This window comes from Lampetra fluviatilis, chromosome 34, assembly GCF_964198595.1.
Source record: "Lampetra fluviatilis chromosome 34, kcLamFluv1.1, whole genome shotgun sequence".
Classification (NCBI taxonomy): domain Eukaryota; kingdom Metazoa; phylum Chordata; class Hyperoartia; order Petromyzontiformes; family Petromyzontidae; genus Lampetra; species Lampetra fluviatilis.
The window spans coordinates 4,889,221-4,961,309 of record NC_136308.1 but is presented as its reverse complement, the minus strand read 5'-3'; the positions used below and the strand labels follow the sequence as shown (position 1 = coordinate 4,961,309).

General features: G+C 44.1%; 1 protein-coding gene across 3 annotated transcripts; it reads right to left on the bottom strand.

The window, feature by feature from the left end:
- Nucleotides 1-36,331: 36,331 nt before the first annotated feature.
- Nucleotides 36,332-71,889, bottom strand: LOC144944311 (isotocin receptor-like). Of its 3 annotated transcripts, XM_078872372.1 has the most exons (4): nt 71,865-71,889; nt 71,562-71,693; nt 42,889-43,885; nt 36,332-38,196 (listed from the first exon to the last, which is right to left on the bottom strand). In XM_078872372.1, the coding sequence occupies exons 3-4, from the start codon at nt 43,868-43,870 to the stop codon at nt 37,883-37,885; spliced, it is 1,296 nt and encodes a 431-aa protein (XP_078728498.1). In that variant the 5' UTR covers nt 43,871-43,885; nt 71,562-71,693; nt 71,865-71,889; the 3' UTR covers nt 36,332-37,882. The 3 variants fall into 3 exon arrangements, with proteins under 3 accessions (XP_078728498.1, XP_078728499.1, XP_078728500.1); XM_078872373.1 differs by lacking the exon at nt 71,865-71,889 and having other exon boundaries at nt 71,562-71,786; XM_078872374.1 differs by lacking the exons at nt 71,562-71,693; nt 71,865-71,889 and adding an exon at nt 52,455-52,492.
- Nucleotides 71,890-72,089: the final 200 nt, after the last annotated feature.

The following is a 72,089-nucleotide window of genomic DNA, read 5'->3' as shown; positions in this document are numbered from 1 at the left end:
TGTTTGACAAAGACAAAGATCCCCCGTATAGATCATGAGACCTCCTTTGCCAGTATCACAATATAATAATAGGTTTTTCCCCTTTTTTCTGGCAACAAAACTGAAACATTTTAACAAGGAATCATGTCTGCATTAACCATAAAACTTGTGGTCAGAATGCAAAAAAAAACACACTTTGATAATATGTGCATAGTCCTTTTGGCGTCCTCTGGTCTAGCACCGTTTGAGATGAGGCTCAAAAGAAAGCTGTCTGTTGTGGACCAATCAGTTTCAAGGACAATGCACATATTATCAGTGTGTTTTTTTGTTTGCATTCTGACCACAAGTTTTATGGTTAATGCAGACATGATTTCTTGTGAAAAGGTTTAAGTTTTATTGCCAAAAAAATGTGAAAAGCCTATTATTACCCCCCGTGTAGCCTGAACAGAATGTTGGGGTAAACGTTATCAGTGAGCACCTGTGAAGGCCGGCACGGCAGACGACGGGGTGGGTGGCCAGAACCACGTCAGCCCGCCTTTGTCTTTACACACCGCACCAGGTTGTAATTTGCGGCTGAGTCGACCTAGGCGAGGCCCAGCACCGGTTCAGATAATCATCACTGGTGTTGACCGTGAGTGGGAATCGAACTCGGGTTTGCCGGGTTCGTAGCGCAGCGCGCTAACTGCTGCGCTACCCGCTGATGACACACGCGTACACACATACACGCGTACACACATACACGCGTACACACATACACGCGTACACACATACACGCGTACAGACATACACACGCGTACACACATACACACGCGTACACACACACACACGCGTACACACATACACGCGTACACATATACACGCGTACACACATACACGCGTACACACATACACGCGTACACACATACACGCGTACACACATACACACGCGTACACACATACACACGCGTACACACACACACACACGCGTACACACATACACGCGTACACATATACACGCGTACACATACACACGCGTACACACATACACACGCGTACACACACACACACGCGTACACACACACACACGCGTACACACACACACGCGTACACACCTACACGCGTACACACACACACGCGTACACACATACATACACACATACACGCGTACACACATACGCGCGTACACACACACGCGCGTACACACACACGCGCGTACACACACACGCGCGTACACACACACACGCGTACACACACACACGCGTACACACACGCACACGCGTACACACACACACGCGTACACACATACATACACACATACACGCGTACACACATACGCGCGTACACACACACGCGCGTACACACACACGCGCGTACACACACACGCGCGTACACACACACACGCGTACACACACACACGCGTACACACACGCACACGCGTACACACACACACGCGTACACACACACACGCGTACACACATACACACATACATACACACATGCACGCGTACACACACACACACATACACGCGTACACACATACATACACACATGCACGCGTACACACACACACACATACACGCGTACACACATACATACACACATGCACGCGTACACACGCGCGCGCTCTCTATCTCCATTTCAATCCGCAGTGTGAGCATCATATGGGATCTGTTCACCAATCATCGCGTACATGCTGCCAGGAATGACTTGACTGCGTATAACGTGCGTTCCCTGTGCATAACGCATATTTGTGCAACTGCCCCAATCGTATTATTTCCAAGGCAGCGTCTGATTGTGTTTATTTTCTTTAAAATAGGCCATTTAATAAGTATTCATTTGTGATTTTTTTTTTCAACGTTCCGGTTTGCTGAACGATCGAATCAACTGGCATATTTTCCCAAGTGACAACTCGTTGACTCTGCCGGTGGTGGAGGGCGATAGCTAACAAAAAAAAACATTATATACCGACACAATCTAACCCAAAATAAACCAATTATGAATCATATCGGTTAAGCAAGCAACGTATACAATTGTGTTCGATATAGATTGATCTGGATTGGTATGTAACTATGAGCGTGCATGCTACTCTTCTTAACTTAAATAATAATAAACATTCTCATCGTGATATTGTCTACTGCATTTCATGATAGTGAAGCGTGGCAATCGTGGCATTGTTAAATAATGTTTCAAGTGCATCCAATTTACTTACATATCAACTTACCCACAAGATAAGTGTATCGTTGGACTCGTTTGTGCCCCCCCTCCGCACCTCCGATTAACACGGTTGGCTACAAACGTGCTAATCAGACCCACATACAACTCTGCTCCATTGCATTTCACCACTGTAAATTTGACACCGACATTTACCTTGAAGGGCAGTCGCCAGCATGAACCACAGATAATTAACTCAATTCCGCGTTCTTTAGATCATGTACTCAGCCACCCCAACATGAATAAATAAATGAAACAGCTGTTTCTGGGTGCAACGGCTGTCACTTGTGTCACTGCTTCGCCACTCACGTGGCTCGTCGCAACCGGAAGCCTCCGGTATTTTGACTTTTGGAGCACACGTGTGTAGCGCCACTACACACGTGTGGAGCGGGACTACACACGTGTGTAGGGCGGCACTACACACGTGTGTAGCGCCACTACACACGTGTGTAGCGCCACTACACACGTGTGTAGTGGCGCTACACACGTGTGGAGCAGCACTACAGGCTCGACACTTTGGCTTCCAGCGATGCTGCCCTTGGCAGAGTGCTTCTCGTGCCTCCGTGTGTTTAATCAAGATGTCATCATGGCCAAAGCCACGTGGCCAGTGCTCTCTGCTATTGAAACCCCTCTGCTTGTTCGATCTTCATCAAGTAACCTCAAGAAACGATCACCAACGGTGTCTGTCATTCTCAGCAAGATTTTCTCACCTCCCTCCACTTCCTTCCACCGGCTTCATTCCCATCGCTGGCAGGGTCACCTTGCGAGATCGGCCGCATCTGCCACCATGCCTCTACTCTTGATCATCCGCTGTATCTTCCTTCGCTCACGTCACCCTGCACGGCAGCTCATGGTATAGAACTCTCCGCGGCATGATTCACAACCTCTGCTTCATACCGAGGACCAGGACCATAACTGGCAGGCGTAGATTGTCGTCTGAAAACCATCCTGCTGCACATTTGCAGCATTCAATCTAAACGCACTGTTAAGAGACACTTTAAAGGCCACGTAGGTAAAAAAATTAAATTAAAATTAATAAAATAAAAATAAAATAAAAATCACGACGTTTCGGAGGCAACACAAGCTTCCGTCTTCAGGTGGAACCGTCACAGCACGCTTGCTGTATCAAGTAAATGAGGAATTCCAAGAGATACTACCCCGTATATATACAGTATCTCTTGGAATCTCTCATTTACTTGATACAGCAAGCGTGCTTTGACGGTTCCACCTGAAGACGGAAGCTTGTGTTGCCTCCGAAACGTCGTGATTTTTGTTTTATTTTTATTTTACTTTTATTAATTTTAATTTTTTACCTACGTGACTTTACCGAAAAAACCTAAGAATATGAATCCTTGCAGTCACGAAAGCTTCAAATCTAGAACTGACTTTGAAATGACTCTGAGCCTGGCTCCACACATTATTTTTATGATTATTATCATGATTTAAATAACATACCCATGGCTCTGAAAGATAACTTGGTTTGCACTTCCTTGAAAGTTGGCATTCTAAGGCAAATGTTATATTTTCCATTCCCCTCCCCAGTTGAACAGAGGATGTATTCATTCATAGTGGTTGAGTTCATCCTGGTCTCACTCACTTTTGTTCATTTGAGAGCAGGTAGGGAGTGGTTTTAGTTTTATTGTTGAAGTTCTGATGAAGGGGATCATGACAGCGGTGCCTTAAAAGTGACATGTTTTGCTCCCAGAGCAGTTGTTCATTTTAAAGTTGAAGAAATACAATGTGGCTGAGCCGAGTTCATGGCCTATTGAAAATAAATTCAAAAATACTGGCAGCTGCCTTAATGAATCAAGTTTCGGTGAGATTCAACCCTCCATTGTTTTATTGCACGGTAAAGTCTTAGGTTACATTGCAAAGTAACGGTGATTTAAAAAATAAACGTGCATAAAAATGTGTTATTTAATTTTTTGTCTGACAGATGTTCACTTATGAAGGCAGGATGGATCACTCTCTGTGTGGGATTCAAAACATTGGTGCGCGAGCCATTTACTGCACGGGCAAAGAATACAGGCGCATTAGGCCGCAAGTCCTCAATGGGATTTAAAATTCCCCACATCAGCTTTGAGCCATAGGGGTAATTAAACGATGGCTGGATGCCAGAGAACACACACTGCTCGCCGCTTCGATTTGTCGCACCTGGCAGAGAGGAGTTAAATAAAGGATGTCCTCTCAAGGCCCATGCCATGTGCACTGAATTACGAGCATTAACAGCCCACGCACCACCAGTACGTTTCGACACAGCCTTACATAAACCACCTAGCCCATTATTCGCCAGTGTTATTCGTGCACAATCGTGCATTTGCATCGCATCATGTGCAATTGTGTCTGCTCGCGGTCCTGGTGGGTCTGGGCGGGTTCCATTCGCAAGGCAATTTGAGCCGCTACATTGCCTGTGCATGAAGCTGAACACGGTTTGGCTTTTGTGCAAATAGCCCAATGCCCGTGATTTTTTTTTATTCTTCCACAGAATAATTGGAACTGGCTCTGAATTCAATTTGCAAACCAGCAGTTCAATGAGATTTGGAGATTAGTCTCCCATGCGTCCCCCTGTCAGCGGTTGCAGAGCGAGGTCACGGAGTGGCAGTTGTTCGTATTTGTTTGGCATACCTGCAATAATCACAGCAGGAAATGAGCATTTAAAGGTACCCCGCGTTGCCTGATCGTTCAAATTCCCTGCACGGGAAGCCGTTGCACGTATTCGCCCTTGTTTGTCAGACGTGTAGCACCACCATTCTCCATGATCACGCTACGTAGACGCTCTCTGCCTCTTAACTGCTCGACGAAGGCATCCCCAAGTGGTGTCGGTCACGGGCGTGGGTCGGCGACCTGCGGCTCTAGAGCCGCATGCGGTGGCTCTTTAAGGACTGGCTCCATGACGTTGTTTGATCAAGGACTACCGTCTCGTAATCACCACACGCATTGCAAGAATCCAATCGGCTGTCTGTGCGTTTGAGTTGCATATGACTACATTTTTTGTGGTGTGCCTAAACTTGCCGTAGATTGGCTTGGTGGGTATGAAGCTTAAGAGTTTTTTTTTTTTGCTGAATTAGAAAAAATGGCTCTTCTTGTTATGTTGGTTGCCGACCCCCAGACGTGGGGGTTTGTTTGGCCGCAAAGTTCACCGCAAATTTGCACGAACTCCACCTCGGTGTGGTGAAGTATGGTAAAACCACCGTCATGGCTGTGGCACGGCATTGGGAGACCTTCATTCAACGGGTATTCGACGTAACTTTATAATAAGTAAACCAGCCTCCTGTGTGCTGCCATAAAGTAAATGGCCATTCACGTGGAGTCAGAGTACACTTTATTTCTACCAAGTGGTTGGTGGTAGTTGTGTCTGTTATAGGAGTTGATGGTGTGTTGCGTATCACACAACGAGGCCCACTTGTATAGTCGCCACGAATCCAATACCGCACTAGCCACCACGTGGTTTTCTTCCATAAGCGGCACTATTCATAGGCCGCCGTCAAAGGCCACAAAGATAATTGGGCTGGACGCCCGTACAAGGCCTTGGGTTCTGGAGATCAGTCCTCAGTCTCAAGACCAGCTCCAGGACATTTTATCAGCTCTCACCTTTGACCTTGGCCTTGAGGGTGTGGCCTCAGTCCAAGTTTCGCTGTAGAGGCAACATATTTTTGAGACTGGCCTCAGCCTCGAGCAGCAGTTATTAACCTGGGGTACACGCAGTGCCGGATTATCCTAGTAGCAAATGTAGCATATGCTACGGGTCCCGCACTTTCAAGTGCCCGGCGCTAAATGCTGTCAAGCTATCAATTCCGGTTCAGTGATTCTGAACTTGCTCTATTACTATAGTACTATACCGCCTTCAACTTTTATGAACGACTGGGTGTTTAAGGTTAGCGATTTGTCGGTTTATCTGGCTGTAGAGCAATTGAAAAATATACAATTACTTTACTATGCAAGGGAAAAATGCGTGTTTTTTTATTTATTTAGGGCCCCTTTATAACATCAGTTACAGGCCCTGCATGAGCTTAATCTGGCACTGGGTAGACGCACCTCCTGGGGGTGCGAGATGCCCTTGCAGGGGGTGTAAGACATGGCCACATTTTTTTCGAAGGTAAATCATCGAAACACAAATTAAGCACAAGCACTTAAGTATGACTGCTTTGTTTCATCAAACCTAGGTATTTATTCACATATTTTTCTATGATAGAGAACCAAAATGGCGCAAGGCTGCTGTAAAGGTTAAGAACCACTGGCCTAGAGGATCGAGTCTCGACTGGGCTTGACACTGGTCTCAACCTCAAAGACTCTCAGCCTTGGCCCCAGCTTGGCCTTTAACTTCTGGCCTCCCAGCCTTGCATCAACGTCTGGCTTGTACACGCATTCTCAATGACAAAAGGGCTGGGGAAACAGTATTCCTTCCCACTGTCGGAAACCGGTTAATTTGTATTGCTTCTGTAGTGTGGTAAAATACGCGGTGCGCACTGTTGGCCAAGGGCAACCGAGGGCCAGAGGTCGCAATCGGATACCCGATACCCGTACCCTACCCGATACCTGGCTACCCGTACCCGGCCGGGTACGGGTACCCGTTTGCGACCCTGGTGCGGCCGGGTACGGGTAGGCCGTGAGTCACTGGTGAGTAGCCGTTTGTCACTCATTTCCCAACGTCTTGTCTCTTCTCACAATTCAAGTTCATAGAATTAACCCACCCGCGCCTGCAACATGGCTTCATCCCAGAGGTAGCAATCGGGTACCCGATACCCGTACCCTACCCGATACACAGCTACCCGTACCCGACCAGGTACGGGTACGGGTAAGGAATCAAAACTCGTTTGCGACCTCTGCCGAGGGCAGGCAGGTGCGCGTGTTCCATGTGAGGTTGCACGAGCAAACCTCCACCTCATTAAGGGGAGAATCGGGTGCAGATGGGGTCGGCCCGGGGCTGCACCCTGACACCTCCGGTGTCGCTGTGGAGACGTGCGATAACGGGCGATTGATGGCCAGCCTGTCAGGCCCTAAAGAGACACAAGGGAGGAGCTGGATCATTGGGAGGGGGATATAAGGAGGCACGTGAGAGCGGAGTGGGAGTTCGGGTTGCTGGGACCAAGGTGAAGACATCTTGCCGTTGCCGCTAAAGCCAGGCATGGACCTCGACCCTCACGAGTCGCCGGGCGGGTGATGGTTGATCCCCCTGCCCGGATCGGACGAGTGAGTGGTTCTGAGGGAACGTAGGCGAGAGCAGCGGCGCAGAGTGAGGGAAGCTGTGTGCAAGTCTCTGTGTGAGCGCTGCTGTGTGCAAGCCTCTGTGTGAGCGCTGCTGAATGCAAGTCTCTGTGTGAGCGCTGCTGTGTGCGAGTCTCTGTGTGAGTGCTGCTGTGTGTGAGTCTCTGTGTGAGCTGCTGTCTGTGTACAAGCTCTGTGTGAGCACTGCTGTGTGAGAGTCTCTGTGTGAGCGCTGCTGTGTGCAAGTCTCTGTGTGAGCGCTGCTGTGTGCAAGTCTCTGTGTGAGCGCTGCTGTGTGCAAGTCTCTGTGTGAGCGCTGCTGTGTGCGAGCTCTGTGTGAGCTGCTGTCTGTGTACAAGCTCTGTGTGAGCACTGCTGTGTGCAAGCCTCTGTGTGAGCACTGCTGTGTGCAAGCCTCTGTGTGAGCACTGCTGTGTGCAAGTCTCTGTGTGGGCGCTGCTGTGTGCAAGTCTCTGTGTGAGCACTGCTGTGTGCAAGCCTCTGTGTGAGCACTGCTGTGTGCAAGCCTCTGTGTGGGCGCTGCTGTGTGCAAGTCTCTGTGTGGGCGCTGCTGTGTGCAAGTCTCTGTGTGAGCACTGCTGTGTGCAAGCCTCTGTGTGAGCACTGCTGTGTGCAAGCCTCTGTGTGGGCGCTGCTGTGTGCAAGCCTCTGTGTGAGCACTGCTGTGTGCAAGTCTCTGTGTGGGCGCTGCTGTGTGCAAGCCTCTGTGTGAGCACTGCTGTGTGCAAGCCTCTGTGTGGGCGCTGCTGTGTGCAAGCCTCTGTGTGAGCACTGCTGTGTGCAAGCCTCTGTGTGGGCGCTGCTGTGTGCAAGCCTCTGTGTGGGCGCTGCTGTGTGCAAGCCTCTGTGTGAGCACTGCTGTGTGCAAGTCTCTGTGTGGGCGCTGCTGTGTGCAAGCCTCTGTGTGGGCGCTGCTGTGTGCAAGTCTCTGTGTGAGCACTGCTGTGTGCAAGTCTCTGTGTGGGCGCTGCTGTGTGCAAGTCTCTGTGTGGGCGCTGCTGTGTGCAAGCCTCTGTGTGGGCGCTGCTGTGTGCAAGTCTCTGTGTGAGCACTGCTGTGTGCAAGTCTCTGTGTGGGCGCTGCTGTGTGCAAGCCTCTGTGTGGGCGCTGCTGTGTGCAAGTCTCTGTGTGAGCACTGCTGTGTGCAAGTCTCTGTGTGGGCGCTGCTGTGTGCAAGCCTCTGTGTGGGGGCTGCTGTGTGCAAGTCTCTGTGTGAGCACTGCTGTGTGCAAGTCTCTGTGTGGGCGCTGCTGTGTGCAAGCCTCTGTGTGGGCGCTGCTGTGTGCAAGTCTCTGTGTGAGCACTGCTGTGTGCAAGTCTCTGTGTGGGCGCTGCTGTGTGCAAGCCTCTGTGTGGGCGCTGCTGTGTGCAAGTCTCTGTGTGAGCGCTGCTGTGTGCAAGTCTCTGTGTGAGCACTGCTGTGTGCAAGTCTCTGTGTGGGCGCTGCTGTGTGCAAGCCTCTGTGTGGGCGCTGCTGTGTGCAAGTCTCTGTGTGAGCGCTGCTGTGTGCAAGTCTCTGTGTGAGCACTGCTGTGTGCAAGTCTCTGTGTGGGCGCTGCTGTGTGCAAGTCTCTGTGTGAGCGCTGCTGAGTGCGGAGCCTCGAGTGCGGAGCTGCTGAGAGAAAGAGCTGCCACAGGCAAGTTAGCGAGGTGTAAAGTAGATGCGAATGCTTACCCCGAGCTATCAATACTCTGATAGTGCGCTGTCTTTGAGTTGTACGCCTTTTGGCGTCATCTGGTCTAACACCAATGGAGACTAGGCTCTAAGAAAAGCTGTCTCGGGTGTGGACCAATCAACTTCAAGGACAGTGCATATCATTATCATCATCAGAGTTGTTTCTTTTGTTTGCATTTTGACTGCTTGTGTTGTGGTTATTGCTAACATGATGCCTTGTATAAAGGTGTCAGTTTTTGTACCAGTTGAAAGGGTAAACACCTATTACTATAGATATGGGAAGTTGTTAACAAAAGTGACCGTATAGACAGAGATAGGAGTGCGTACAACTGGTGCAAGAATAGAGTAATGAAGTGTAAGCAGGTGACCTGTTACAACGTGTCCGACTGAGTGATTTTTCAAGGCACTACACTTCCAAAGAAATGCCATCAGAGCTCTCAATTCGTGGATGTATTACATAATCCATGACACTTGCTGACCCAAATAAATATAGAACCTTTTGTTCCGCACGAATGCAAGCAGGCTCTTTTTTGCAGCCTCACGTGAAATGCGTCATTTTAGCCTATTTTAAGTTCAAAGTGGGGAAGAAAAAAATCACAGAGCCATAGAGACATAACATAAGCATTATGTAACACATGACTGAAACTACTGTATTCACTCTAAAATGTTAATGTTGCTCTTTGTTCGAAAATGGACATTGCCCTTGTTAAGTCGTAGTACATTTAAAGCATTTTGGTACAGAATTAGTTTTGAAACCACTCTGGATCCACTAGGCTGTCCGCGCATTTGAGTTGCATATGATTACATTTTTTCGTGGTGTGCCTAAACTTGCCGCGGATTGGCTTGGTGGGCATGAGCGTGGACTCTGCAACATTTTGCCCATTTGTTCCCTCAAGTAAGGAAGCACATCATAAAATTACAAGTGCGGTGCTCCACTTTTCTCAGAAAATGCTTTTATGTTTAATCCATTATTGCAAATTGTTCACTCTCTGCCTTTCGCTTTCTCTCATTATTTCGGTGGTGAATTTTGTCATTTGAAACATTTCCATGAATCGACAGGCTTTTTTAAAATTTAAATTGTCACCCCTACGTCAATTCTCTTCACATCTTCCCGTACAGATGACTTTATTATTTCCGTGCGAGGCTACGTGCGTGTGTCTGTGTGTATGTTATGGGGAGCGGTGGTGCATCGGAGAGCGCGGTGCGCTACGAACCCGGCGGACCAGATTCGATTCCCGCTCACGGCCAACACCAGCGATGATTACTTTAACCGGTCCTGCGCCTCCCCTAGGTCGACTCAACCTCAAACGAGTACCTTGTGCGGTGTATAAACATCGCCAAAGGTGGCCGTGTGTGGTGCTGGCCACCCACCCCCTCGTGTGCCGTGCCGTGCCTTGATAGGTGCTCGCTAACAACACTTGCCCCAACAGTCTGTCAAGGCTACACGGGGGGATCTTTGATTGAAGCAGTGCCACAGTAGTTGGCGCATTATGCTATGAACCCAATGACCTGCGTCTGATTCCCTTTTACAGTTAACATCAATGGCGAATGACATCTGAACTGGTCTTTGGCCTACCCTATGTTTGTTGTGTAAATATCAGCAGTGGGGCGGCCAACGGCAGCTATTTGTGGTACTGCCCATGCCACCTCCTCGTGCTCTGTGTTGTGATCCTCTAACAGTACCCGCCACCCCAGTCGGACGGTGTTCGTCTATGTGGGGAATAGTCGCGTTTTTTTGTCTACGTGGAAAACAGTACTTCGTATGAAAATAGTTTTTTTTACCCTTCTATCTGGCAACAAAACTGACACCTTTTTTTACAAGGAGTCATGCTTGCATAGACCACAATACCTGCAGTCATAATGCAAACAAAAAACATAACTCTGATAATGTATGCACTGTCCTTGAAGTTGGTTGGTCCACACCCGAGACAGCTTTCCTTAGAGCCTAGTTTCACATGGTGTTGGACCAGATGACTCCAAAAGGCGCACAACTCAAAGACAATGCACCATCAGAGTATGCGAGCTCGGGGTAAGCATTTACACCATTGGAACCTCATTTGCCAATAAAAAATATGATAATTGGTTTTTTACCCTTCTATCTGGCAACAAACTGACACCTTTTTTACATTATGACTGCAGGTATTGTGGTCTATGCAAGCATGACTCCTTGTAAAAAAGGTGTCAGTTTTGTTGCCAGATAGAAGGGTAAAAAAAACAATTATCATATTTTTTACTGGCAAATGAGGTTCCAATGGTAATTCGTATGAACTTTAATTGGGCCTCCTCTAGGTTAGCTCAGCATAACATGGGTAGCTGGAGCGAATGGGACAATATAGAAATGGTGAACACATAGGGCTGTTGATGGTAGCCTATATCATAGTTTTAACATCATTCATGTTCAAAGTATATAATTAATGTTAAAGGTATATAATTACTGCCTTGTCATTGTGACTTAGTAAGCCACAGCCGAAGCTGCGGTATTGAATTGCTACATCATAAATTTCGATGTAAAGCTTTCGTGACTGCAGGGATTCATCTTCTTGGTTCTTTCGGTAAAGTCACGTAGAATGGAAATAATAAAATAATAAAAATGAAACAAAATAAAATATTATAATATAATAATATAAAATATTATTTCTTTTTTATGTTTTATTTTTATTATTTTATTATTTCCATTCTACGTGACTTTACCGAAAGAACCAAGAAGTTGCTACATTCTATTTATAAGGGGGAAAAGTCAATGTTTATCACAAACCCTTGGTGCTAACTTTTATAAACATCGAAATATTCTTGAAAAAGTCTCGACAATTCATTATGCCAAATCCTGCCTCCTCCTCCATATCCCCATGAAACTCTTTTTCAGAAGCGACCTGGACACAAATGATAGCGCAACAAAGCAACTTATCATGTGGAAATTTTCGCATCCAAATCATCGAAACGCATGTTTCTAAATGTGGAGGGAAAAACCGGAGGACCCGGAAAAAATCCACGCGACCACGGGGAGAAACTGCAAACTCTAAATATACAGGCGTCTGGGTTGGGATCGAACCCACAAACTCCTGGTATACCAGGCGAGGTAGTTCACATCTCGCCACTAGCTCCATCCTCTCTACCATCTGTTAGTTACCCACATTGATGCAATGCTCTCAGTATGAACGAGCTCACTAGTAAACAACAGCCTTGCTACCAATGGTACAGCTGGATGAAGACCTCTCCTCACCATGTCGGTCGTGAGGATTGACCATACTTCACCTCGCTGATGAGAGAGCATTGCCGTGAAAACACATACATCTAGTAAAACAGTGGATTTGCTGTACTATGCACGTGAATAAGTTTAAACATTGCGAGCAATGTGCATGTCCTTTGGATGTGTCAGTTTTGTTCAACCCAGCCAAACCAGCAAAAACTTTTCTGTTAAAATAATAGATTTTGACATGCAGCCATACACGTCGCTTGGTAGAAACCTATATTTAAAGCAGCTTCGGAGGCACTTAGGCCGCTGTCTCAATGATGTGACCATATGCACCGGCTGTCTTCCATTCTGCCACGACGAGTGGATGATGAATGACATCCAGCTCCCACTCTCTATCCCTCTTCACCTTTCCCAGGCGTGCTTAATTGCACTCTCGCGGGGTCGTGGCTGAACACCTGTGTGATTTGCGACTCGCAGATGGCAGTGAGGCGGTAGTCGCTCTTGGGGTGAAGTCGTTCCGAGTGAAAAAAAACAAACTTGGATTTTTGGAGAGAGAAAAGATTTTTTGTCATGTTTGTTGTATTGAGGATCTTCATGCTACATTTTTTCTTGAGCTATGAGCCAAATAATGGACAAATATCTACGAATGAATCGATAGCTGTACATTACTCTTGGAAAGATGATGGTACATTTGAGTAGTTATTCATGACAGCACAAATTGTGTTTTGCATGTGGTAGGAGTTACCTTAAGCCACATGAGTTCCCTCTCATTTGGGATGGACTTCTGCTTTCTCTCTCGGTGTCTCATGAAGCGACCAATGAATGCGCCATCAGTACTCCAATTTTAAATGGCACACTAAGCAATTCATTAAAATGCTTTTACCTTGATAGTCAGAGTTTCAAACCAGAAAATGTAAGTCTTTGTGAATGTGTTTCGATGATGCAATTGTAGGATCACATTGGTCATTATAGTAAAACACCTTCAGTAAAGTAAAAACAAAGCCAACTGCGTGGGTTTTCGCGGTTGTGCTGCTGCACAGACCTCCCGTGTGCTTTCGCGTCGTGCTGCTCGGCACGATGTCCCACCTTCCTGAAGCACGAAATGTCCGACATCACGCCGGAACAACACACCAGCGCAACCCTAAAAAACACGTCGGAGAGCTGTTCTTTACATAATACTTTTTTTTCAAACATAAATCACAATGTAAAATCATCGCACGATACATTGCCTTGATGGGAATGGTTTCATTTGCACAGCTTCCAGCCTTGGAGAAAACTTTCAAGGTTTATCCTCTGTTGTCGTAGTCCCCGCGATGCTCCGACAGCGCTGCTTGCACACGTGCATCTCGTAAACCACCGAGCCAAAAAAAATTCCGTGGTGTTCCCATCAAGAGGGGGATGTTCCAGCACTTCAAATCCCTTGTCTGCCTCACGTCGTTAACAAACAAAAAAAATTGCTTCGGCGGACTCTGCGTCCTTAGGTGCCCCCACCCCCATCAACGCAAGAACGTTGAGTTTCCTCGCGACGTGCCCCAACCTGCTCACTCGCGAAACACATTCGCAATTCTCAGACGTTCGCGCAAAGTCCATCAGCCGGCCGGTGTGTGCTGAGCAGGAGTTCAGCTGGCACGCGATGTATTGTGCCAGCGAAAAGCACATACCGGCATGGCTCCGACGGCGGTGTTTGTTCACCTACCAAGTTGGCAAAGTCCTCCGATGTGATTTTCAGCTGTGCGTCGTTGGCCTAAGCGGTTGGCGCGGATTCCACTTGGCCGACTGGTCCGCGAAACCAGGGATGGTGGTGAGATGTGACCAACAAAAAAAGGTCAACAAAGTTCCAGGGAACAACGTGGCGTGGGATAGGCTTCCGTCTAGCCAGTGGCTTGACAAAGCACCGTTTAAAGATAGGCTGTTGCGCATAATACTAAAACGTTGCAATCACTATTGATGTTTGCTAAAGCTGAGCCATCGAAACGTTTTGTAGTGACACATCAAGGTGCATTTAGCAACGCGATCCTCACCAGTTCAAGCAGAATGAAAAACGAACGAATTTACGAATGAACGAATGGACGTTCCATATATCATACATTTCTAGTTTTGCTCTTATTGTTAATACAACTTTTTACGTAAATGTCAAATGTCGGCAGACAATGTATGGGGGAGCATTTTCAAAATGTATTTAAAATAAACACTTCTGTCACAGATTGTTCGACTTGCTTTATTTAAAGAATGTATGATGTACAATGACTGTTGGTGAAATGGACCAGGAAGTGAACTTCCACAAAACCATATCTGGAAAAAAAACTTTTGTTTGTTTCTAATTATGAGGCGTCTCCTTAAATGAAAGCATAAGTGTGCGTATCCTATTCATCATTCTAAATATTTTAAAAGTGCATTTCTTTAATTTAGGCTGCAACTTGTTGTCCGTAAATTGCTTTCCGTAGTCTCTAGCAATTTTCAATGCATAAGGCCTCACAGTTTTAATAATTAATGACGTTTCAAAAAGCGCTTTTCCCGAGTACGTTTATTTTGGCATGTTGTAATGAACGAAAAAAAACCCACCCACAAGCTAACGATCAGAATGTCTGAAATCTGTACATTTTTACTACTTAATTTCTCCGCTAAAGCACGCTGAAATAGCGAATATAATTTGATATTTTCATTCACGCATTGCTGCGAAAGATTTCCTTTCCAACATGTTTTTGAAAATCCACCACTCCTCGCACACACAGCCCACAAACGGCACTTTCACACGTCCCCTTAAACAACCCCACTTCCTGTCCGCGCAATGTTCCAATCCATCCAGGAATTAAAGAGTGCAGCAAAGGTCGGTTGCCTTACCACAGCGGGGCCCTCTTTGCGAGTTGCCCAAGTTGTGTTATGTAACGCTCAACCACTGCGTGATGTGCCACACGCGCGTCTAGGGAAATGACTGCTATTGCCATATTCTCCCAATGATGATGACGCACCCCCCCCCTCTCCCCCCGTATTTTAAAGAAAAAGTTTGGGAAGAGAGTGGCATCTCATTATCCGCACATCACGTTGGTCTTCCAGAAAGACGTATTTTTTTCTCGTTGTTCAGATTCATATTATTGAAGACAACTCACCGTGGCGAGACGTTACCACCCAGCTGTGACCAGCTGTTTGGAATCAGCTTCCAATAAAGATCTCTCCCCCATTGTAAACAAGTGCCTTTGTAGTTATTTTCTGGAAGATGGCTCTCCATCGCGATACCGTATTCTCCCAACTATAAAACACACGTAAATAAAAATACCCAAAAAGCTTGGGGTGCATCTTATTTTCCGGAGCGTCGATACTATTTGGAGAACTCGGCATCACCTTTACACACAATGTTACCGCCAGCGACAGAAAACCTCAAAGAGCAACGTGCAATCGCTCAAAAGCTGACCCTGTTTGTTTCAAATCCTTCGCAAAGATAATTTTCTGTGGAGGAGGCTTGTTTTGGTAACTCAATTGTCACCGGTTGTCAGCAGCCAATGGGCGTTGCGCACAGGATGTGTTCTGTAGAGGCAGATGCTGCGGGGTATCCCATCACAGCCGTGGGCGGTTTTGTGGCTCAGAACTAGCTCTCTGACCCCCGAGTCGATCAAAAAACATTCTCACTTCCACGTGGAAGGCGGCGCATCAGCGTGTTGGCCTTTTGGCAGGGCAAGTTATACAGTTATCTAAACTATATTTGAAGCTTTCGTGACTGCAGGGATTCATACTCTTAGTTTTTTCGGTAAAGTCACGGAGGTGAAAAAAAATATTTTTATTAATTTTAATTCCATTTTTTTACCTACGTGACTTTACCGAAAAAACTAAGAGTATAGTTATCTACACTTTTTTTACTATTCTCATTTTAACAGGTTAGGCCCATTAAGCTATTCAGTTCAAGTTCATTTAATAGGTATAGCCCTGTGAGCCATTCGGCTCTTGAATCTGGAGCAACCGCAACAAACAAAAAACATGAATAAAAAAACATCTTAAAGTGAATATGTGACTAAGTGCAAACAGAAAATCCTAGAAAAGACAGCAAAATATTGCAGAAGCCGCCTGACCACAAAGTGGCTTATCATGTGGCAATTTAAAGCGGCCAAATACTCTAAACGCATGTTTCTCCATACGGAGGACAAAATCGGAGGACCCGGAGAAAAATTCACCACGGAGAGAGACACGCAAATTCCAAATACAGGTAGTCCCCGACTTACGATGGAGATGCGTTACGAGGACCCCATCATCGTAAGTCTAAAATATCATAAGTCGAAAATGGCCTAGCCTACCCAGGAGTCTTAAAGAATGGTGATAATTTAGCAAAACAGAGAAATATACAGTACCGTACTGTATAAACTATATGCGTACAGTACATCCCGGCAGCGTCCCAACGTACAGTATCGTACCTCGTACGCTGCTGCGTTTGCCTGCCGCGCGAAATGTAAAATATTTTACAATTTTGTTATATCGATATCGCCATCGTAAGATCGAAATATCGAAATATCGTAAGTCGGACCATCGTAAGTCGGGGACTACCTGTATACAGCAGACGTCACGGTCGGGATCGAACCCACGAGCTCCTGTATAGCAGGCGAGGTAGTTAACATCTCATATTCTTAGGTTTTTTCGGTAAAGTTACGTAGGTAAAATTTTTAAATTAATAAAAGTAAAATAGAATAAAAATCACGACGTTTCGGATGCAACACAAGCCTCCGTCTTCAGGTGGAAATGTCACAGCACGATAGCGGTATTAATTTTAATTTTTTTTACCTACGTGACTTTACCGAAAAAACCTAAGAATATGAATCCTTGCAGTCACGAAAGCTTCAAATCTAGAGTTAACATCTCGCTACAGTTGAGTTGTATATACGCAGACTAAAAATCAAGCACACGCCATGCATCACCAAGAGTCCGTGCGCCAGCCATTCCTCACACCGTGAAGACCGGCAGATCCAAGGGAGCGTTCACAGTCACTCCGGACAGCTGCCCATAACTCTGGAGCCATCACTGGTAATGGTCTAATTTAAAGTCCACGATTGATGATGTGCGGACACAACGGCGCTTTGCTGCGCACATTTTCTCAGGAATGGGGAGTAAAACCATTAACTTGGGCAGCAGCTTAAGATCCATTCACTAAGTCAACGATGACCCTTTGAATGTCAAGTAACCGGAGATGCACGTGTGGCATGCAATGTATGCGTGTTGGGGCAAAATAAGCACAGCATCCACGATCAATTTATTTTGCTTGGGCGGTACATATCTGGATTTTGATCTGCACATTAATGATGTCCTCAATCCTTGGAAGCTCCTGGCAGCGTTGAAAATAGGGCGTCGTGTTCCACACGAATGAGGTAAAAAAATATGCTCGCTTTAATTTTGCCAAGTAAATAACAAATGATGTTGATTTACCTGAAATGTTTTCAAGGATTATAGTTAGAATTATTTTTTAAAATTGCAGCGTGGAAACTAAGCTGATAAAGTTTTATTGCCAGGGTGTTTTACCTTAGAATACCAGAGGGCTTTGGCTCATCATATACTGCACACACCTTATTTAAAAATTATAGATGTTATCAAAATGGATGGTATTTCCACCCCTATTTCCAATGATAATGTCAGGAGAACATACGTAAAAAATAAATTGTGTTTAAAAGAAAGCAGCACGGAATAAACATTCCTTCTCAATTAACGTCGGCTGAAAACGAAGCTGTGACATCATTGCAACGCTCTCTATTCGCTCTTAGTTGGTTTTCTACGATCAAAGAGTGCGCAATCATCATAAGGGAAATATTTTATTCAAACACTTTTGACCACCGCAGAGATTGCGCGATGAGGTCACCTCACGTGCAGGAACTTCGTGGTTCGTCCCATCAGAAGTCTGCGAGAGATGGCAATGGCTTTCGAAAACCTTTCATCCAGCAGTGGATCGATGTTTGCTGATGATGTTTATATGATTCACTTTGAAAGGTTTTAAAATTATCGTGCATAGAAGTGTTCATTTATGGTATTAAACGTGTATTATTGTGCTTTGTTTTTTTTTGCAAAGGTCTCGCTTGAACAAGGGGACTCGAATTCTCAAACATCACTCACAGCAATCGTGCTGTGACGATTCCACCTGAAGACGGAAGCTTGTGTTGCCTCCGAAACGTCGTGATTTTTATTTTACTTTTATAAATTTTAATTTTATTTTTTACTCACGTGACTTTACCGAAAAAACTTAAGAGTATGAATCCTTGCAGTCACGAAAGCTTCAAATCTAGAATCACTCACGTGCTCCTAAATAAATATCCCGGATGTCTTAACCTTACTAGTCGCTGCATTATATCATCAACACAGGTAAGACAGCAACATTCAATGTTAATTAATAAAAAAAATTATAATCTAGTCATGGCTTCACATTCTATGACCCAGAGAATATGGAATTTAATCTCGTAATACTTCAAGATATCCGTAGATGAATGTGTTGATATTGCCCAGAGCACATGTACTCTGCAGAGATCCAACAGGAGGCCCTAGGTTCACTTGAAAGAAGCAGGACGCAGCGTGCAGCACCTAATAAATGGCAAAGCCACATTTTTGCAACGGTTATTTCAAACCAGCACTGCGTTACTTTCTATATATAATGGACAGCTTCATACCCATCTCCTGACCAGCGAACCGGTAGCAGAAAAAACATTTGCAGAAGAGAGGGGGTGGTCTCATCATCTGTAATGTCACGTTTATAATACGGAGTGATTCATTTATAGACATCTCAACAATTTATAATTTCCCTCTCACTTTCATCTGAGCAGACCCGTTGAATATTGGAGAAAACGATAGCTCCACATCTTAAAAAGATGTCATTCGTGAATTGAGATCTGTGGGGGACACGTCGAGACTTTAATATAATATTCGATCTTCTATATAATTCCGCCATATTATATCAGTGGGGTATTTATACGTGCTCAGTATTAATATTATTAATACACGAGCTCACCCAGGAACCCTCACCCAGTCGCATCACTCTCTTTTTCAGGCAGAGTTCTGCAAACATTTTGTGGCCGAGGAGGCCGATGTTTGTGAGTACATTTCCAATTGCGTAACTTGTTGGACGTTTTACAAATTCGGGGCCCTGACGCCAGCACAACAATGCCTTCCTCTTGCGAACGACGTCACGGCATCTTTAATGCCCACTGTGAAACAAAAACGCCGCTGTTAAACAAGGCGGTGCAAAGAACTTTTATGGTAAATACACACCGCAGTATTAACCAGGGTGGCTGCTGGTGTCGAACCGTGAACCTCTGCAATAAGCGGCGAACGCTCTACCGCATTAAACCGACTGCATCTGGAATATGTATTGCGGTAAAAACATACATTTTTGAATAAAGTAGTGAGAAACAATATTTAAAATTATTTCACATTCAGAATACAGTAATAGTTGACGACCTTTTCTGATGTTTATTATAGTGGGTTAATTAACTCGCCGATGAAAAGTAGTTTTTTAGGAAAAGATATTGATAATAACTGGCTTACTGCCTCTTTATGTTTCGGTATTAACTGATTAAGTTAATAATTAATACATGCATATTTTGAGCACGTTATTGATGCCAATGATTTCATACTTTTGCTGATGTTTTTTATAACATTTATTTATAACATTATGATGAACTTAACTGATTAAATATTTTAAAACCTAAATAATCAAATATTTGGCGCGCATTAATTAAAATGGCCTTAAAATATGCGCTGATGTTTTCTATGGCACGATACTGCATTGGCCTCATATGACATGAACCAAAAACATCGCGAAAACATTTTGCCACGTTGATAACAACAATGACGGAGGGTATTTGTCGATGTTATTCTGATGACAAATCGATTTAAGCGCTGATTGTTCGGACAACTTCAACTTTCGTCTCTCTTTTTGAAGAATAATATAATTAAAAACCGTCCCCCTTCTCTCGCCAACATTTCCACGTGGTAGTAGCAAAGCGATGTCGCCTCATTTAAACGACGATGTTATCTTTCTCGAAGACACGCGTGCACCGAATTCTATACAATTATAATCGCCCATGTCATAAAAATACAACACTCAGGTACAACAACAACATCATCACATATCAACACATTTCCTGAAATTAGAATATAGCTCGTACGTATGTATAGATATTGTACATCTGCTTTCACGAAAGTGCTTCAATAAATCCATTGACTTTTGATACTCATTAACATACATGTTTATACTCTTTGGTTCTTTCGGTAAAGTCACGTAAGTATAAAATAAAATAAATCACGACGTTTCGGGCTCAACACAAGCGTCCGTCATGAGGTGGGAAAGCATGGTCTGCTGCTGAGGCAGACTCTTTTAAAAGGTTTGAAATGGGTGTAGCCCAAGGGTCATAAAGAAGTGGCCGGGGCTAGTGATGTTAATGTGAGAAATTAGCATGTAACTGTAAGATAGGAGAGCGGCCTCCTCGACGAGGGCACGGAAGTGGCTATGTTAATGTGAGAGATTAGCATGTTAATGTGAAATCGAAGAGTGCTACAGAATACAATTAATATTTTAACAATATTATTCTAATACATTCCAGCATACAATTATACACGTTCAATTGATACTCGTTGGTCCTTTCGGCAATTGACTTGTTCGCAGCCACTACTCAATGCATTATCGTGGCCACATTCACGATTGTGATGTATGAACTATCTCTTTTGATACATCCACAGAATGGCCAGTTGGAAGGTGACTTTAAAGAACTGACTCCAAGGTCACTTGAAATGCTCGCTACATTTCGTCTCAGGGCAGAGACATCAATGTGTTAATTCCCAGTGGTGGAATTTGGTCAAATAACGTGAATGGGGGAGTTTTGTTGTTGTTGTCGTTGTTGTTGTGAAGTCATTGGTGACCGGGGCTGACGTCATCAACTGACTATGCTTAAAAAGCTCGTTTCATGATGGCTGAAATTCCACAGTTCAAACTTAGGATCTCTGCTGTTCCAGCTCATCGCCTGCTACAAACCGTTAAAATATATTTATATGTCACGAGTTACTCGCCCATCTTTTGCAAGAAATATACAGAATAGCCAATTTGCTGAGCATTTGGACTGAATTACTTTCAGCTTATTCCAACAAACTTGTGCTGTCTGCAAGTTGCCTGCCATTCATATTTGACATGTTTGGTCGGACGGCTCCAAGTAAAATGTTAGAGGGTTTCACATCTTTACCCCGTGTATTTACGAGGCTAATTCATTTTTTTATATACAATGTGGCAGAGAGAGAGATAACAAAAAAAGTAGGAGGCGTAATTGAAAAATCTCTTTGAGAGGCAATACTTGAAAATCACACATTCGCGTGGAGAAAAAAAAACTATCTAGAAAGGTGCGTGTGCTACCCAGCACCAAGGTTTATCAGACTTTCAAAGTAGGCGGGTTAATGCGCGCGTGAAAGGAAAAAACGGCACAAAGCGCGAGAGAGAGCTAAGAAAATAGAACCCGACAAATGAGCACGGCATACAAAGAACATCGCAAAAGGTCACAACGAAACTTGTAGGGTACAGCTCCCCCCAAAGCACATTCAATTGTCTCCTCAGACAGAGGGACACACAAAGGCTTTTCAGCAGGGATTGGCAGAGGAGACACAATTTAAATAATATGCACAATTTCTGGCTCACGGTTAAATGTCAGAATCGGGGGGGGGGGGGAGGATGGGGGGTTTGTACACATTGTGAAGCATGTTGGAACCTCTAAATGGCTGCAAATAACCTTTATTATGGGTACTATTGGTCTCGAAAGTCTACGTGTTAAACCAGCTGTGACATTTTTTACATACGTGTACAAATGGATGACAATTGATTGCGACATGCGTGATCTGACGCGTGCATCATGAGCATTAGAATCAGTTTTAATTGGAGCATCGTTACACTCTCGTGTAGGTGACTTAACTGCATACATGTGAACTGTAAACAACTGCATATACTCGGAATATAATGTCTACTAGGACCACAAAGGCCCTATCTTCATCATGTATTTCAATAATATGTATCTTAAACCAATATAGGTTTGGACATATTACAATTGTGGAATTTTTTTATGGCCAAATATCATAATGAAGAACCCTCCTGAATAGAAAATCTTCATACTCAGTTTGCGCCCTTCTGAATGAACAAATTCCACAATTGTAATATGTCAAAAGCTATATTGGTTCAAGATAAATGTTATTGAAATATATGATGAAGATAGCGCCATTGAAAGGGAAATGGCCAGACATCATCATAACGAAGAATGATCCTGAATTTTTAAAAATATTGACACATAGTGGCACCCTTGTGAATGAACAAAATTCACATATTTCTGGCCAAAGTTGCATGGTGGACTATTCTTAATCGCCGACTGGTGTAAGAAGTTGCCACATCTACCATGATGTAGTCTATGTACATAACCATATCCCGTCTGTTCACATGCTTGGGTTTAAACCGTTGGTGCCTCTAGGGAGAGAGACTTTTTACTTTTAAACAACTTTTATTGCCGCCAGCAGCAACAGCGCTGTGGCATTAAATGCAGCGTGCACAACACAAAATAAAAGTCACGTGGTGGTGGTGGTGGTGGTGGTCATCGCGCACGCCACGGTGATGAGCGAGCGCTTCAGAAGGTGAACACGAGGGTGCCGTCCACGCTGGTACAGAGAGGGGCTTGTCCGGCTCCCCAGCGTTCAAAGAAGTCGTGCACATCACCGACATGTGTGTGGTATGCGTGCTCCAGCCGGAGCCGCGCCTTACTATAAGCAGACCCCTGAATACTGGAAGCACAAAGCAGCCGTCAGTGTCACCTTCCACCATATTTTTCCTCGTTCTCTACACCGCCATCTTCACCTGAGCACAGGCGAAGTTGGCGAGGTCATGGCGCTTGTTAGCCAGGTAAGGCACCACCCCATATACGAAGCTGCTGTTGTAGAAGGGCACCCCCAGTTTCCTGAAGATGTCCCCCAAAAGGCGGAACATTGGTTTGAGCCGCTGGCAGCGTAAGTATTGGTGGGACAGATCTTCCCTGGCACCGCAGGAATTGCACAAGTCTGTTACCTCTGGCGAGATTCGGCTGAGCCGCACGGCCGATGGCAACGTGGAGTGTGCCAACCTCCACTGGAGGTCACCGCAGCGTTTGGCTACGGGAGACTTGTACATTTGTTTCCACTGAGGGACGGCCGCAATGAGGGGGGAGAAATGGTCTCTTCATTTTGTGTCCGGTAGGTCGGCTAGGTCCTGGGAACGCAGCGCCTTGACACAGCACGTGTAGAACGAGAAAGATTAAAAAAAAAACCCAAGCATGCAAGGGGATGCCGCTGAAAGATATGAACAGGTGGGTTCATGGCCCATTTCACTGCACTGCCGTCTCCTCGCCACCCGAGCAAACCCAGCTGCTTTGAGGTTTCGCACATCGGTGAGATCCACCCAGTGACCAAACAGCCTGACGGTGAGGGGCAAATAGGGCAAACAACGACATAATTGCGCTGCTGGACACACACCTCCGCTTTAACCGTTAGTGCTAAACCAGCGGCTTCAATGATTTTGTGCGAAGCACCACATGGCGCAAAGGAACCATCCATCGCTGAGTATTTATAGCTTTCCGGCTTAAAGACAACATCTTTATTGCCCGAAATTTTCTGAAAGTGACATGCTACTGGAAATGCTGCTCAATTTGGGTGCGCAAGCAGCCATTCGCCTCTTGGGCTCAGTATTACATTACGGTGGTTAGCGCGCTGCAATTATAAACATTGGCAACCCGAGTTAGATTCCCAGCCACGGCTACCATCAGTGGCAAGCGCTATCTGGACCTCCCATTGCACAAGCCTGCACTGGAAATAATGGTGAAGTATAATCACAAAACGCAAGGAACAACGTGACGTGAAGATGCCTTCATCCGGCAGTTGATTGACAATGCTATGTACACGTATTACATTATGGAATTGGCTACAGCAGCATATCAATGGGAATGCTGGGTTTAACACGTAGGCGTTCACGACCAATATAATTCACGACAAAGTTTTTTTTCGAGTGAGATCGCATGAATATCAATGTACACCTGCCTCCACGCGACACAGCCAGTTCGTGAGGTTTGTCACGTGAACAAAGACACCAATTGGTTACTACTTCAACACCAGCGGTTCTGTGTTAGATAGCAAACCCATAACATTTTGCAAGCGAGTACGACGTTTCGCTGGTGATTGCAACCAACATCATACGGCGACTGCCAACGTTGTTAAGATGTCTTAAATAGTGTAAGATGATGTAATCACGGTGTGCCGATAAGTGTGAAGCACCTGGGGCGGGAGGGGGGATTAATGCGTTCATATAAATTGTAATCGATTATGTTAATATGAAACTATACATGTTTACCGGTTAGGTTAGTCACAGTTAAAGTTAATCAAATAGTACATGCAACTAACGGTGCTTATGTCGTGTATAGGAACTGTAGTGTGAGGGTTGGCGTGGTTCCGCGTTGCGTGCAGGGCAAGTGTTGTCGGTGTTTATTTCGGTTGCAGGGTTGTGAGCATGCCACACGGGGTGGAGGAAGGGATTACGACACGATGACATTGACGCGATCGAACCCCCCCCCCCCCAAAGAAAAAACACTGTTATCGTGACTTTCTGGGTGCGGTGGTGCACGCCTGTAATCCAGATGGTGGATCACAGAGACGTTGATGAAACGAACAAACCAACTCGTTTGCGAAGGTGACCAGGAGATGGCAGTGCAGGAAGTGGGTTCAGGAATCCGTCTGTATGGACCTTTGTGTGTGAGCCACTCGTGCGTGTGTGTGTGTGTGTGCATAGTAGTGGGGAGCGGTAGTGTAGTGGTTAGAGCGCTGCACTACGAACCTGTCGACCCGAGTTTGATTCCCGCTCACGGCAAACACCACAGTGACGATTATCTGAACCGGTCCTGGGCCTCCCCTAGGTCGACTCAGCCTCAAACGAATACCTGGTGCGGTGTGTAAACATCGCCGCTAGGGAGACAAAGGCGGTCGGGCGTGGTGCTGGTCACCCACCCCCTCGTGTACCGTTCTGGCCTTCATAGGTGCTCGCTAACAGCACTTGCCCCTACAGTCTGTTAAGGCTATACGGGGGATCTTTATCTTTATAGTAGGGGGCACATATTGTACATCGGCCAGTAATCTCAGTCAGTCAACACATGGCACCTGGGTCTGTCCCGTGATCTCCTGCCAGCGGGCATTCGACGCTTCACGTGGCATTAAAGTGCACATAGCCTGGCACAAGCGACGTGATCACGTCACCGCCACTTAGTGGTGAATGGCGGTTGTTGTTGTTGTTGGTTATTTGAGATACTCCAGTTTCCTCTGACTTGCAAAACCACCTTATGAGGAATTCACCAAGCATACAAATGTGCGGCCTTCCTGCAAAAAAAACCGGTTTGGTACTCAAGTCAGGGTTTCCTGGTATAAATAAATTATATTATTTTGATAATTGTAAAAGTTTCCATATGCCTGAGCCTCAGTGTACAACTGAGGGTTACTGTTTCTCTATTTTCCTTGAGGCATGTCTTAATTTAAGAACTGGCACCTAAAATATAAGCCATGAATCATTCGCAGCTCATTTTGTGCCTTACCATACTTTTATTTCTCATATTAGGAAGCAAAGCGACAAGCTTCTTGTTGTTTAATACCTTTTTGTGGTGAACTCCCACAAGCTCAATCAACCTCTAAATTAAAAGATTGTGTTCTCAGCATTTATAAGCTATGGAAGTGCACATCAAATGCCGTTATATTCTCCCCAACTCTCAAAAAATGCGTGCACAAATGTGTGCGTTGTGTGCAGGGCTGACAGACAAGAATACCGACCGAATGACAGGCAGGCAGCAGAGGTCTCAACCGGGTACCCGATACCCGTACCCTACCCGATACCCGGCTACCCGTACTCGGCCGGGTACGAGTACGGGTACCCGTTTGCGACCCTGGTGCGGCCGGGTACGGGTACGGGTAGGCCGTGAGTCACTGGTGAGTAACCGTTTGTCACTCATTTCCCAACGTCTTGTCTCTTCTCACAATTCAAGTTCCTAGAATCAACCCACCCGTGCCTGCAACATGGCTTCATCCCAGAGGTCGCAATCAGGTACCCGATACCCATAACCTACCCGTACCCGGCCGGGTATGGGTAGGGTACGGGTACGGCCGGGTACGGGTACCCGTTTGCGACCCTGGTGCGGCCGGGTACAGGTATGGGTAAGGAATCAAAACCCGTTTGCGACCTCTGGCAGGCAGACAGAGAGATATTAAAGTCGGTTAGGAGACAGACACAGAAAGAGACACGCATGGCCAGGGTTTTATGAAATACTTTTTTTCCCATACCCATGTTAGACGCATGCCCACTTGGTAAAAAATATGCACCCATAAATTTACATTGCCTTTGAGAATATGTCACCTTCATGTAAGATCTACTTTAAAAGATTGCTGATGTCAGGTATAGTTTATGATTTTTTTTAATGGAATTTGCGCATTATGTGATTAAAATATGTATTCTAAATTGTGGTTTAGAAAGCACCACTCGTCAAATATGCCATTTTATGCTATTAAAGAATCAACTCTGTTGTTTTTGTTGTTGTGGTAAATGTAGCATTCTCTGATGGAAGCATGCATCCCACGTGAACCCTTTACACACAAGGAATACGAAGAATGGCTTTCAACATCGCGGATTCTTACGCGAACAATTTTGCTTAAGAATCAAGTTTTTTTTAAATCGATGTATCGATGGATAACTTATACATTTAACTTTGGGGAGTGTAGTACTGTATAGGCACAAAGCATAAACTAAAACGGTCTTACGTTGGAATTTTTACCAAAAAAAATTTGCGAGCCATTTCAATATGACGATTTCATGCTTTTTTCTCTTTTGACTCCTAAAAATCGGAGTGGGGATTTTTTTTTTATATTTTAATCTAATTTTAAATTTTGCTTCTTTGTTTTGCTTGGCCGCGATGCGAGAGGCGCGCGTGTTTCCCATGAGATGCGTGTGGACATCAGCAGACGAGCGGGCGGCACGCTTAACGTTTCGCTGCCAAAGACCACGCCGATGGCAATACCGTTCGCAACATCAAGGCTTAAATGATTAGCCACTGGGCAAAAATGCTCAGGATTCTTTGCTCGCGCGCCCACGGTTCGCAAAGCCAAGCTGAAAGGGCCCTAACGCGACGCAGACGGAACGTATCGAAACTTAACATCGAGGGTCGCAGCTGTGGTGGCAATTAAACAGCGGGCGTGCTCGCGCGTTGAAATGCGTGCACCTCTGTTCGCTGGCGATGTTGTAAGATGAGTGGATTTGTCTCTCTCTCTCCCCCATCAGAGACAAAGACCCCCCTCCCCCCCACCGTGAAGCCTCGATAGACTGTTGGGGCAACAAGCGATGATAGCGAGCAGCACCTCTGTGAAGGTCGGCACGGCACACGACGGGGTTGGGTGGCCAGTAACCACGCCCGGCCGCCTTTGTCTCCCTGGTGGCAATATTTACACACTCATTTAAGGCTGAGTCAACCTAGGGGGAGGCCCAGGGCCGGCTCAGATAAACGTCACTGCTCCCCATCTCACATACCCCCCCCCTCCTGCCTCTGCTGCAATTAGTGTCACTGCTGAGCGTAAAGCTGACATTGTCAATGATCACTCCTCAAAATGCATCAGACAATTGGGCATTACCATTGCAGAGATGGGACTGGCTTTAAAATGGAAAGCTTGACATTATTTCCCTCGGGGATGTGGAGTTGATTTGAGGTACATATTCACGACTGCGTTTATTTTTTTTTTCCTGTCAACCAGTAAAACTATGTTTTCAATGCACATTCTATAATTTAGCTTTCTTTTCTTTTTAAGGTAAAATCCAGTTGTGAATGTTGTATTGTACTTTGATGCTATAATGGTCCCATGCCTAAAACAACTTCACTTGTGTTGGGCCTCAGTTTAAATTCAACATAGTCTTTTCATTCTTAGGGGTAATTCTATTTTACATTCAGGAGCCAAATGCTAACGTTGAGGTCTGCTAGCTACGACGAGAGGGCTTTGAAAGAGAGAGAGAGTTCGTGTTGTTTTGCTCTTCCTCGTCCTCTGTTGAAGGAGTGTGGTGGACTAGAGTGGTTTACGATAGACTTTACTTTATGGTCCATAGCTTGGGTTGCATGGGCACGATCGCACTTCTGTTGACATTGTCTTTAATTTCCCATTCATGGTTTTACAATATATTCAATACACTGCGGATTAACTGTGAAATACAATAGAAATTTGATATTAAATAATGGACAAACACAATTGCAACATTTAATTTAAAACACCGTAACATTTAAAACATACATTTGAGCGATGTTAAAAAAAAATTAATGATGAGAGTGAATACAATCTTGACTTAAAGCTTTCGTGACTGCAGGAATTCATATCTTTCGGTAAAGTCACGTAGATAGGTTCAAAGAAAATAACAAAAAATAACAAACAAAAAACTACGTTTCGATCGCAACACAAGCGTTCGTCGTCAGGAAGAAAAAAAGGGGGAAAGCTGCTGAGGCAGACTGTTTTAAAGGTTTTTTTAAAATCGTTGTAGCCAAAGGGTCATAAACGAAGTGGGCTAGTGATGTTATTGTGAGTGAATAAATAATGCTGTTAAAAATTAAACAACGACAGTTTCGTGGCTTGCCAAAAACAGACCAGAATTTATTCTTACACCCCCAACTATAACCACGGGTGCAATAAAAAAAACGTGTCAACTCAAACGAGTATATAATTTTACATATATTTAATTAGATAAACAATAATACAAAGTGTTTACTTTTGCCATGCTTCAGAGTTAGCCACAATAGACACTGTTATGGTGAGATTAACGATGGTAGCCCTACCACATATCTCATCTACCATGCCAGGAGTGCATCTGACGTAGCAGCGAGACACCCCTGTAAACCGTTGAATGTAAAATGCGTGGCGACGGACACTTTTAATTTATTTCGTGAGGCAGAAACAAATGGAGAATCATCAAAAAGCAAATCTTGTATGGCCCTGGCAAAACAAATCATGTTCTACAAATGTCTGATTTGAGAACTTTATTTAGCGTAAAAAAAAAATACTGTAACGATTAAAAGCGAAGAAGATTGGTCTTGTCATCAATCATGTCAAACTGACATCTAATCATTTTATGCCAGAAGAGACAGAGAAAATTAATGTTTAGTGTGGAAAAAGTGATCAAATGTGGTTGCTCTTGTGCCTTACTTTAACTCTGATCAGCCACAGGATGTGCACCAATTGAACACGAAAGGCAATTCTGGACCTAATTTAATGGTTCATCCTATGAATATGAACAGCAGCCATAACAAAATGAGTGCCAATATGGGTATTAGATAGGGCAACCCTTGAAATTCTGACCATACAAATTAGATTTCGATTTAAAGCTTTCGTGACTACAGGGATTCATATTCTTGGTTCTTTCGGTAAAGTCGCATAGAAGGGAAATAACAAAATAATAAAATAATAAAAATAAAACAATAAAAACGTCGTGAGAATTTCATTGTTTGATTTTTATTATTTTATTATTTCCCTTCTACGTGACTTTACCGAAAGAACCAAGAATATACAAATTAGGTCAAATAAAATCATGTCACAACAAGTGCAGAGAGGTGTCTATAAAAAAACATTTTCTCTAACGTTACCCTGATTGAGCTGCCTGCATCATGTCACGTGACTGAGTATCCATCCACATCGCACACAGAGTCGTGCAACCCTTCGTGTTCGAGAACATCCCATGGAAGTTGGATATCACGGAGCCATCTCTGAAATTCCGTCAAGTGACCTCTGACCCACACAGTCGAGGGCAGCACTTTCCCACCACTCTGCATTGAAGGGTAATATTCATTGCGTGACAGTCAAACTGAGATTTTTTTCATTCTCACAGTTGGAATTTAGCCAAATTAAGCAAAGCACAAAAATGCGATGCTTTTCTTTCTGCAGTCATTTGTGGCTTGTGCCGAGACCATCAACTCACTCACTACATTTGAGAACCTGGTCCAATCATCGGTGGCTATCTGGATTTGAATCCAGGTCACTCAGCGGTACCAGCTCAGGGCCCTGACGCCTGAGCCACCCGACCACCTCCAAGTGGCATAGACGCCTCTTACTAATGTAGAGGAGTAAAATGGGGACGTGACGTCAGGTGTGCCGTTCAGTGCGATGACGTCACGTCTCCTAGGGTATTTAAGGGCTTCCGCCAGGGTTTATTAAAGCTTATCAATATTACACACAGCAGGGTACACAACTCCCAGGGGCGAGGGGTCCTACTCTGAGTCCGGGTCCCTGCCGGCTAGCTCCGGTCTCTCTCTCTCGTGTCGGATCGTGGCCTCTGCCGACTCCACCGACCGGAGAGAGAAGCACCTCTACGGCTACCACTGGCTTCTCCCCAGACTCCCTATTCGATCCCTCTCTCTACCCACTGGTTCCCTCTTCACCCTGTTTACTTTACTCGTTCCCACAGTGACCCTGCTTACGTCACGGGGTATCCCTTAAGTACCCTAGGAGACGTGACGTCATCGCACTGAACGGCACACCTGACGTCACGTCCCCATTTTACTCCTCTACACTACTTGCAGGAGGACTAACCTCCTTCCAGCTTGAAGCAAAATGTAGACCCCTGAAAAGCTGCCCTCCAGTCAGTGGCTCCAGCGTCAGGATAAATCTCTTCCATTGCAGCAGTCACAACTTGTTTCTCATTCTCATTGATGCGTGCCACTGGGTCACGGAATTCCTAACGTTTACCGCCTTGATGGAAAACCTGCGCACACCTCTGACATATCGCTACTGCCTTCTCTGCCCATTCTGAGAAAAAACATTTTCCATTTACATTTCTCGAAGGTCAATGCCGTAAATTTATAGCGCGTGAAGCAGCAGCGCTGCAATATGTGTAGTTTTTCGTCAACATGTACTCGTTACAGGTAGATGGTCATCCTGTTATTGCTTTACACTGCATCAATTTGTGAGGGGTTTGGTATACGGTTTCACCTTGCCTTCCAGTCATAACAATATCCAGCCCTTTGTTAATCCGCAATAGACATAAGTGAGGAATGCTGACTACTACGCTATGTATGTATGTTGAAATTATTTCGCACCGTACGTAGCCACTTGTGCTAATCGGAAGTGAGGGAGAAAAGACAACAAACTAAACACAAAAAGCAGTTATAAAGAAATGAGTTTTCAATCTAGCAGAATGCTATGAATCACTACTTTGTTGCTGCAGGACACTGGACAGTTGTTGAAATCGACGCATTTCTTTGATGATCCGTGCAGAAAGATGAATGATTCTTTGCCTCAATAACTGGGCAAGAGATCCGAGGGGATGAACATGTTGGAAGAATTTGCACCAATAACAGGAATCCGACGCATGCAATGGCAGCAACGTTAGTGGAAGGACACGGAGGTAGAAGACAATTGAGAAAATATATGGACTGATGGGAGTGGAGAACGGAGTGTGACAGGGAAATATCAGTAACAGACGCGATACGACCACGATGATCACCAACAGGTGGGGAATGCTTGCCAGAAGTTTGTGGACCCCATCAACCTCCGTATCGGGGTTGAGCAGGAAAGAGAGAGCGAGTCCACTGCTTCCATGCTGTCCCATGGATATTGTTTGACCATAATTGAACATTTAATACTTTCGTGACTGCAGGGATTCATCTTCTTGGTTCTTTGGAAAAGTCACGTAGAAGGGAAATAATAAAATTATAAAAATAAAACATAATAAAATAAAATTCTCACGACGTTCCGGCCACAACGCAAGCAGCCGTCCTCAGGTGAAGAACAGGGCTGTCGGACGCTGTCTTTCCGACAGCCCTGTTCTTCACCTGAGGACGGCTGCTTGCGTTGTGGCCGAAACGTCGTGAGAATTTTATTTTATTATTTCCCTTCTACGTGACTTTACCGAAAGAACCAAGAAGACGTAATTGAACAGATACGCTGAGTCGGTGCTGGTTGGTTAAATGAAGTTGAAGGGGGGAGCGGTACTCACTCAATAATCGCCCTCTCGTTGGGCTTTTGCCGGGAATCGAGGTTTGTTTTTTGTGTTGCCAGGCCCTTAGTGCGGCGCGCACATGTGTGTGTGCGCACGTGTGTGTGTGCGCACGTGTGTGTGTGCGCACGTGTGTGTGTGCGCACGTGTGTGTGTGCGCAAGGAATCTGTTTGCCAACATTTCAACGTACGCGATTCCTTAACCATGGGCGATGCCTTTGTCCACACCGGTAGACGGCTGAAATGTGCAGCTTTGTCCTGAAAGCGGACAATAAAGGTGACGTTAATGGATAGGAGAGAACACTCTGTGGTGTTTTCACAACGCCAATGTCCGAGTTATCTGGAATAATAGTAATAAAATAATAATTGTATCTGCAATGAAGAATGATGGCCTCTTACTTCTGTGCAAGACAAAGTGGGAAGTCGGCCTCCGTTAAAGTGTAAAAAAAATCCCTAGTTATGTAGCCGAAACATAAGCATCTGCATTAGACAAAACATATTAGACCTTTCATTTAGGTATTTAAAACAAATCTTAGTGTGAGCTGGAATTTGAAGGAAAAAATACTCATCCCAATCGGTAAGACTTTTTTCCAGCGTACAGTACCCCTGGATAGAATAAAAACTCAGTGTTATTATATCATGAACAGTCCGCTCATAATCTACCGTTTTAATTGAACTGTCGGCAAATATCAATTACCGTGCACCACCAAGATATTACGATACAAGCGTACGATATATTATCCGTGATAATCGTATAATCTGCTTTGCAAACTATCGTTAGATTGTCACTTTATTTTTCTTGAATATTTGATGACCTCGCTAAATATTCACGAATTACAGCAACAATATCAACGATTAACGTCTGAATTAAAAAAAAAAATTAACCGTTGCTTTCGTAGTTCCCAAATTAGTTTTTCAGCGTAATTGACAGCGCGACAATTATATGACGTGATAACTATCATGCTTCATCGAAATATTAAAACATGTTGTTGTGCAGCTGACAGCGTGCACATTGTAAGCAGTGGAAAAGCAAAGGGCACAAAGCACGGAGATGAGCGTGCTTGGAATTACACCGAAACACACACGGATCAGACATCAAATTCGAGACGTCATCTTGACTATCATATTCTTTGGGTCTTTCGGTAAAGCCACGTAGATAGATCAAATAATAAGGCAGATCTGAAACACGGCAGGACTATTACCTCAGCCGTGGCTGATCATTATTTTAACGCCGTGGGCACACACGGAATTGATTTTGCCAAGACGATGGTGCTCTGCAAGCCCACTGGCTATCAGCAAAGATTCGTTCATGAAGCCATCCAGATATACAAACACAGATACAATTTCAACCGAGAAGATGGGTACAAACTGAGCAATCATTGGAAAGATGTTATTAACCAATTTAGGTCATAACTGGCTGTGATGTTCCCTCCCTACCTACCTATGTTAGCAGTTATTTTCGACTCTCTGAGTTACTATAACACGTAGACTTTTGCGACCAATATTATTCATAATAAACGTTTTTGGGTTAGATCGCGTTATTTATAAATGTGTCGTAAACCTCCACCACCCGACACGGCCAATCAGCAAAAAAAGTGTCACGTTGACAAAAGACAAATAGTTCACTACTTTAGCCCACCGGTGTGTTGAAGAGTGAAACCACAACTTTTACAATTTTTGAGTACGACGTTTCGCTGGTAATTGCATCCAGCATCATCACCATCTTGGCGAATTTCCCCAAGATCTCCAGTGCAAGTTTAGTAGTGTCTTCCACGAGTAGTGACTAATCCCATATCTACATTTTCCATAAATATGCTAAATTCCTCTTGATATGAAAATGTATTTGTCAAGGCGCCCCTTCCCCCCTCCAACCCAGCTTAAATATACGCTGCCAAGCCTGGTGGTGCCCATTCAGACGCTGTCTTTCCGACAGACCTGTTCTTCACCTGAGGACGGCTGCTTGCGTTGTGGCCGAAACGTCGTGAGAATGATTTTATTCTTCTTGGTTCTTTCGGTAAAGTCACGTAGAAGGGAAGTAATAAAATAATAAAAATAAAACATAATAAAACAATTCTCACGACGTTTCGGCCACAACGCAAGCAGCCATCCTCAGGCGAAGAATGAAACACCCCAAGCTTGGAGCGTATATTTAAGCTGGGTTAGAGGGGGGGGAGGTGGGAAGAAGAGCGCCTAAACAAAATAATTTGCATATCAAGAGGAATTCAGCATATGGAAAATGCGTAGGAGGTGGGCGGGGGGGGTTCCAAATCAATACTATGCCCGTGCATTATGCAGGATTAGCAGCATCAAAGGGGGGGGGGGAAGTGGGGGAGCATTAACAAAGGAAAGGAATGTTAATAGTATGTAGCTGTAGTTACTAAACAACCACGTAAAAAACTACAGTATAAACTGCATGACAAACTAAAGTATAAACTACATAGCATCATCAGTAAACTTACTATACTCTACAATTTACCGAAAGAACCAAGAAGATGAATCCCTGCAGTCACGAAAGCTTTAAATCGAAAAAATGATTTTATTATGTTTTATTTTTATTATTTTATTACTTCCCTTCTACATGACTTTACCGAAAGAACCAAGAAGATGAATCCCTGCAGTCACGAAAGCTTTAAATCGAAATTGAATCAATGCTGTGCACCGTTACATCCCCGATTAGCAATGGCGCAGCTGTGTACCTTTCTGCTTCATGCGGGAACCTTGAATCTCCTCCCCAAAGCTGTTTAGTTGGCAGTGAAACCCCAGTGAAAGTGGTCTCTCTCAAAGTTCTCTGCCGAAGGGAAAAGCTCCGAGGTCAGGTTTCCTCCATCATATCCAATCTTGCGGTCTCCTCTTCATTTTCGCCATACAGTCCTCCGTTCTTCAGCTTTTAAAGCAGTGCCTTCCTTACTCTAACTCTGATATATATATTTTCCTGACGTTCGTTCAGAGCTTCCTTCAGCTAACCTTCACCTCTGACAAGAGAAAACGGGCTATGGACACACACAAAAAAAGTGGCATTGAAGCAAATATATTTTATCTTTTATTCAACGATGGGTAGATTTACAGATAACATTTTTTAACTGTAAACAGATGTATGAAGACAAAGTGAATGCTTCGCTATGCAAAGTTTGGCAACATCGGCAGACGGCTGACGTCTAGGAAAAACTAAAACGACTGAAAGAGAAGCAAAACAAGTAATGTTACGTCACGTACATGCACAAGGTATAAGTGACATTATATTACACATTCCGTAAACATTAAATAAAATAAATACTTTACAAAACCCTCTCTGTCATTGTCTTTGAATACATGGTTTACAACGGGTGCACAGTCTTTGGTTATGAAGCGGATCGACCAGATTTAGGCAGCAAAAATCAATTAGACGTAAAAATCGACTCCTGATGGACAGAACGTATCCTTTAGTGGATTTTACAAGTTATACCGTGTGTCATTTAAAATGGTTGCAGGACTCATGATAGGATTTAGCGAATTGGTTATACAGTTTCCCGCACCTCCGATTAGCACAGTTGGCTACGTACGGTGCGAAGTAAGATCACAATACCATAACATACATTCACCGTTGTGAAGCATTCGACCCGATTGAGTAGTGCTCAATCTTTTTCCATTCCACGGCACACTTTCGAGCGTGATAGACCTCCATGATGGCACACACCGAACCAAAATACGGGTGGGTGGATGTTGTAGCTGAGATAGAACTCACGATCCCTCGCTTCTACTTAGTATCTTATCAAGTATACGGAAATCCAGTAGTGCCGTGTGTCCTGGGCCGTCTGGCACAAGTTTTATCCTCCGTTGTGATCAAGCATTTCACTTGGATGTTGTTCTAATGATTTTGTTGTCAGCAAATCTTAGATGGGGCATGTTTTTTGCCCATTAAAATGCATGCCTTTGTTGCTCCAATACAATTTTTGGAGGGAAAAAAACTTTAGAATGTTGTTACGTTGTTTATGTAGCATTGTTTTAGTAAGTTTTAGAGGGGCTTGGTTTGGCCCGATTTTTTTTATTTAGTATAGATTTATACTTACATTTTTTTATCTGTATTGTATTATGATTGTTATTGGGATCAAACATCGAAATTGAATTTTTTGCACTTTCTGTACACAGCATGGACGGGTTGTGCTTTTTCTGTAGGATTTTATTGTTTATGTACGTGATGTTTAGATTTGTGTACAATGAATTTTAGATGTATCTTGTAATTTTCTTGTTTGTTGCGGTTGAACCCAAATCAAGAGCCGAATGGCTCACAGGGTAAATCCTAATAAATGAAACTGAATCTGAAGCCATGCGTAGCTTTGGCAAAGGCGCGTGAGGTTGCCACATTTCCCTGTTCACAAAATATTTTGGTACATATCACAATTTGGATTGGTTTGTATAGAGGAGGGGTGATCCCCCCCTCCCCCCTCTCCACACTCATGGCTACGGATTTGTATCGAGCACAGTGATAAAAAGTAACTGTATTTATGAAAAGCTGATCGGTAAAACGAACTTAATTCGATGCAAGTTTATATAATATTCAATACACGTAATAACTGTACATATAATACTGAGCTCAATTTAAGCCACTGTTACATTTTGTCAAAAAATTAGACTCACTTTTACATATGCACACAAATACGTGTGGTTGTAACTTTTTTGTCTTCTAAATATATTGGAAAACATTTGTATTTTAAACACATTCACAACGATCTGCGCATGCTTGCAAAAATACTCTCCCTAATATATTCCTTCCTGTGTACAATACTTAAACATTATCACTCTGTATCTGTGTGTAAGAGCATAAATCACAAATACCAGCGCTACTTTTTCCAACAAAAATTGCTCCATTGATCTTCACTGCATGCTAAATATGGCTGTCATCTGCATGGCCACTTCCACCTACTGATGGCAACAAAAAATATCTCCTGCTCTCTCTCCCTGAATTATCTTGCTTGCAGTTGCACGGAATGCCCAATAACTCATAAACATCACACCGTCTCTTCGTGCCCTGGAGTTTTCTCAAAGCTGGGAATGTTTGTATATATATATTATTTTACAATGCAATGAAAGTTACAAAAAAGCAACCGAGTACGTTCCCTTCAATCGCAAAATGTCAATCTCTAGCGCTTTCTGGGAGCATCGACGGTGTTCACGGTGTAAGCCTCGCAAGCAACGCAGTACACATTCTGCACCAACCGCTCACACATCTCAAAAACACACAAAGGGAAAAAAAAAGCAGGGCTTAATTTCTCACTGAATGTTCTCCGGGTCGCCAGTAAGACTGCAGTGGGTGGCACGGAGAGCCACAGCTAGAGGAATGATGGATATACGCTGCTGGCTGCGTAAATATTATCTGGCCCGTTGGTAGACTTCAGTAGACCGGGTGGGCGGGGGCGGGGGGGGGGGAGTGGCACTTACCTGGCAGCCACAGTCATAACGAGCAGTATACTGGACGTGGTGTGCCGGGTGCGTAAATACTGGTTGTTAGACCCATAGCCACCGCAGCCGGAGCGAGACGTGTACGCGATGTGCCTGTGCCGGTCGCTGACCCCCCGGACAAACCCCCAGCCGAAATGAAGCCCTGGGAATCAGATTTTTTTTTAAATAAAAAGACACGAACGGCTCACGCAAAGTACGTCTTGGGCACTCGTGCGACGGGAGAGAGGCTGGTGGTGCGTGACGACGCCTCCTCGTGCTGCGAGCCCGAGGAGAGCGTGAGGCTCCTCCTGGTCAGGCGGCTCACGAACGTGTGGTTCCGGCGGCTGCTGTCGCTGGCGCGCGACTCGTCCGCCTCGCGGGAGCGGGCACGCGAGCGCGCCCCGCACGGGAAGTAGCGCACAAAGTCGTAGAGCAGGTGCCCGCTGAAGAACATGTAGATCCAGGGGTTGGTGCAGCTGTTGAGGCTCGCCAGCAGCATGACGATGGCAAATGGGATGCCTGTGGAAGATTCACAGATTGGGGTCACCGTGTGTATTTCCGTTTCATTCAGGTTGCAATCATCATCGTCATCGTCGGTCATATATGTATTCAATGCTGGAGGTGTCCCCCAAGCCGTCGTCAACATCTCTCATCAAGGCCGTAGCCATGGGGTCAACATTGGGGGGGACCAAATCTTTCAGCGGGTCTGGGGGTCCCCCCCCCCCCAGAAAAAAATCTAATTTGAAAACGAATTTCCTGCCTAAAATATTAAAACATTCACTAACACATGGGATGGACTTTTTATTTATTCTTTGCAATGATGTGTAATCGTGTATTGTATTACATTGCTCTGTTTTTTCTTCTTTTCTTTTCTTGTTTCATTGTATGTAATGGCAAATATTAAGGGTTAATAAAGTACAACCATAACCACAATAATATAAAAAGAAATCTATTTCATAGCAATATATTGGTGGGACATTTTGAGCATATTTGAACATTGGGGGGGGATGTGTCCCCCCGCAATATATATTATAATTACGGCCTTGTCTCGCATAGTCTGAAGCTTATCTGGCATCAGATGCGTCTGTTGTGCTTCAGGCTTATTCATGCCTAGTGGGGCTTGGTGATAATGTGAAGCCTGTGTGCGAGCCGGATAAATCGATTCTAGATTGGAGACCAGGTTTAAGAAGATAACCTAAGTAGCAACGTTGATTAAGTCACACACACACACTGTCATATCCGAATAAAGTTTAAATATGGAGATAGATCAGATGTTTATTTAACCAAACATAATACAAACTGACTGTCTGAAAAAGCCTTCCCCGTGTGCCATGTATGTACGTTGAACTTCTTTCGCACCGTACGTAGCCAACCGTGCAAACCGGACGTAGTGTGACCACGCTTTCACTATGCTGCGAAGCGCGGGTTTATTAAAGTGGCGGGGTGGTGGAGTCAATGGCTGGCTTAGATGTTGCTCGACACTGATGTCAGCCATGGGCAGGAATCAAATTGAGGTCACACGGGGGTTTAGATCGCAGCGAGTTAACTAACCATGGTGATACCCGCTCCACCCCCAAAATAATTGTACGCGATTTAAAATATATCCATGTTTAAGATTAAAATTTGTATGGAGGAATTTTTTTAAAAATGTCATTTGGTTGTAAAAGATGTCTTCAAGCATTCATAAAAATACATATTTCATGATGTTACTTTTCGTGAATAATATACGATGTTCATTTATTTGGAAATAGATACTGTGTACGCAATTTTACATGGAATGAATGCGTTGCATTGAAGAGCGGCATTCATAATGTTACGAGATAGATATTAAACTTATGATGCTCATACATTTATATTTAATAAAAAGCTAACCCGTAGCATTACTCTCAAATGAATAGGTGGGTGGGTGGGAAATAAGCGAAACTATTAAAACGAAACTATTTGTTTTATTTTACCAGATAAGGCTCAATGAACTATTTATCTTTTTCAGAAGCAACCTGGCCACAAATGATCGCTCAACAAAGTGGCTTATCACGTGGAAATGCATATCAGCTAAATACTCTAAACGCATGATTCTAAACGTGGAGGGATGAACCGGAGGACCCGGAGAAAAATCTACGCCACCACGGGGAGAGAGAGAGATGTAAAACTCCAAATATACAGCAGCAGGCATCGTCAGGGTCTGGATCGAACCCACGACCTCCTCTATACCAGGCGAGGTAGTCAACATCTCGTGGGTCTGATTAAAGCACCAATACGTTCCGCTTTTCTGCCCGTAGAAAACTAACACAGACGTTATTACTGAACGTCGACTATCCCTCGAGGAACAATGCTGGCTTCATCGTCTCGTTTGTACTTTATTTTTTTAAAGTTTCTTTTTTTCGTTTAATTCCCGCAGCGTTTCCTCACGGTTTTGGGTTTATCCGAGAATCAAGCAACGCCACCTCCCCCACTCCTCTTGGGGTGCGGGCATTTGAGGGCACGCGACGCAACGTGGCACGGCACATTGAGCAACAGCCTCCTGCCTCTTCATGAACCACAAAGCACAGCCTGAGAACAGCTGCCTGTTACCTCAATCTGTGTGTTACCTGATCACGGTGGCTAGGAGATGTTAACTACCTCGCCTGGTCTGCAGGAGGTCGTGGGTTCGAGCCCGACCCTGACGCCTGCTGATGTATATTTGGAGTTTGCGTGTTTCTCTTTCTCATCATCATCACGATAGTTAGGAGATGTTAACTACCTCGCCTGGTATACAGGAGGTTGTGGGTTCGAGCCCGACCCTGATGCCTGCTGCTGCTGCTGTATATTTGGAGTTCGCGTGTCTCTCTCGCCGTGGCCGCGTGGATTTCCCCTCCACATTTAGAATCAACAACACTCGTTTAGAGTATTTGTCTGCCGCTGTATATTTCCACACGATAAGCCACTTTATTGAGATATCATTTGTGGCCAGGTCGCTTCTAAATAAAAAAAACAGCTGTGAGCCTCACCTGGTAAAAAAAAAAAGTAAAGTTTAACACCTGGCTGAGTGTTACCTCAACAGCACAGGCTGCGTGTGCCTTGCCTGACTTGCCGGGTGACTAAAGCAAAAGTAGCCACTAGACCTGAAAAAACACACCTCAGTACAGACTTCTAAGACGCAGTTTCATCCGCAGTGTGTCTTTGTTCTGTGATTCGCTAACAGAAATTGCCCCCCAACAGTCTTGCTAAATTCTAAATTTGAAGTTTTCGTGACTGCAAGGGTCCATACTCGTTGGTTTTTTCGGTAAAGTCAACACAAGCTTCTGTCTTCAGGTGGCACTGTCACAGCATTATTTAATTTTTCTGTTATTTTATTTTTTACCTACGTGACTTTACCGAAACAAACAAATTGTATGGAGTCTTGCTAAAGGCTATGAAGGTGGCATCTCTTTTTTTAGCTATGTCTTTAATTTGGTTTGACAATGACAAATGAGGAGCGGTGGCACAGCAGTTAGCTGACTGCCCTACAAACCCAGTGACCCGATTCGATTCTCGCTCATGGCTACTATCGGTGACGAATATCTGAACCGGTTCTGGGCTTCCCCTAGGTCGACTCAACCTCAAATGTGCACCTAGTGCGATGTGTACACATCAGCACTGGGGAGACAAAATTTTCCCGGTGTAGTGCTGACCACCCACCCCCTCCTGCGCTGTGGTGACCTTCACAGAGGTGCTCGCTAACAGAACTTGCCCCAAGACTGATAAAGGCAGCACGGACGGTGTTTGTCTTTGATTCCGTACGAAATGAGTACTCGGTGAGGCGTGTAAACATCAACACTCGGGAGACAAATGCGGCCGGGTGTGGTCCTAGCCAGCCACCCCCTCGTGTGCCTTGTCAGCCTTCATGTAGGTGCTCGCGAACATAACTTGTCCCAAGAGTGGTCTTTGTTTTGATTCGGTTAATGACCCAGTCGACTCCGATGTCTATATAAGGCAATCGTCTTTGTAAATTGCATGTTTGGGGGATTTTTTTTAACCCACGTCAAACTAAGCTTCTGTGTATTCTCACCCCGCACACTGCTGCGTGAAAACAACGTGCAATGATAATTTTAAAAAAATGTTCCTGCCTAGGAGCTTTTAACACAAGCTTGCAGATAAAGTCTGAATAAATGGAAAAAACACGTCGGGAAAAAGGGTTATCTACACACTTTTGTGAGGAAACAAATTGTAGAAAACTGGTGGACATGAGTTATGTTTTTATAATGTGTTTCACGTGAATGCTATTATGTAAACTTAATAGTACTGCCACCTCTTTATCAAATCAATATATACAATTAATCTATTGTGTACACATGCACACGTGCCACTTTGAACAAACCTTATACAAATCCGAATTTTTCAAGTTACATGCACAAATATGGTATTGATTGAAAACCTGTCGTCTGTATACGTGCATGCAAGACCGAACGTTTTTTTTTTCTCCAAGACCTTTCCTTGTCAAGTTATGGGCACGAAACAACACAAATACACGCTTATTTGTGCTAAATAATTCAAAAACCCCCGGAAGGCTAACGTGCTTATGCTGCTCCACGTGACAGACAGGCAGACAGGAGGAGCAACAACTCGGGCAGGAGAGGCTGGAGGGGGGAGAAGCAATGACCAGGCCAATATGTCGGGGATGAAAGGATGATGAGAAGCGAGGGAAGAGATTGAGAAGAAAAGTCGCAAGCAGAAGATGAACTAGAGGAGCAGCTGCGTCCGGGACTCTAAATCCCACACGTTGGGTATTCAAGGCCTTAAATGCACTCGCTCCTCCCTACATTCATGACCTCCTCCAGCCATATATTCCATGAAGATCATTAAGATCCTCAGATTGTGCATTGCTCATCATCCCACGGTCTAGGCTTCGCGCTTGGGGGTGACGGTGCCTTGGCAATTGCGGCGTCTGAACTCTGGAACTCGTTGCCCTTCGAGGTCACGGCTTCCGAGAGACAAATCTTTAAATCTCGACTAAAAACATGACTTTAAAATGGCCTTCTCTGTCTTTAGTTATTTTCAAACGTTTTTCTCACTTCTTCTTTCCTTGGTTAATGCTAAACTTTTTTCGCCTTTTCATGCAGAGCGCCCTGAGAATGATTGTTTAAGGGCACTTTAGAAATTTTAATAATTTTTATTATAAAATACCAGCAAAAGCGACAATCGGTGCACCTTTAGCATGGCACTGTCACGCTGTATACCCGCGCGTGCTCGTACCTTCAAAAGGCGCAGAGCTGTCCCAGACTGACCACATCTGCACGAAGAAGAACGGGGTCCAGCAGATGATGTACACCATGATGATGACGAATGTCATCTTGGCCGTGCGGATCTTCGCCTTGGAGATGCTGCGCACCGAGCTGACCCTGGAAGGGGCGCTGTTCTTGGCCGGGTTGTGTCTGCTGTCACCTTCCTGCGTCTTGGCCTTGATGTTTTTCCAGATGGCGAAGGTGATCATGCCGTAGCACCAGATGAGGATGATCACGGGGATGATGAAGACTGAGCTTGTCATCCAGGTGATGTACGCCTTGGTGCCCCAGGGCTTGATGAACTCAGCCCAGCAGTCGATGATGCCCGAGTTTTCCACTTCGGACATCGAGAAGATGAACGCCTGCGGCAGGCTGAAGAGCATGCTCAGGAACCAGCTGACGAAGATCATCTGGTAGGACTGCTTGGAAGACTGGCGGAGCGTCCTTAGAGGGTGGCAGATGGCAATGTAGCGGTCTAGCCCCATCATGATGAGCACATACGTGGAGGCGAACATGCCTAGGATCTGCAGGTATTTGATGGTGCGGCACAGGAAGTCGGAGCCGTTGAAGCGGTAGGTGATTTTCCAGATGAGCTGCGGCAGCACCTGGAAAAAGGCAACCACCAGGTCCGCGATGCTCAGGTGCATGATGAAGAGGTGCATGCGCGACGTCTTCTTGCGGGTGTTGATGAGTGCCAGCAGCACGCAGACATTGCCCACGATGGCCACGAACAAGATGATCGAGAGCAAGGCGATCTCGACTTTGGCCACCTCCTCGTTGCGGTCCAGGGCGTTCTGCGAGGAGGCGTTGAGCGTGGCGTTGATGGAGGCGAGGGCAGTGGTGAAGGCCTCTGCGGGCGCCGCATGTGAGCCGTTCGAAGCTGCCGAAGCGTAGGCCACGCCGGTACCATTCAGGATGTCGCCCTCCATCTCGCCCGTCACGTTTCCCGGCATTTTTCCTCCCAAAATCTTGGGGGTTGAACCACGGTAGGGGGGGTGGGGGGGGGGAAGCAAACGTTAGAAAAAACACGCATTCAATTGTGCACTCGACGTCGTGCATTGTTAACGTCACGTGGTCGGGCGCGTTGACATTTTTTCGCATTTTCCGAGTGTAATTTCCGCTGATAAACATTCACAACTCTGCGAGCTATTAAATTAGTACCGAGACATTTCTCAATGTTTGTCATGATGTCACCAGTTCCATTCACACCCCACGTGGGATCGTAATAAACATCAGCCACGATCTATCCACTGCTGGATGAAGGCCTCCCCAAGTTTCGATTTAAAGCTTTCGTGACTGCAGGGATTCATCTTCTTGGTTCTTTCCCCTCGCCAAACCTCCTACGCATTTCACAAGTAGTACTAATAGCATATCTGCATTTCCCATAAATATGCTAAATTCCTCTTGATATGCAAATTATTTTGTCAAGGCGCTCTTCGCCCCTCCATCCCAGCTTAAATAGTCGCTCCAAGCCTGGGGCGTGTCATTCAGACCCTGTCTTCTTGACAGACCTGTTCTCCACCTGGGAAATAATAAAATAATAAAAATAAAACATAATAAAATAATTCTCACGACGTTTCGGCCACAACGCAAGCAGCCGTCCTCAGGTGAAGAACAGGTCTGGTCTTCACCTGAGGTCTTCACCTGAGGACGGCTGTTTGCGTTGTGGCCGAAACGTCGTGAGAATTATTTTATTAAGTTTTATTTTTATTATTTTATTATTTCCCTTTTACGTGACTTTACCGAAAGAACCAAGAATATGAATCCCTGCAGTCACGAAAGCTTTAAATCGAAATTTAAAGTTGAGCTTTTGCAGTTTGGTCTTGCAGATACTATCAACGTCATGGACAGATCACAGATACCGTGGTTAACACTTATTATACATAAAACCTTGATATTTACGATTGTGTTATACATTTTTTTTCATCTTAAGAGATATCTCAAACTTTGATATGTAGTTATACCTTGATTTAAAGTCACGTGACTTTACCGAAAGAACCAAGAATATGAATTCCTGCAGTCACGAAAGAAGCTTTAAATCGAAATGTCTCTAGCTGCTGTCCCATTTCCTTCGTCATTTTCCACGTTTCCGATCAATAAGTAGATAATACGCACTGATCGAAAGCGTTTTCTTGAGGCACAATGGTAAAACAAAAATTATGTAAAAAAAAAAATTTGTTATCTCAGTCTACCTTCAAAAACTACACTAGGTATCTGTACTTTGATGTGTATTACATTGATGTTAATATAAAAAAAACATCTATATTTGTTTCTGTCTACATCTGTAAGTCAATTTCCTTCAAGAAAAAACGAAGACACCAACATTTATTTTACTCCGAAGAGTCTTACTATATAATAATTTGCATCGTCGTGGAGAAAATACGTATTGAAACTCTATAAACAACAAAGTTACAAATTATACCTTGTATACAGTCTGCTAAGGAAAATAAACTCCCGTCCAATTCCATCTGCCATTAATTTCCAATCGAACGCTTTTGCAAAAAATAAAATACACTTTGGCAAGAGCGACGTTTTTCAATACGTATGTCACATACCACGTGATTACAATGAGGTGGCCGGATGTGCTTCAAGAAAACACCTGTGTGCCTATGTGTGTCTCTCTCTGTGTCTCTGTGTTATCTCTCTCTCTCTGCTTGTGTGTCTGTCTATGTGTCTCCGTGTCTGTGTTTCGTCTCTCTCTCAAATTTAGCAATCTTTGGTAGAACGTAATCAACCAGGTAGGGTGTTGACTGTTATGTTAGCCGACTCTCTGTGTTGTATTGCATTATATTTCTAAGTTTACTAGGTTTGTTTTCTCTTTCATTTGTACCTGATGATGATTGCTTGTGTTGCAATCGAAACGTCGTATGCTATTATTTAATTATTTTCCTTTCTACGATACTTTACCGAAAGAACCAAAGAGCAATTCCTGCAGTCACGAAAGCTCCAAATCAAGTTTTTACCTACGAATTCATTTGCGTACATCGCAAAAGTTGGTAAACCACCCACACGGGTAACCTCATCATCAAGCAACAATCTCAGCTCTCCCGCATAGGAAGAACTCGGTGATGCTGCTACACACAGGTTTAATTCACCTTCACCGCCCGTGATGTTATATTGACATTTTTGCACCCTGTAGCTCACCCAAGGGGGGGGGGGGGGGAGCATTTCGGATTCATTATCTTCTTCTGTTGCTTGTGTAGAGGAGTAAAATAGGGACGTGACGTCAGGTGTGCCGTTCAGTGCGATGACGTCACGTCTCCTAGGGTACTTAAGGGATACCCCGTGACGTAAGCGGGGTCATTGTGGGAACGGGTAGAGTAAGCAGGGTGAAGAGGGAATCAGGGGTAGAGAGAGGGATCGAATAGGGAGTCTGGGGAGAAGCCGGTGGTAGCCGTAGAGGTGCTTCTCTCTCCGGGCGGTGGAGTCGGCAGAGTCCACGATCCGACACGAGAGAGAGAGACCAGAGCTAGCCGGCAGGGACCAGGACTCAGAGTAGGACCCCTAGCCCCTGGGAGTTGTGTACCCTGCTGCTGTGTAATATTGATAAGCTTTAATAAACCCTGGCGGAAGCCCTTAACTTACCTCCGTCTACGAGTACGTCCGTCGGAGTTTCTCTACACTTGGTGGGGGAGTTGACGTTGACACGTGCACGTGAAGGTTTGGTGATTGAGCCATTGGGAGGGCGGCTTTTGGAGTAACCTGCAATGCTCCCGATGAACGATCAATGTGGGTAGTGGTGTTTCTGTGCGGTCCAGGGTTTGAGATATATATATACTCACGTGGAGATTCATAGACTTACATGGAGAGACATACTGTAGACTTGCATAGAGATCCATATCCTCAGATATATATCCACAGACTAAGATATATCTATAGACTTATATAGACTTTTTGACCTTTAAACAACTTTTATTGCCGCCAGCAGCAACAGCACTGGAGGCGATTTCGATATGAAATACACAGGCACCAGCAAACAAATGAAAATAAATGCTACAAATCCAGGCGCTGTGGCGCTAAAAGCACCGCGCACAACACGAAAGAAAAGTCCCGTGGTTGTGGTGGTCATCGCGCACGCCACGGTGACGAGCGAGCGCTTCAGAAGGTGAACACGAGGGTGCCGTCCACGCTGGTACAGAGAGGGGCTTTTCCGGCTCCCCAGCGTTCGAAGAAGACGCGCACATCACCGGCATGTGTGTGGTACATGGCGTGCTCCAGCCGGAGCCGCGCCTTAAGCAGGCCTCTAAACACTGGAAGCACAGAGCAGCCGTCAGTGTCACCTTCCAGCATATTTTTTCTCGTTCTGTACACCACCATCTTCGCCTGAGCACAGGCGAAGTTGGCGCGGTCATGGCGCTTGTTAGCCAGGTAAGGCACCCTCTGCTGTTGTAGAAGGGTACCCCCAGTTTCCTGAAGATGTCCCCCAAAAGGCGGGATATTGGTTTGAACCGCTGGCAGTGTAAGTATATAGAGAACCTTAGACTCACAGGAGATCCATAGACTTACACAGCGATCCATATACAATATTTGCATGTTGATCCATAGACTCGCAAAGAGAACCGTAGACTTACACTGACATATGGTGGGGGAGTTAATGCGCAACGTTTCCATGCTCATATCGAGGTTGGCAAGTGAGCCAGTGGACGTCTACAGGAGTAGCCTGGTAAACATCTGAAACGCTGCTGGTGAATGATGGATTAGGTGCTTGCTAGGAACGTTTGATCCACTATGAGGACACTGTAACTCCAGCTCATTTGCCCACATCACAGATACATTTTGCCAGTGAAGGAATGCAACGTGACCCATGGCTAGGGACAATGAGTTCCTTCTGCCTATGCCAGAGACACTCCTATGCACAACGATCTTGGACGTGGTTAAGACAACCCGATAACATAATTTAACAATATTCACAAAAATGCATGTTGCAGCTCCAAATTGTTTGCTTTGCAAACACAGTCCAAGGATTTTAGTGGAATCTTATGGTCTTCCCAACCCACCTGGCATGTGCCAGTAACAGGCCCCTGCCAAGTATGTACCAACGTTGTGCTATAATTTTCCAATACAACTTTGGGCATGCACTCTCGTCTCCGAGTTTTGTGTCTGGTCTTAAAAAGGGGCTTTTTTCAGTTAGTATTGTTTTGTGAGATGAGTGTTAATGTGTGATGATATACCTCTCCAGTACGGTATAGGATGAACAGTTTGGCTAGAGTGATTTATATTGAAACATCTGTATGCTATACATTTAAGGTGCTCCGGAGAGGTTCTTTGAACAAAGGCGAGGTATTGTTGTTATTATGCAACTCTAAATGCCTACGCAAATTAAAGACACAGAAAGATAGATGACATTTTTACCTCCATTGACCAGATGTCTCTTATTCAATATAGGCCTGGGTTTAAATAAAGTAGGGGAAGTTCAGAAACATCCATAATTGTATATATTTTTCACCATATGAAATAGATATACAATTATTAATAACTCAAGACAATGAATATTGATCGAGCCAGGTAGCATGGTTGGGAGATCGAGTAGCTCGGAATCATTTAGTTGCGAGTTCAAATTCTGGTTGGAGGTTGACTCAACCCATCCTACTCTCTAGGGTTGATAAAGTAGGTACCGCTTTGTGGGGAAGTCAACAGTGGTTTTTCCATCGACTTACCCCTGCCATAGGAATGTGAATTTCCAACAGCTGACTCGGGGCTGTAAGCTGGAGTTGAGGTACGCCTCAATCCTTTCTGGAGCAGGAAAACACTTGGACTAAACGTTACACGACAAGTCATATGATTGGGGTCGTTTAACCATACTTCATTATTCTTGTCCGTGGGGGATTGGTGAAACAGGGGCCCAGAAGCAGTTACGATACCACTCGGCACTGACGTCAGCTGTTGCGGCCAAGTGAACTTAGGAGACCTGCTTCATATTACTGTACAGCCGTAGCATAATTATTTTGCACTATCGAGTCAACCGTGCTAATCGGAGGCCTGGGGAAAGAACAACAAACCAAACACAAAAAGCAGTTCTCAAGAAATGAGTTTTCAATCAAGATTTAAAAGTGCGTAACTCAAGTGGCTTCCTGATATCGGAAGCAAGAGCGTTCCAGACGGCCGCAGAAGCGCATCTGAAAGCGCGCGACCGTCTTTGTTCGATGGTTTGCAAAAAGCCGCTGCTGCTGCGAGGGTGACGGGAGTGTCACGCGGTGATGGTTTAAGCTCCATGACGAGGTCATCAAGGTATTGTGGTTCATTTGCGGCAAGCGCGCTGTGTGTGTCATGAGTGCGGATATCTTTGCCATACACTAACCACTGTGCCATTGCTCCCACCCCATTTAAGTCATATAGAACGCACAATGTGTGCACTTGGATTTCTTCTGAAATATTTGCATTGAGAAACATTTACATGACGTCGCCGTGGTTAACAGATTTCGTGTTTACCCAAATTTGAGCTGACTTAATTGCGTCTGGGAATGATACTTTCGATGTCAACGCAGAGATGTATTTAACCGTAATTTAGCAAAAAAATGTGATAGCGTTGCTTTACCACTGTCTAGACTGTAACAGTCACGTTTTAAAGCAACACTGCTCGGGTCATGTTCTGTTCACAGCCATGAGGCTTTCCATGAGAAACCTAATTCCACGCCAAACACGCAGTACACATAATCACATTACAAATGCGGGTGCACACACATGCACGACACTATCCAGTACTTGATTAAAAGATAACCAGATATGTATTGGTGTGGACAGAAAAGATTACAGGAGCGCTGCGGTGGCGAGATGTTAACTACCTCGCCTGGTATACAGAAGGTCGTGGGTTCGATCCCGACCCTGACGCCTGTATATTTGGAGTTTGCACGGTTCTCCCCATGGTCGTGTGGATTTTCCTCACGCGTTTAGATTATTTTGGGCTGCTATACATTTCCACGTGATAAGCCACTTCGTTGAGCTATCATTTGTGACCAGGTCGCTTCTGGGAAAAAAGATACACAGCTCAGCGTCCCTTACCTGGTAAAAAAAATCGACAGATGGATTGCCTCTTAATTCCTTTGCAGTGGGGGGAGTGATGACAGAGTTGCTTGGACAATGTAATTTTGGGCCACGCCTAACATCAGTGGCAAGTGCTACTTGAACCAGTCCTGGCCTCTCACCCTTGATAAGTAAGTGTAAACAATTGTGTAAGTTTACACTCGGCATAATACTGTGTCATTCGACACTGCGCTACGAGCCTAGCCGCTTGAGTTCGATTCCCTGCGATGGCTGATATAAGTTGCAAGTGATATATGAATTGAAGCTGCTCGCCCCCCACCCCTTCATGAACATGCACTGACCAGAATGGTGAAGTATAGTCAAAGAAACTCCACCCACCACGGGGAGGTCTTCACCCAAAACTATTTTAACAAAGGGCTGTAAATTATATTACTCAGTTTAACAAGTAGGCTGTCGCGACCAATATCAATTTTATTATAAAATAATAATTAAATCATATTTTTATTTAAATGACATTACTCTTTGTGTGTGTATATAGAGGAGCGGTGGTGAAGAGATTAAAACATTACACTACAAATTCAGAGTTCGATTCCCGCTAATGTACAACACCAGTGAAGATTATCTGAACCAGTTCTGGGCCTCCCCAAGGTCGACTCAGCCTAAAATAAGGACCTGTTGCGGTGTGTAAACATTTTCGGTAGAGAGACAAAGGCGGCCGGGCGTGGAGTTGGCCACCCTCCCCCCTCGTCTACTGTGCTGGCCCTCAGATTCCTGCTGGCACCACTTGCTCCAAAAGTCCATTAAGTCTATATGGGGGATATTTTTTTTATACTGTATGTTGCACAACCATCTGTGTAAAGAGTACTTAAAAAAGTCGATTAAATTGACATAGACGAGTCCAAATGTAGAATTTTGGAATTAAATTTACTTAATTCTCATGCCAGAGATGTCTTTGTCTTTGGCAAATTCAACAAAGAAAATTATCGCAGGCCGGTGAATTGCCAGTTGTGTTTCAACATTATCAAAGAGAGGACCAAGCTAATTACAGGTAAAATACAAAGGACACCAACAATTAATTCCAGGACGTAGGAGAATGTAGACTTATTCCAAGACACATAATGAAACCTCTAGAGAAGCAAAATGATTAAGTGGACGTCAGATCTGTAATGAAATTAGTAGCATCGCAGTGGACAATGCTTTAAAACAGGGCCAAGTAATCTTCTTGGTTCTTTCGGTAAAGTCACGTAGAAGGGAAATAAGAAAAAAATAAAAATAAAACATTATTAAATAATTATTATGTTTTATTTTTATTATTTTAATAAAATAATTGGCATATTTATTTATTTATTTTTTCACCTTCTACGTTACTTTACCGAAAGAACCAAAAAGATGAATCCCTGCAGTCACGAAAGCTTTAAATCGAAAGGTCCAAGTAAAACAAGCAAACAGAAAAAGGAATCTTAAACCACAGAAAAATATGACGAGGAAATGGAAAGATGTGAAAAAGGATGGCATTTCCAACCGAAGGAGAGAGAACTCACACATATGTAATGCCACAAGTAATCGAATGTGAATACAAACCAGAAAACACCAAAAACAAAAGTAATCAACGATATCATAATAATCCACAGGAGCATAAAAGCGGCAACAAATTGCATTGCTGATTGGTAAATCGGTTACATTTGGCCCTTAGAGATCAAGATGGAATACAGAGGCATAACACAAAATAAATCAGATTTTATAAATATACTGGCGGGAAGCCCATTGAGATTCAACAGTTATAAAGCGTTTCAAGGGCTCGCATTATCCCAATGCCACCCTGCCCCACGAAGCCCCCTCCTGCACTCATCTATCTGCTCTATGATTTTGCACAAAAATTCTATCATGTGTCAGCCTACATAGTAAATGCTAGCGAGTATAAGCAGCGTCAGGATCCAAGGAGCGAAATTCACAGGCCAATCAATCAGATTTATCTTCTTGGTTCTTTCGGCAAAATCACGTAGAAGGGAAATAATAAAATAATAAAAATAAAACATAATAAAATAATTCTCACGACGTTTCGGCCACAACGCAAGCAGGCGTCCTCAGGTGAAGAACAGGTCTGTCGGGAAGACAGCGTCTGAATGGGCACCACCAGGCTTGGCAGCGTATATTTAAGCTGGGTTGGAAGGGGAGAAGGGGCGCCTTGACAAATGAATTTGCATATCATTTGCATTATTATGTTTTATTTTTATTATTTTATTATTTCCCTTCTACGTGACTTTACCGGAAGAACCAAGAAGATGAATCCCTGCAGTCACAAAAGCTTTAAATCGAAATTTAATCTGTTTTTTGTTGTTGTAATTTCAATCTCACTTGCGAATAAGTCTTTACAGTGACTGCTCGTTCATTTCCATGGACGCTTGGGTCTAGACCGGTGCTTCTTAACCTTTACTGCAGCCTTGCACCCCTTTGGTTCTCAACCGTTAAGATGTTTGACAATTAAATAATAGGTTTTGATGAAACAAAGCAGTTGACTTATGTGCCCCGTGCTTAATTCGTGTTTCGATCATTTACCTTCGAAAACGAATCTGGCCACGTCTCGCGGTCCCAGAAAGGGCATCTCGCACCCCCAGGGTCTGCGTGGTGCACCCCCTGGTGAAGAAGAACAACCACTCCCCGAGACGGAGTTCTCCAGACAGACAACCGGACAACCATACGCTACGGAATAGCCGCTTTGTGTCGCAGACCGTTAGGCCAATGAAGCGATTAACACGCGCGCACGCGTGTTATACGTGAAAGACGGTCGTCTCTTGGGGCCGTGGTTTCTCGCATTTGTTTTGGCCCTCAAACCCTCCCCCCCCACACCCCTGGCGACAAAACGCATTCCCTTCTCTAAATACCAGTCATACAAAATAATTCATATTACCAGAATGTTTCTTTTTTTTACGCAGCTGTAATGTTTTTTTAGGGATGGCATTTAAATCTTAGGATTAGGGTGGTTTAATCAGGGCAGCTTACATGAGCTTCAGTTTTAAATTCAATATTATGAGGCAACATATGAATGAATGCTCGAAGCCAAAGGTAATACAAACGTTCCGATTTAAAGCTTTCGTGACAGCAGGGATTCATCTTTTTGGTTCTTTCGGTAAAGTCACGTAGAATGGAAATAAAACAATAAAACAAACCTGCTCTCCACCCGAGAGACGGCTGCTTGCGTTGTGGCCGAAACGTCGTGAGAATTATTTTATTATGTTTTATTTTTATTATTTTATTATTTCCATTCTACGTGATTTTACCGAAAGAACCAAGAAGTAAAAAATACAAACGTTGTTAATATTGTCCGTATCAACCTGCGTTTGCATCGCAGGCCCGCAAACCACCTGGAGGAGCTTCGTGGACCACACTTTGAGAACTACCGCTCTATATAACAGTTTAGGGCACGTGTGAAATATGCGTATACTATTGTGGGTAACATTGTGTATAATGCGTATAATGTTTATAATATATGGATAATGGATATACAATGTGTTTACTATGGTGTATAATAATGTGTATAATAGTGTGTGTAATATGTGTATAATGTGTATAATATTGCGTATAAATGAATTGCGTTCCAGTGTCAGCCCACAAACTGTGCCTCTTTATTGAGTCTGGAGCTGATAGAATCCAGGGGAATCGGAATTTGGTGTTCGGGTTCTCTTTGCTAGCAGGTGGCAGGGTGGAGTCAAAAGACAACCCCGTGGGCAAGCTTAGGGGAAGAGGAGAGGGGCAGATTATCGCTCGTGAAAGCGATAAGGAGCTCGCTGCTGGTCGCGAGGTATTTGACCGTCGCTGAGCCGTCGCAGAGTGAGAGACGTGGCAACCGAAAACTTAGGAGCGGCCAACTCAGTGTGTTTACGTGACTGTCAGTCCCAGATTCCGAGCACATCTAAAAAAACATTTTATACAAAAAAGTCACCACTGGTGATTGAGCGGAGTTTTTTTTTTTTAAATCTGAGCCATATCCCTGGAACGCAGCGATCACGTATTTTATTCCTCTGTGAAATACATCTTCTATGTCATTTACAGTGAGTAGTATCACATTATTAATGGTCAGAAGTGTTTTTATTTGAACTCCTGAACACTTTCATACGAATGCACGGCGACTCTCAGGATGATCTTCCTGCCACCCTCCTGCCCAGATGGTTCGTCATATTTGCCCGACGCTGCCTTCCGCCAAGCGTTCCTTCAATGTCCTTCGACCCATACGCTTGCAGTAGCAGCAGCAGCAGCGGCAGCAGCAGCAGTAGCAGCAGCAGCAGCGGCAGCAGCAGCAGCGGCGGCAGGAGCAGCAGCAGCAGCAGCGGCAGCAGCAGCAGCAGCGGCGGCAGGAGCAGGAGTCTTATCGCTCCTCGCAAAGCCTACTGAGCTTCCTGCATTATCCATCAATGGCACTATCTTCCCGCTGCGCTGTGAACGGAGAAAGTGGCTTCGGCGAAAGTGCTGTGCACACACCTGCACCCCGTCACCAATGTAAATGGAGCTCTGCGATCAAATAAAATAAAAAGCAATTTCAAAGACCCAGATTTCCTCTTTTAAATATTAGCATTGCTTAATGTTTACATTCTAAAACATGGGTTTACTCGCAATGTTATCCTTTAGTCCCGCAATCCAGCATTTCATGTTTATCAATTGGCAGACGAATGTTCATTGAATAATATGGGTCCGAAAGAAATAAAATTTGTAATTCTCATTCTCAGATTAGTATCACATTCTGGATGACCAATACGGTTGCAGTGATAGAATTGGAGCAGATGTGGAAGGGAAAATAATTGTAGCTGTTCAGGACCGACAGCGATATTGGTGTAGAGAAACCTTCATCTAGCACTAGATTAATAATGTTTCGTCAATCTGGTAACAGTAACAAAAAATAATGAACTTGACAGTGGTCGTGCCTTGGCTTTGAGATATGTTGGCAACACATAGAATATAGACACCAAATGTTTTTCATATTTACTGATAAAAAAAAACAACTATTAATGTGACAATTGCAATAATATCCACATGAAGTATTACAGGCGTATTTGGAGCTCTGCTTTTTGTAGTGGACAGATGAAATCCTCTGGAGGTTTCGGAGCAGAAATATTAAACCCACGTGTCCTTGGCCAAAATCCAACTGCCAGACAATTCCCTCACACCCAGTTTATTCCAGAGAATCAAGGCTTGTCCCTCTGGGGGAATGGACATCTCTGTAAAAAAGATGTATGGATCTCAGAGGATACATCTAGCATTGGGATCGTCAAAAGCACGTATTTTGAGGCTTGGCAGATTTGCGTAAACGTTTCCAAGTGCATCCCCCCCCCCACCGAAAACCACAAGAGCTTTTGTTTTCTTTCCAAGGACAAAGTGATGCATTGCTAAAGCTTAACTGACATCTAAAGATGGAGAGCAAGGAATACTGTAAGTGGTCATTTACACGAGTATAATTTCCATTTTAATTCAGCAATTTGAAAGATACTGGACAAAAAAGGGCCCTTTACTCAAAATTGGCATTGCACATTGTTCATCTCCAATGACAGTCCTCGGTCAGAAGTGGCATTTCCACACTTCCATGGCAGGGACGAATCTTGACCTATAAGAACCACTGTTAACATTCCACTAAGAGGTGCATTTTTCTTTGGCCCCCAAAGGAATATGCGATGTGAAGTGAGTGCTCTGCACACAGCTGCATTAATAGCCGGAGGAAAATGAAATCACAGGCGGTGGCATGACTAAAGAGGTTTCTTGGGACATTCATCTAATTTTGATAGTGTCCTGCAAAGTGACATTACATTTTGCTTTTCATCTCGCTGGAAGCAATGAGAGTAAAGTAACATTTTCTCAAGCCCCTGCAGAGCCTTTTTTCTGGTCGGCGCATAGTCAGAACGGTTTCCTGTAGATTTTGCAAGGCATTCAAATTGAGCAGTGTTGTGCTCTTGGGGGAAACAAAAACACAAAACCAAATTCCTCCGAGCGCGAGTTGACCTCCGCTCGAGTTCAAAATCGTCCATTTATCTCCTGGCATGGAACCTGCACCGCTCCGGCAACACCAAGCGCCTGCCTGTGCCATGCAGAACACGGTCCTCCCTCAGCATTTATCTGCGGCCACACGGAGTGCCCCCCATTGGTCAAATGCTAGGTCACTTGAGTCGAACAAATATGTGCCCCTGCTCCCCACCACTGTTCTGGCCTAAATTATTCAAAACACAAGTCGAGAGAAAGTTCAGGGACCCAAGTCTGTTGCGGGGAGCTGCAGCAACACGGCTTTAAATCGACCCGGGTACCGTGACCTTTTTTTTTAAAGTGCATGCTGGGGAACTTTGGGGTGTGGGAGGCACGACTCAGTCAGTCCTCGGCTCAGTATTTTATGAACAAAACGGTTCATGTGCACAACACGGAGGACGTGACAGGGAGGTTGACACCGGCACAAACACATTACGGATTACAGCGCAGTGGAGACCAGTCTAAAGGGCATGTTTCAATTAACCGTTTCTATTAACGCTACAACCCTGGCATCTTCCAAAGCTCTGATCCCCCCTAGGAGAAGACAACAAAGGGAGTGGGGAAAGAGGGGGGGTGAGTGCCTAAATGCCCGAATGAATGCTCTTACCAATCAATGCCCACTGGAGGAGAGGTAGTGAAGGGGCTCCGTGATGGTGTGGGAAGCTTCCTCCCTGCCCCTTAGTTTTGCACTTAGATGTCATGGACTAACGCTGAACTCGAGGAGGCACCCACGAGCACATTTACTCTTATTCATTTGCATCGCTCACTTTCTCGGATGTGTTCGTGCGGCCGTCTGGAACGCTCTTTCCTCCGATGTTGGGAAGCCACTGGAGCGATTAATTTTAAATCTCGAATGAAAACCCACTTCTTTAAAACTGCTTTTTGGGTTAAGTTTGCTGTCCCTTACCCCCGCACCTCTGATTTGCGCGGTTGGCTACGTGCGGTGCAAAATAATTTCAGCATACATTTCGTCTTTGAAGAAAAACAACCACCGGTGTAAAAATATTGTACCAATTTTTTTTTTTACTAGATTTTAAGAATATTTCGAGGGAGGGGAGGTGCAGGGTTGAGTCTTTTACTTCAGAGCCTCGATGGGTTTCGACGCCGACTTATTTCATTACAATCACCACACAGGGTAGGATAATGATCCAAGCAAGCTCAGTCAATCACTGCTCGGTTACCAGTCAAACAGACGGAGGCGAACGGCTGCCGATGGCCACAACGCGCTTAAACATTCTGATGGGTGACAGTTGTGGCACAGGTGGCCTGCATTCTAAGTTGGCCATATGTTCAGAGCAATTTTGAAATTAGACAGTAGCAGATTAATAAAGTGAATTGTAATGGCTTATCCACAAAACTGGTGTTTCATCGTATTCATTCTGACATCTGCATGCGTGCTTTATGGCTTAAACTATGTTGGTGATAATGAACGGTGGTTTCGTTCGTGAGGTCTATTCGCTCGGCAGCAGCAGCAGCAGCTTCCTCCACCATGATCTTCCTGTCTCATTACCCAAAGAGCAGTCTCATCCCCGGGGGAATGTCATTCACGATGAGCTTTTTATTTTAAATCACGGTTGCCAAGCACACACCATCACGCGAACTCTGGTCATCCCTGCAGCAGCAGCGGCAGCGGCTTTTGGCTCGCCATCGAACAGAGACAGTCATCTTCTTGGTTCTTTCGGTAAAGTCACGTAGAAGGGAAGTAATAAAATAATAAAAACAAAACATAATAAATAATTCTCACGACGTTTCGGCCACAACGCAAGCAGCCGTCCTCAGGTGAAGAATGAAACACCACCAAGCTTGGAGCGTATATTTAAGGCATAATATTAATTTGAAACCCCCCCGCTCACCTCCTACGCATTTTCCATATGCTAAATTCCTCTTGATATGCAATTTATTTTGTCAAGGCGCTCTTCTTCCCACCTCCCCCCCTCCAACCCAGCTTAAATATACGCTCCAAGCTTGGTGGTGTTTCATTCTTCACCTGAGGACGGCTGCTTGCGTTGTGGCCGAAACGTCGTGAGAATTATTTTATTATGTTTTATTTTTATTATTTTATTACTTCCCTTCTACGTGACTTTACCGAAAGAACCAAGAAGATGAATCCCTGCAGTCACGAAAGCTTTCAATCGAAATTCAGAGACGGTCACCGCATCGCGCGCTTTCAGATGCGCTTCTTCGGCCGTCTGGAACGCTCTTCCTTCCGACATTAGTAAGTCGCTGGAGCTATTCACTTTTAAATCATCGACATTGAAAACGAATTTCTTTGGGAGTGTTTTTTTGTGTTTAGTTTGCTGTCCTTCCCCCCCCTCCCCCCACCTCCGATGAACACAATTGACTATGTACAGTGCCAAATAAGTTCAACATACTTACATTTCATGCAAGCTCATCGGCCCAAAATGCCATGCAGCCAGCAACAAACAGCATGAGTTAAAGGCAAAACTGGCTCATGCCACTGTTGGCAGAAGGAGTTATAGAGAGCTCCTCTAGAGGGTATTTGGCCTACTCTTCTGCAAAGGTATAATCGATCAATGTTAATCCATATATTTTTTTAATAAAGCAAGGTTTTGATAATTTGGGGGGAAAGAGACGATGGGAGGTATGGCATCGTTCGCTTTAGTTTTTCCGTCGCTAATGTTCAAAGCGAATTGACAAGCCAAGCTAAGCTTGTCAATAATGTTTGAATCCGTTGAGCTCCGACAGAGTCAGGAACGTTTAGAACGACAAATGATGCACATGCTCATCCAGGAGCGGATTTTTTGTAAAGCAAATCATTCACAATGCAAAACTTGCCGTCATTCTAGTGATGATGCAAATTACATTTGCGGGATGTCGATGTTTGGCCCCTGGAAGATGAAATATGTAGGCACGCTATGTGTGTGCGCGTGTGTGCGCGTGTGTGCGCGTGTGTGCGCGTGTGTGTGCGTGTGTGCGTGCGTGTGTGTGCCCTCCATGGCCTGATTTTTGATGTCTGGCTGTGTCTCTAAAAACATTCGAATGCAAATAAAGGGCACGTTCTTTGTCCAACCACCCACATTGATTTTATCGAACACTAAAAAATATATAGGACATCTGACAGATGCCTTGAAGTGCCCAATGATAACAGCTCTGCAACAGCAAAATCGCTTCGTTCAATTGAGTTTTTTTGCCTTTTAAATCACATTTTTTATCACTGTTCGAAAAATGTCTTTCTATATATATAAATAACAGCAACACTAGAGGCGGTCAGATGGCTCTGATGAATAATTCAATGTCAGAGTACTGAACTTAGCGACATCACGGTTTCAGCCCATTCACAAATTATAGAATAATTATTATTTATTTTATTAATACATTTGTAATTTCACTTAATTTAGCTTATTCGGCTAGCTCTGAATATTACAAATGTTGGTTTGATCGACGGGTGACGGACACTCTTTGCAGGACGCTCATGTGGAATAACAAAAAAAAGACCTCTGCTCATTGTGAGAGTCCAGAATGGAAATGTGTTGGCCTCAATTCATGACACCAGGAGTGCAATTGACTTGCAATTGTGAGAAAATTCTGAAGTCATTTGTTAAAGTAGTCCTCCTTGTGGTCTTTGTAGAACAAGAGGAGGGGTGGGGGAGGGAGAGAGCAGAGGAAGATGAACGTAAACGATGGCGGCAGAGAGATGACATCAAAGAGTTCAGAGGTCACCGCTGTACAGGAGCAAGTGGGTAAAGGAAGAAATGGAAGAAAGCAAACATTTATTTCGGTAAGGACCCCTGAGCTACAGAGATCTTTTTCAGAAGACACCTGGCCGCAAATGATAGCCCAACGAAGTGGCTTATCATGTGGACATTTATAGCAGCCAAATAGTCTAAACGCGCGATTTTGATTCTAAATGTGGGAGGGAAAAACTGGAGGACCTGGCGAAACATTCACGCAACCACCGGGAGAGAGACACCGCAAACCCAAAATATACAGGCGTCAGGGTTGGGATCGAACCCACAGACCTCCTTTGTAGCAGGCGAGGAAATTAACATGTCACCGCCAGCGCCCTGCACTACGAATTTTCAGGCTGACAACAAGAACAAGAATTGTAATACTTGAGAATTCAAACGAAAATAATTATTTCACTCGGCTGGGGGGGGGGCTGAACCACACTTGTGGCATTTCAATTTAAATCAGACAACAACAAGAACAACAATCAGACAACAATCGACATTAAACGGTGTCGTAGGTGTATCTGCAGCTCTCCTCAGGTTGTTGTGAGCGGAAAAAAACCATAATCAGCCCTATTTATAAACAGATTCCTCGACCGCACAAGTAAGCGCATGCTCATCGTCGATTATTGGCCGTGGGCAAGGTTTTCAGAGACAACAAGTCTGTGATTGCTACAACAGCGATGGTACATTTTAATACGCTTCCTGTAGCTTTCATCAGTATGATTTGCCGTTATCCATGCACCGCTGAAATAATGCTACAGTGGAATAAAGTTACATGTGCATTACCACGCACGGATGCTCATATACCGGAGCAAGAAAAATAACCATTCATCGCTAAAATGTGTAAATTACATTTTTGATGTCTGGAAGGTGCAAAAATAGCCATATTTCTCCCTTTAGAAGAAAAAATGCGTATCTTGGAAATTGGATTCCCAGGCGATTGTTATGTGGACATTACCAGTGGTGGGTTTTGGCAAAGGTTGAACCTTTATTTATACCTGCTGTCTCCCTATGGAGTGAGACACACTGAGCGTTCACAGCTTTTCCACTGAACTGTGGAATAAAAAATAAACCATGTTGTTTCAGGATCTATTTATTGAGTTAATAACGCAATGGTTAGCACACTGCGCTAGCAAACCAGAGGTCGCCGGTTCAATCTCCCGGCATGGCAGCTTCAACAATGGGCACATTTCTTCAATTCACCCCCAACCCCAACCACCTCTGTCCACCCAGCAGTAAAATTGGGTAGACCACAGTAGATCGGCGGGTAAAATTACGCTACTCCCACCACTTCTGAAACATCTGGCCAGCAAAAAAAAAGAGTAGGCCAAAAACACCCTGCTGTGGAAGAGCTCTCTGGAGCCCCCTTTAGTGGAGGCCCTTCCCTCGGCAGTGGTGCGAGAACACAAGAACAAAGGTCGCACCTTTAGCTTTACCTTTACCCGAGTTAAATATATTTGAAGAGTGACTTTGGTCTGCATCTAAAGGGCAGTCCATGTTTTCTTTAGCACGAGATAAGTGCTCAGAAATATTGCCTTATTTTTCAAGTTATCCGTGAAATCGTTGTGTTTATTTTGCCGGATGATTAGAACAATGTTTAAGGGTAAAAATATAACAAATATCATCTCTGTGTGACTGACTTGCTTTGGTACCACGTGAACAACGCGATGTTTTGGCAGATCCATATATCCCGTGTTATCTACGCAGCGTAACGATCCTAATAATGTTTTTTTTTAATCTACCTTTTGGTAACAAACCACAAGGTACATGTGAAATATCGCACACTCCATACCGTATACCATTTTAATATTTAATAGTGTTCCAGTTCATTACGAACTTCTTGATTGATGCAATACCAATTCAAAGAAGGTCATCACCATAATAACTCTTCTCATTTGCCAAGTAATTTGTAAATTAAACGTCTTCCCTCCTCCCACAGCGCCGCATGAACTTTTTGCCTCACAGTGACGAGGAGACCTGTTCTCCTTTATCTATTGTACCTATTTATTTTTAGTGCATTTGCTTACCTTTCCTATACTTTGCACGCCTGCGGGTTTTTTTTGTAACTGTTCGTTGGTGTAACGTTCTGACCCCGTGCCCCCTACTGGACATCTGTTGAAAAGAGCTTCGTAGCTCATCGGATTTGTATCGAGGATAAATAAAGATTGTGATTCTGACTTGACAACAGCAGCGGTGAAGGCACTCTGCCATACGTAGCTCAACATAAACAGCATGTCTGCTCAATACAAAGACCTGATCTTTGCCCAGAATCAATAGTTATAGCCGGAGGGTCTTTCCCTCCACAATAATATACGTACTTCTCATCGTACGTTCGGGGACTTGGGTCAGCTTCAGGACTCTCTGTTGAGCAGAGGAATCTCTGCTGAGCCAAAATACCATCTTTATAGCCTAAGGGTCCTCTGTTCTTTTTAAGAACCCCCCTTTGTTCAACTTGCCTTTGCCCGACACCCCTTACTGCCAAGCCTATGGGATTGGTTCTGAACCTAAAGCTGTCGCCCAGTTAACTCAAAGGCTTTTATTAAATAACTCCCATTTTAATACGTGGTTAACAGCTATGTCGGCTACATTTGAGCTGTGAAGAAGGGGCAAAGCCAGAAATGTTTCCGATTACAGTCAACAGCGTGTGTGTATCTATCCTTGTAAGTCGGTGTTATTGGCGAATTTGTTGCGTGTTTTGTTAATCGTGCTTTGTGCACCGCTGCCAATGCAGCATAACCAAATAATTCGTTTAATTTAAATGTATTTATAAACCACAGTTCTTTTATTGAATTAGCATTTGGTAAATCAATTCCAGACTGTGACGGTGGCATCCTGATGGGCAAACTGCGCCGTGAGCACGGGTAACCTGAGTTCAATATGGTAATTGTTTTTTTTACCCAGATAGAAGGTTAAAAAACAATTATCATATTTTTTACTGGCAAATGAGGTTCCAATGGTGTAAATGCTTACCCCCGAGCTCTCATACTCTGATGGTACATTCTCTTTGAGTTGTGCGCCTTTTGGCGTCATCTGGTCCAACCAATGTGAGACTAGGCTCTAAGGAAAGCTGTCTCGGGTGTGGACCAATCAACTTCAAGGACAGTGCATACATCATCAGAGTTATGTTTTTTTTGCATTATGACTGCAGGTATTGTGGTCTATGCAAACATGACTCCTTGTAAAAAAGGTGTCAGTTTTGTTGCCAGATAGAAGGGTAAAAAAACAATTATCAATGTCACTCACATCCCTTCCCCAACCCATACTGCCACGGTGAAGTATGGTCAAACATTCCCCCGTGAGCGACACAGCAGACGGATCCTTTAATTTAGCAGCGGATTGCCAAAAGGGCTTTAAATTATTGTCACGTGTAATGTATACTGTTTTGTATTTATGGATATGCTGCAAACTTATGGATGCATAATTAAAATGTAGGCACGCTGTAATGAAGAAAACATCAGAATAAATATGAAGCAGCTCTTTTGTGTTTAATGCAGCATCTTTATTTTAAGGCACGGCGTCGTTTAAATTAAAATCTTCGCCTTTAACTGTTTACTCTGAGCGAGCAAAACGACTCGCATGACCCTAACTGTGATGTCTTTGGACACTCAAATATATAAAACGTTCCGTTTAACAACAACAACAAAAAATCCAATTAAGGCTGGCGGTAAGAGCTTCAGAAAACGAATTCTCTCGACCATTGCGAGTGCCTCCGTTTGGACTTTCATCTTCGTGGCAAAAACTTGCGGCCTCGATTATCCGCGAAGGCACACCATCAATGACAATAAACCCTCTCAATTGGCTATGAAAATGTAAAATCATTGCATTAAAATGAAGATATAAATTATCCCACTTTAATGCATTCTTTAAACGATGCACGACCATTATCGATCATTTGATTTTGTTGCAATGACGTGCGTTTGAAAAAGGCGTTTCAGATCGCTTATCATATTGTACACATTCATTGCCTTTAACGAATCAAAGTCAAATTGTATTTTAGAAAATTTGAATATAATTCCACATTACTATACATTCGAATTGTTGATTATTATTTTTTGTAGGAGGCTTGGTTTAGTGTACATTTTGTATTTAAAATGTCCTTGTTTTGTCTTTATTTAAGTGGCATTAATACAGCGCAGCATCAAGGAATTGGCCACAATTTCAATAATGCCCATGTTATGATGAATTTAAAAATACATTTCTTGCAGTCAATCAATTATGGGATAGTTTTTTTTTATCATTGCTGCCCATGAAATCACGCAAAGATAATGTTGCATGCCTTCAGAGAGAGGATTGTACAAAATTAAACAACACAAGCGAACCCCTGTAATGTTATTAAATTAATTTAGATTTCATAACGTACTGTTTAAATGTCTATCATGTACCTTACAATTTTTGTTCAATAATTTGCATCGCATTGATGCATAATTCGTTTATTTTTAGTTAGATCTGGAGTTCGTTATCTTTCTCCCGCACCTCCGAATAGCACGGTTTGCTATGTATGGTGCGAAAGAAGTTCTACATACAAACTACTATACCTACACACTACACTACTATACACTACACTACTATACACTACACTACGACACAGTACACTATACACTACAGTACTACACTACAACACTACTATACACTACACTACGATACACTACACTACCACACAGTACACTATACACTACACTATACACTACAGTACTACACTACAACACACTACACTACTATACACTCCACCACTATACTAAATAAAAAACTAATTTAGTTACAACTACTTTTTTGTATTTAGTTTTTTGTCCTCCCCCCGCAACTGCTATTATCACGGTTGGCTACGAATGGCGTGAAAGAAGTTCAACATACATACACACGCACATGCGTCAGAGCTTCCGCGAGAGAGAGCTGAGCTTTTTTGTGAATGACCGATGATGCTCGATGTAATCCCCAGCGAAACGTCGTATTAGCGTCGTCAACATTTCGCTTGCTTGTCGGATGAGTTACCGGGAATTTATATTATACCTACACGATCTAACACGAAAGAATAGCATCACGAATAATGCCGGTTGTGAAAGTATACGTAAAACAATTGTGCACATGTTTATTCGCATATTTCATATCTGCTGTACAGTATTTCTCTTAAAATGTTTCAAATATTTACCATTGTTTCAGGTAGCAGTCAATTCCTAATCGAGGATTTTTTGTGTTAGATCGCGTAAATGCCATTGTGTCGTTAATCCCACCACCACCCGACACAGCCAGAACAATTCTGGCTGTCGCCTGACGATGCTGGTTGTAATTACCGGCGAAACGTCGCGGTACTCTAATTGTGAATGTTGTGGGTTTACGCTCCAACATGCCGGAGAGCAGTGACGGCTCCTGCAAAATCTTTCAGGGGGGGCAAATGTCTGGATGATTTATAAGGATAAGGTCCACCCATGCAAAGGATAAATTAACAGCTTAAGCATGTAAAGGCAACTTCACTTCTTTAATATTAATGAAAAATAAAGTGACTCTTACAATACATCTTGTTTGTTTCTATACTCACTATTAATACAATCCACTCAAGTTTCTTTTATTAAAGATTCCACTAGGTGGCGACAAATAAAATTGTTGACTGAAATGTGCTTACGTATGATGACGTAAGCACGTTAGTGCGAGCCCTCCCGGAAGCCATAGAGAATGCATTGCAGCGCCCCCCGTTCGAAAAAAAACATCTTTGAATGTAAGTCTATGGGAACACTCTGGGCGAATCTCAGCCGGAGTGAAATCGCCCAAAAAGAGGCGGTACTCCACAGAACGTGACATGACGCTGATTGGACTATATCCAGAGGCACAGTGACGGCTAGCGTGACTCTGTGGTTGAATGACATTGGTGGTGTGTCGCCCAATCGCCCTAATGAAGAAACCGCCCCTGCCGGAGAGATGAACTCGTCACTGATTGGCACGTTCTGTTTACGTGACAAACCTTACTAATTGGCTGCGTCGGGTGGTGGCAGGTTTAACGATACACTTATATTTACACGAGCTAACCCCAAAAGAAACCTCTATTATGGATACATGCTCCCGGGGGGAGGGTGCAAGTTTATCTATATATATAAAATCGCAAATCTGTCTGTCTGTCTGTGTGTGTGTCTGTGTGTCGCCGGACCATGCGCAGTTTCATTGGACGAAATGTGAGGGATTTGTGAGACACGATTGGTCCGTTTGGTTTTCCACGGCGGTTGCCCCTGGCAACGGCTAGCGACGCATTCGCTGCGGGGTGGACGCCATTTTTAATTCCTGTTAAAAATTTGCGCACGCATTAACACGCGACTCTGAGGTAAATTCATCAAAGTTTCACGTTCTCTTCACTCCCCCCCCCCCACCCCAATGTGTGCAATTACTATTATAGGGTCGGTAGATAATAAAATTATAGCGATTAGACAGTATTATTGTAGCGCGGGGGGGGGGGGTAACGGCCCCAGTACCCAGCCTCAGCCGGTTGGGCAATTTAGGCGAGGCCGGAGGCTCTGCACGGTACTAGGCCTCGACACCCCACCACACTATAGGCCGTACATATTACTGGACAGCGGCCCAGGAGATCGTGGCTGGGGGGGGGGGGCAGCAGCCCATCTGTGTATATATGTAAGGTTATTAAGAAATATATTTTTCACCCGGGCAACGCCGGGTACTTCTGCTAGTTCTTCTATAAAACAACCACTCTTGATTTCCCTACTCAGTGGTATAACAATTTTGTATCAACCAGTGCTACAATTTTTTTTATCAACAACGAAGGTATGACGGACTGAGTGAATACCTAACCAGAACTTGAACTTTCCCATTTCAGACTGCGAGGCGGCAAGGGTTGCCACCTGTCCAGGTATTCCCAGGATCGACGTCGTTTGAAAGCAGTTCTCCTTGAAAACCTCTAAGTCTTCCCCAGGACATTCAAAGTCCGTTGTTTTTCTTCTTCAATTGCATCACAATGCAGTATTCCACTCGAGGCAATGTCGTTCTAACTCTTTCGTTATTGTGGGACGTTCTTCTTGCAATGTGTCCCAAGCTTTGTACGTCAGAGGTGGGTCGCCCCTCCACCCAGTTGAATATTTCAAAATGGAGGCTGTTTATATTGTGAAGAGAGATATTTGTGTGCTATCGCATTCATCGTTCAGCATCACTAATGTTTCGATTTAAAGCTTTCGTGACTTCAGGGATTCATCTTCTTGGTTCTTTCGGTAAAGTCACGTAGCAGAGAAATAACAAAATAATAAAAATAAAACATTATAAAATAATTATGTGAAATAATAAAATAATAAATATTCAACATAATAAAACAATTATGTTTTATTCTATTATGTTTAATTTTTTTTATTTTATTATTTCCCTTCTACATGACTTTACAGAAAGAACCAAGAAGATGCATCACTAATGTGTTTGGTTGTTGCGGAACAGGTACGTGTACAGCCCTTCTTTGTCATTCCATTGATTAATGAGGGCTCTATCGACTCCGCGTGGGTTGTAGTGCTAATTTGACCATACTTCACTGCACTGGTCAACGCGGGCTGATGAAGATGGAGAGCACAGACGTGGACGCATACAAGTACAGTACAATAGTGGATTCAGCTGCATTGCCCTCTGCTGCCCACTACGGTGTAGTGAGTGAGTGGTGGTACACGAATGTAATTCATAATTTTAAAGTGGGGAGGGGGGGGGATTCCTGAATTGTGTTGCAATGGTGTGCATACTGCTCATGACTGTCAGGTTATTGAGGTCCCTGTAGAATTCAGTACAGCAAGAGTGCTACTGATTCCTTTGTGTGGAGTATTTAAGTTTTTTTTTTTACCAAGAAACAACTAAAAAAATCAAGATAGTCTCGTTGTCATGTGATCTGGGGCATTAGCCTGCCAGTAGGGGGGAGGGGGGCGATGATTACTGTGTATAATCACAGTTGAGAGTAATTTGCGGTGTAATTTGGCCAAATTTGGACCCTGACATTGGGCACATGGTGGCGTGAGTGAGGTATTATTACGGTAATTGTACCCCGCAGTAATAACCAGGGTAACCCACTGGATTCGAACAGTGAACCTCTGCAACGAGCGGCACGGATGCTCACTCCAAAGAGAAAGTGGCCAAACCTCCTGATTAGAAACATGGCAATTACACCTGGCACTCAATGAGGCTTTCCTGGCCAGAAAAACCTAAATTATTATATTTTTATTATTATGTGTCCTGTAGTCAACGTGACCAGTTCATTAGTGGCCAAAATAATGATCTCAATCGGAGATTATACATTTGTCGGTAACTAAAAATGTACTCATGGGTAACTGTCCATATGCCAATTTAAGACTGTTAATCTATACATCTTAAAATTGCATTCTATCAGTGCCCCATGGTGTTAAATAATGCTGTCTCCACTATTCACTCAATTTCTTGGCCTCTCTATCTCTCTGCTGTGAAGGCCCATTGCCTAAAACGTTACCTATAAGGTATATATTATTTCCGTTTTGTGCCAATGTTAGTCACGAATGCGTTGAGTTTTTTTGTCATTTGGAACTATGTTGGTCTTCAGAAGATCTTATCGCTGCAAGTTAGAACTTTAGAATTCCACAAAATGTATGCATCACATCATCTTAATATTTAAATGTCTAATGTGATGAACATTTTTCAAATGCTATGCACAATGTTCAAAGTCCGCAATGTGTTGCATGGTGGTAGTTCTTCAGTGATACTGTATATATGGGTGTGGATTTTTAAATGTACAAATCAGCCTTTGTGATAGATGCACTATTATGGTAAGCACCATTCCATTTCCACTTTGCCTGTCGCAAATACTTCCTTAATCTCGAGTCAATTACTCAAGCACCTGACTCTTTGCCAACGTTTTCAATGAGCCATTTTGTGCAACATACTTTCAGTCATACTTATGGCAAACAACATTCTTATATCGTTTTTTTGTAAGTCTTTTTTTAGCAGATATATGTCTTCAAGTCTATTTCCTTTTGGAGACATTCGCGGTGCTCTGATGAGCATTTGAGCAATGCGTTTTTTTTTATACAAAACAAACTAAAAGAGGCACTGGTGGAGATGGAGTGAATAAATCAGCTGGTTCGCAAGTGCGAGGTGGAATATTACATAGCAGCATCTTGAGAGATGGTCGGTGGCTTATGGAGGCCTATTGAAGCAGTAAATGAATCATGGCCGATGATGATCTTAATGATGAAATGTCAGCCAATTGTGTGGAGCAGCAGTGAATCTTGACGATGGCGCAATGGTGATTTGCGATATGGTATGGTGACTGATGGGCACATTGCAGTGAACGGTGTGAATTTTCTTCAATGTGAGTGTTGAAGAACCTGTCTCAATCTGCACTTCAAAAACAGCTGCTAGCCTCTATTCTTTGCCCGTCAAATTCACATCACAGCCGTCCAATTAGACCTTTGACCTAAAGTATCTCTCCTTCGATCCATCCACTGCCTCTCGTTATCTCAAACTCTGGTGTCGTCGTGTGTCTTGGAAGCACTGGTACGGAAAAGCTGGACACATTAAAAAAAAACCCATGTGCAATGCTATACAATTCTGGAATTATAGATTGTCTAAACCCACCTGAATATCAGTTCCCCTGGAGGGCTTGGGCTGTAAATCGTACAACAGTAGCAATTAATAAAAAAAAACACGGTGAAACCTAATAATAATAATAAGAAATGTATGACTTTCTTTTTCTCACCCAAGCAAGTTTTAAAACAATTTCATTACCAGCAGATGTGGAACGGTAGGCTCCTTTTTCCAGATGCATGTAGGTCGACGCATTATGCTGTAAAACATTACTCGGCCATTACAGATCCTCCTTTTTGAATGTGCACCACACAATTCTCCTGGCTCCCAATTCCCCTGAAGCCTGCTACGGCAGTCCGTTCATAGCACGCCTGTTGCTGCCAACGTATCCGTACTCTGGTACTGCCCCCATCTGTCAACACGTTCCAATTGAACAAAATATATATGCCCACGGAGAACAGAATTCATACTGATTACACGATGGGTTTGTGCGGTTTTTCCCTCTGCGTGTGTGGAAATTGCTCATTTCCATCAAGCATTTTGAGGGAGAGCCATTAACTTGCTCGGTGTATTTATTGTTTTAAATCCGTGGTCGTACATGTTGTTCCGCATCCTCACGTTCAACAATCTCGCGAGAGAAGCTAATGGTGTGCCCGCCTCGGACGAAGGGCGACTTCCAATCCGCGATCTTACGCCATTATTCAATGCACGTCACTCGCTTCGCGGTTTCTACGCTCACGAAATCCAATGTTCGTAGGTTTAAATTACATACGTAATCCGCAGCCTTCTACTCAATTAACCCCTCCGCCTTTTTGTGAGTGATTAAAGTGTGTACTTTTATATATATATATAAAATGCGTACAACGCAGCGAGCATTCATCTTGCCATCGGCAGTAAACACTCACACCATACGTAATATAGTTTTCTGGGGGTTTAGATCGCGTACATATAAATGTGTCTAATTTTCGATTTAAAGCTTTCGTGACTGCAGGGACTCATCTTCTTGGTTCTTTCGGTAAAGTCACGTACAAGGGAAATATAATATAAATGTGTCGTTAAACCGGCCAGCACCCAACACAGCCAATTAGTAAGGTTTGTCGGGTAAATAGAACGTGGTCAATTCGTTACTAGTACAGCACACCGGTGTGTTGGAGAGCAAATCTACAACAATAACAATAATTAATATTTACGCGATCTAACCCAAAAACAAACCTTTATCAAGGATGATATTGGTCGCGAAAGCCTACATGTTCAACTTACTCACACCATCAATGCTCAAGTTCAAGTTCATTTATTAGGTATAGCCCTGTGAGCCATTCGGCGAAATATATCTTGCGGAGGTCGATTTTAAAACATTGGCATACAAAATATGCATCACGTGTGCAGGTTGCCCATGTAAAAAACACGCGTATATGTACATAACATAACAAATATAGTGTTTGGACGACAATATTAAACAGTCATAATAGTGGTGTTTTGAATTAGATCGCGTAAAAATATGAATCTGTCATTAAACCCGCCGCCACCCGACACATCCAACTAGTAAGGTTGGTCACGTAAACAGAACGTGGCAAACCGTCACTAGTACAGCACACCGGTGTGTTAGAGAGCAAATTCACAACATTTACAATCTGAGTACGACGTTTTTATTAAAATAATTGTATAGTTGTTTTACAGGCATACACGAAACTTATATTATCAGGAGCTTTAGCCTCGCATCTGACGGCTGATATCCCTCTGTCTATCCGGAGTTCACCAGTTATTTTCCATACATAAATACCTCCTGTTGAATATCACTTATATTTTTTTCGATCCAATGCAGCATACATGCACGTATATACATAGACAAAGCGTCGCGTAACGAATTTGCATCGATATGCGGCCACGGATATGCGTGCATAGTTTTACCGTTAAAGTTGAACGTTTCCTTGTGGGTGTGCTCTATAGACGATGAGAATGATATCTACAGCAAACGTATCAAGTCAAGTATAGCCTGTTAGTTCAAATTCAAATCAGAGCCTCTGCACGACAAAATCACAGACAAGCACATTTAAGTACCTGTTGAGTTTTTCGTCGTTAGTGGCACACAAAAGTTGAGTGTGTGTACCTTATATAGGTTAGGAACCTATCTTTCTGCCTAAGCTCTATATACGGCATATATAATGTCTACGAAGTTGTACACGCGGAACAAATTGAAATCAAACGTTCTGTCCACAACTATGAATATTAACATTGCGAAAAGAAACAGATCAAGTCAATGCATGCTCTCTTCCGAAGCTGCTTCTAACGATCAGCGTTGGCAGACTGTTGCTTTAAGTTAACTACTGTCAGCAAGTTACCCTCGTGTGTGCGTGTGACAATGTTTCTCTCTCTCTCTCTCGTGTGTGTGTGTTGAATGAACTCCCATACCGACTACTGTGCTCAACAGCGCAGTCACTCACTCACTCACCACTTCCAGAGGCTGAGTGACAGCGTGTAGCGTCGCTGTCCCCAGACTGAATGCGACGGAGGATGGAGACTCTGCGCCTCTTTAAGAGCACATGCGTCCACACGCACACGCCAGCAACCACACGCAGCAGACCTGCAGAGAGGGAGCCGTGCTGTGTATGTTATAGGCTGGCGTTGTCTCTCCCTCCTCCTCCTCCCCCCACCACCACCACTACTCCGTTTTCATCTCTCCCGCACCACCCACCACTCCCGCACCACCCACCACCACTCTTCATCCATCTCTCCTCTCAAACGTCACACCTACCTCGCTCGGTCACCCACCCCCCCACATGCCACCCCTCGCCATCAACCTCGCGTCTGAAGATTGCGCTCGCAACTTCGTGTTGCGGCTCATTGTCAACGTTCCTTCCCTCTCGCTCACTCATCAACCAACTCCGACAACTGCTGATTTCAACCACTCACGCCTCGCTCGCCGCGCGCACTCACGCAACTTTGCAACTAAATATAATCGTGGAGCTTCGGGTGGCAC

Coding starts and splice junctions, on each gene's coding strand:
- LOC144944311 (XM_078872372.1), bottom strand. CDS start 43,870: ATGCCGGGAAACGTGACGGGCGAGATGGAGGGCGACATCCTGAATGGT. Junction 38,197..42,888: donor CAGCTCTGCGCCTTTTGAAG/GTACGAGCACGC, acceptor AATCTTCCACAG/GCATCCCATTTGCCATCGTC.